Source organism: Mercenaria mercenaria, chromosome 11, assembly GCF_021730395.1.
Source record: "Mercenaria mercenaria strain notata chromosome 11, MADL_Memer_1, whole genome shotgun sequence".
In the NCBI taxonomy this organism is placed as follows: Eukaryota; Metazoa; Mollusca; class Bivalvia; order Venerida; family Veneridae; genus Mercenaria; species Mercenaria mercenaria.
Genome location: NC_069371.1, coordinates 8,432,349 through 8,504,437, shown reverse-complemented (window position 1 = coordinate 8,504,437; position 72,089 = coordinate 8,432,349). Strand labels below are relative to the sequence as shown.

The following is a 72,089-nucleotide window of genomic DNA, read 5'->3' as shown; positions in this document are numbered from 1 at the left end:
TTTAAGTCTGCTTTTTTTCTTGCAAACCACAATTTATAAAATATTTAATATATAAAGAAAAATAGGGATCTTCCTCTAGTAGGGTAGAGTTTGAAAGCTATAGCAATTATATTTGTCATAGGTTCCTTTAAGCCTTTGGGCCAAAAACCAATAATGATCTTCTTCAAATGTTAGTTAATTAATGTGTTAAGTTTGGAAGTCCTTGCTATTGTACTTTTTGACTTAATCTACGAAAATAAAGGTTAATTTATAGATATAGCTGTAACATCATACCAGACCTGGGGTCAATTACTTTAAAATGTAATTAATTAAATTATAATTACATTGAGAAATGTCCAATTAAATTACAATTACCATTACATGAAATTTAGCAATGTAATTAATTAAATTACAATTACATTGGGAATTGTAATTAATTACATTCAATTACAATACCAAATGTGGTGTGTCTTACACTTTGTACTACACAAACATGATAATCCACATGTAAACTGATTTCAGTTATTTCAAAATTGAATTTAAGCTCAAAGTAAAATCTGTGTTTGCGGGAGAACATTACTCTGTCTTTAATATTATTGCAAAAGGAGCTACAAGTCAGCCCTAATTAATAGTTAATACATCGTCTAGCAGAATTCGGTTAGAGAAGATGCATGTAAAGTCAGGTATTTCTCTGAGGTCTGAATTTCTCTGATGTTTATAGGATCATGGTTCTGCAATATGTTTCAAATTTAACTAGTCTAGTTCAGTATTTAATCATTTACATTTTAAACATATATTTTAAGTTTTTATCCTTGACACTACAAGTTCTCCAAAGGACCACATTGAAAATAAGTTGTAAAACATTCATGAGTCATCCTAGAATAACTATGTCACTAAAACTGTAGAATACTCATAATGTCTACAATAATAATTAAATTTTTTATCTTGTTAGAACTGTGAAATGCTATGTTGTTTATATCATTTAATACAACAAATTTTATCACAGATAAAAAATGACTAAACTAAATGCTAAGCATTTCAATTTTTGCTCCAATAAAAATCTAAATAATAATTATGCAAATAACAATTTCAAATCCTAATTTGATCATTTTCTCCAAAAACATAATGACAAACATCATCAAAGATTACCAGCTGGTTCTAATGAAACAAATATCAGAACAAAGGAGCTATGTCCAAGGGGTTAACACCTACCATAATATTCTATTGTTATTTTTCACAGCTATGAAATGCATATTAGCAGGTTAAAGTGAAGCGTCACTGGTAATAAACACAAAATAATAATCCAGTTTGTTGAACAAATTATATATACTATTTGTTCAACAAACTGGCTTAGCATGTGCCATGTAATTGGAAAGTAATTGAAATGTAATTGTCAATTACACCCTAGAACTGTTCTGTAATTAATTAAATTACAATTACATGTAATTGATAAATGTCACAATTACAAATTACATTCAATTACTTGGGAAATGTAATTTAATTGCAATTAATTACAATTACATTTTTAATTACCCCAGGTCTGCATCATACCATTTTATTAAAAATATTAGGCGTACAAAAGTCAGATAACTATATAAAATGCCCTGCCATTCACATGTCTCTAGGAAAAAAAACACATGAGGACTTGACTTGTGAAAAGTATTACCAATTGGATCAATCCATACTCCTATTTCCTCTACTGCTAGGTCAAAGTCAAGGTCAGTTATGTGACACCTGTCTGACATCTGGACATCATGGTGTATCACCTCTGATAAAATATGAGCTGCTTTCTCATTACCATCTAAAACCTGCCCTGTAATTAAAATATTTGAACTTACTAATGCTTGCAGAAAATTAATCTTTTCTTTGATTTAAAACTGACAATGGTTCATAAATTAAGCTTTTTAACTATAAAGTAATGAACCAGTCATACTGCAAAACGAAAATGACTGGTTTGAAACATGCATTCACTAATTATTGCCAGCTTGGTCAGTAACTGATTAAAAAAATACTGGGATATACATTTTATGTTTATTTAATCAGAAGTTTTCGTACCCATCACAAGCACTAGACTAGAAAATGCTTTTGTAAAAAAGCACATGTCTCCCCCAATGCAAAGTCCTATAGGCAAGAAGTCAAAAGGGGTCAGGAGCGAAAGTCAAAGAGACACTGATGGTTGGCTGCAATAGGGATTATCTACTTGGCATGTCCAGTCATCCCGCTAAAATTTAACACTCTTGGCCTAGTGGTTCTCAAGTCACTGTTCAGGCTTCTGTGACCTTGACCTTTGATCAAGTGACCTCAAAATAAATAGGGGTCATCTACTCTGCATGTCCAATCATCCTATTAAGTTTCAACATTGTAGGTCAAGTGGTTCTCAAGTTATTTCCCAGAAATGAATTTACATGAACAGGCCACTGTGACCTTGACCTTTAATAGACTGACCCCAAAATCAACAGGGGTCATCTACTCTGCATGTTCAATCATCCTATGAAGTTTCAACATTCTGGGTCAAGTGGTTCTCAAGTTATTGATCGGAACTCGTTATCAATGTTCAGGCCCCTGTGACCTTGACCTTTAACGGAGTGACCCCAAAAACAACAGGGGTCATCTACTCTGCATGACCAATCATCCTATGAAGTTTCATCATTCTGGGTCAAGTGGTTCTCAAGTTACTGACCAGAAATGGTTTTCAATGTTCAGGCCCCTGTGACCTTGACCTTTCACAGAGTGACCCCAAAATCGTTAGGGGTCATCTACTCTGCATGACCAATCATCCTATGAAGTTTCAACATTCTGGGTCAAGTGGTTCTCTAGTTATTGATCGGAAATGGTTTTCCATGGTCAGGCCCCTGTGACCTTGACCTTTGATGAGTGACCCCAAAATCAATAGGGGTCATCTACTCTTTATGACCAATCATCCTATGAAGTTTCAACATTCTGGGTCAAGTGGTTCTCTAGCTATTGATCGGAAATGGTTTTCCATGTTCAGGCCCCTGTGACCTTGACCTTTGATGGAGTGACCCCAAAATCAATAGGGGTCATCTACTCTTTATGACCAATCATCCTGTGAAGTTTCAACATTCTGGGTCAAGTGGTTCTCTAGTTATTGATCGGAAATGGTTTTCAATGTTCAGGCCCCTGTGACCTTGACCTTTGACGGCGTGACCCCAAAAACAATAGGGGTTGTCTACTCCAGCAGCCCTACAACCCTATGAAGTTTGAAGGTTCTAGGTCAAATGGTTCTCCAGTTATTGCTCGGAAATGAAGTGTGACGTACGTACGGACGGAAGGACGGACGGACGGACAGGGCAAAAACAATATGTCTCCTGGGGGAGACATAATGATTTAAAACCAAGTTCTTATATATCTGTAAAAATTTTGAACATTGCTTTTCTGCTTACATTACATTTCATCAACAGTATATCATTTCTTACAGACATCTCCAAGCAGCATAGTCCCTTGTACTAAAGACAGTCTTGGTATATTAATGTCTTCAGAGCAAAAAACTCTGCAACCAACACGATTTTTTCCCAGTGTTTGCACCAGAAAGATTGCACTGTATTTACAAAAGGAAAAAAGCCAAAATGGTAAACCTCACTGAGTAATGTCCGCGTTTTCTCAGGTGTATCTTGTATCTCTACAGTGACCTTGTCTCCCAGTGTATTGGTGAACCTGTTGCTCTCCTCACCATAAATACTCTCTCCTATACCTGGAAACTGTAATAAAATATTATCATTCTATAATGTTATAAGTATTTATAATCACGAACCAAAAGATAATGAATTTTAAATTATCAAACCATATACATCAACCATGTAAAAGAAACTTTGACAGTGATAAACAAGTAAAAAGATTTCCTGCGGCCAGAAGTTATACAGACCAGAAATTGTTATGGATGTATTTGTGAACACTCAGCCTAAAAAGTAACTTATGGATGAATAGCGTGCTTGCTTTTTATTATCCCATTACGCTTCAATGTAGTATTAAAATATTCGGGATGGTTTTCCAGATTGTTTTCCAGAAAATAACAGACACTGACAAAAATGAAATTAATTTTAAAATAAAAACAACATGAAAATTATCTATGCCAGCTATATTGCAAAAACGTCATTCCATAAATGCAAATAGCCAATCGCATACCGGTAAAACATCATGCGAAAACATAAAACCACAGAAAAACAAATCCTTAACAAAGTGGTTCAGTGAATTCTGTACAGTATTGGTTTATCATAGGTACAGTCTGAAAGAAAGCCTAAGTTATATATGAAGGATTATCGCTGTTTTCATATAGTCTTAAATAATATTGATCTATGAATTGACTAAGTCAAAATAGGGGCATAGTTTTGAAGAAATGCAAAAACAGAGTTATGGAACATGTGCAGTGCATGCCAGATCATCATATTGTACAGATAGACCCTGAAACTTTCAACAATAGAAAATAAATTAAATAAAGTCTAAAAATTGATTTCTATGTCCTTTAAATATAAACAAACAAGGAGCTGCGTTCAATAAACGCTTGATGCCCCCGGTGGCATCCTCGTCGATAGATTTTGCATCTAAGTCCAAAATGAGGTCAAGGTCAAACTGAGGTCAGGTGATATCTGAAGATGAGGTATGGTCACAGGTTACATCTGCATTAGTATAAAGTCATTCTAGTAAGGGGTATTGATGCTAGATGAAACGGTCCCATTTGGTAAACCTCGTACTAACCTCCTACATATGGATACTTATGTGGCTACTCTTTTGTTCTCTCTATTGTTCTTTTAGCCATGTAAGAGAAAAAATAGCCACATAAAAGCCTTACGGAATGAATGACATCAAAGAAAAAGTACAGTTACCTATTGTTCCTATAGCCACGGTCCCCCCTAAGTATGCAAATGTGAGCTCGGATGGACGAACGGACAGGACAATCACTATATGCCTTCCGCATCAGTAAATGCCGGGGGCATAAAAATAGTTTTACAAAATGTAAAATTTATGATAGTTACATTATTATCAATAACAGAAGTTTTACTATTTGATTTAAAGCTGTGATCCACAAAGAATGACAACTTTTGCCTTAGGCAAGTACTTATAACCAGAGATATCTAGTTTACTTCCCTTGCAGTTACACAATTAGGAGGAAAATAAAAACAATTTAAGGCACAATTTCATACTTTTTTGCAGAACAAAAACATTTAGGACTTATTCATTATGCATTTGATTAACCCTATAAAATCTGCTTCATATGATTTTGTCAGCTTACTTATCATAAAAAATCAACTTTAAACAAGCCGATAATAAACTGAAATACCAGTAAGTATTTTATAGTGCAGATAATACAGTTTTGCTTGTATCAAAATGTCACAATAGAACCACTTTTGTAATACAGAACAAGTAGGATTAGTAAAGGTGCAATTACAATGTATATTGATCTGTATTTCCTATGCCTAAATACTCAAAGAAGTGTGTGAAGTTTCAATTCATTCTCACAAGTACAGGTCTCTGATTTAGTTAAAAACCGAAAGCCTGAATACCAACATTTTAAATCCTGAAATCTCAATTCAATTTAACTTCACTTCAATGCAATTTGTTTTTACTTACTTTGCTTTTAAGGTCATACCGAACCACTTCTTGAACCAATACATCTGCCAGAGTCTTAAAATCTTTCACAAATCTATTGTTCTTTTGGTCACCCTTCTTCTCTTGAACGAGAAGTTCAAGTAATGATGATTCTGAACGTATGATTCTCGCTATATTTGCTCCTTTTTCAGAAACGTTGATTAAAGTCTCCAGCAAAATGTTAACTTTCATACTGAAACAAGAGAGGCAAACTGTCACAATACACAAGTGTCAAAGCAAATTACTTCAGCTTAACGACAGTAGAACCAGGGGCTCAAACCGTTTCAGACAGACAGCAGGTGCAACCACCATCTACAGGGACTCCTTCTTCCCCCGCACTATAAGCGACTGGAACTGCCTCCTGACAATGACCACCAGTGATTTTTTTGGAAAAAATAAAGGTGCCTGTACCCGCTGAAGTGGGAAAATAAGCGCGATAATTCCCCAAATTGGGAAAAATAGAAATATGTTTAATTTCCATACTAAGTGATATAAATCTGTACATTTCCTTACTGAATGTTGTTTGAAGAGTTTATATTTTTTTAAAACCACTTTTGGATTTAAAATCGTGAAATTTTTGGGTGATAAAATAAATTAAGACATCAATACAACTTGTAATAATTGTATTTATCAATTTTCACCTCATGCCCTTGAAATTTGATAACGTCCGAAATTTTGACTATCCGAAAATCGGTACAATCGCGGCGATTTTGATCTCCAATTTTTCAAAAACTAGGAGAGATATTGTCATTTTTCATTACCATAAATGATTAAGGTTTCGATGGAGGCCTTGTGAAACAAAAATCAAACAACACCATATCATAAAAAGAAAGAGTTGTTTGACATGAAAATTGAACAGCATGTAAAACATGTATATTACTTTACGACACAAGTGTCAGTATACTGATATAAACATTGAATTCCGGAAAAGGGCTGCCTAAAGGGGCTCCACTTCCGGACAGTAAAACGCCTTTAAAAACTCACCATTTTCAAAGAACTGTTACACATGTTCGTTTTGATGCATTTGCAATAGCGTGCAAGTGGTGAAATTTCACGTAACAAGGTGGAACATAGTTTTCAGCAATTGTTTATCTTTTTTTCTTTACAAATGGCATTCATTTTCAAAGGGAGACAACTTTTTCTCAAAGATTAGTTAAAATAATCATAAAAAGTTGTTTCCCTTTGAAAATGAATGCTATTTGTACTTAAAATAATCGGGAACAGTTGTCTCCCTTTGAAAATGAATGCCATTTGTAAAGAAATAAAGATAAACAATTGCTGAAAACTGTGTTCCACCTTGTTATGCGAAAATTCACCACTCGCACGCTATTGCAAATGCATCAAAACGAACATGTGTAACTGTTCTTTAAAAATGGTGAGTTTTTAAAGGCGTTTAACTGTCCGGAAGTGGAGCCCCTTTAGGCAGCCCTTTTCCGGAATTCAATGTTTATATCAGTATACTGACACTTGTTTCGTAAAGTAATATACATGTTTTACATGCTGTTCAATTTTCATGTCAAACAACTCTTTCTTTCTATGATTTGGTGTTGTTTGATTTTTGTTTCTCAAGGCCTCCATCGAAACCTTAAATGACATAATGGAACATATTTAAACCGACTAAAGTGCATATTTCTCTTGAAAATCGGCAATATTTTGTTTGTCACGTGTTTTCGCGACGGTAACCTTGATGCGATTTTGATCTTAAAAAGGACGTTTTTGATGCCATTTCTGCCAATTTCATGTTAGATATCGCTGATCTCACGCCCGAATATAAACTGTTACATTTTGGAAATAAAATCTTATAGTTTGAGGGGGGAAAACATCTCTTTTTTAGGGGAAAAATTGACGATTTTTTGGGAAAAAATGGCCTATTTTGGCGAGGGGAAAGTGCCGATATTCGGCAGTAAAAATACGCAAAAAAAATCACTGACCACTGACTGCACCTTGCAGCCTGGGAACCCTTGCACCCCACAACTAGATGACCAGATATTTTGTAAATAGTTTTAACCTATAGATAAGACACTTTTTACAACTCTTTTATTGGGCTGCGCAGAATTTTACACAGGGTTTTCCACATTCCGACACGGATTCCAACACTTACACCGGATGATGATGATGAATTCTTTATTCTGTTGGGTTTAAGATTGCACCGACATAATTATAGGTCATATGGTGACTTTTCAGCTTTGATGGTGGAGGAAGAACCCAGGTGCCCCTCTGTGCATTATTTCATCATGAGCGGGCACCTGGGTAGAACCACCGGCCTTCCGTAAGCCAGCTGGATAGCTTCCTCATATGAAGAATTCAACACCCCGAGTGAGGCTCGAACCCACATCGATGAGGGGCAAGTGATTTGAAGTCAGCTAGTGAACTTAACCACTCGGCCACGGAGGCCCCTCACTGTTAACAATAAAAACATGGACGTTGGGCTTCTGCCCACCAGATCACTGTCTTATCAGTTCTAAAAATAGAAAATACAACGGACTTGTATGCCAACACGATCTCTTCTATACTCTTATTTGTCCTGACCCAAGTAATTTAGTTGTAATTGTCGCGAAATCTGATAATAAATCGGAACTCCCAAGTATTCCCTATAATTTTTTAAAAATAAATTGAACAAATAAGAAACAGAAACTAATTTTACAATACACTGAAGTTCAAATTATTTGTAAAATGTTGCGCATTATATCTTTTTCAGCTTTTAACCTTTCTGCTTCCTTATTTCCCAGGTACGCCAATCGTACTACGTCATCATTTTTTGTGTAGATGTTGTAGTCGGTCGAAATTCTGGTTGATTCTTATTACTAATGGTCACAAAAATATCTTCTAAAATCTGACCGATCAATGAAAAAATATTCAAATTTAATAAAGATTTTGAAAAACAAATGTCTATTCTTCGTTCTTAACTCAGTATTTCAACCGCCGAACAAATAATAAACGATAAATCGTCTTTAACCTTTGCTGAAATCGCCGAAACCAACAACCGGCTACTTCCTTTTTCAAAACAAACGAATTGAGACATTTTGTGACCATAACAGCGGAATTTCACTAGATATTAAACTAGGATTTGTAATCAACGCCATTATGTTGCTTGGGACTTGGATATTACTTCCAAACTGGAGCTGTATTTAGTGATTTTTCTTGAAATATGTGCAATTAACTTGGCGACATCTTATGGAGGAAAATTCTGCCAGGGAAGGTAACTCGGTGTAACTTGTACTGTCATGTGGCATTTCAGTGAGTTTATTTTGTGTTTTTGATTTGTGATAAGATGCCAAGACAGAGAGAACATGCAGTATTTGATGAGTTTGATGCTCGTGCATATTCTCATCTTGTGCCAGGACAGAATTCACAACAGCAAAGCCAGCAGTACAGTAGAAAACATGAAAAGAGAAAGAAATCTAAACACAAATCTCATAAAAGATCAAGAGACAAAGGTGAAAAGGAAAGGAGCAGGAATAGAGCTTCATCACAAAATCCTCCGGTAGAGGTACTAGGACGTACAAGTATTGTAGATTATGAGGATGTTAGTTCGGAATCTGCAGGGTCTTTGTCAGATGTATCAGGGACCCCAAGTATACCAGCTGGGCCTAGTCGCGTGGACTCTGTACGGGGTAAAAGAGACCAGTCTCCAGCTTCTGCTATAAGATCATACATGAATGAAAGAAGCCATAGTAATTCTCCTGTGATACGTGAATCTAGTCCACAACGAACTGAAAAAAGTGCTAGAAAATCAAAGAAACGGCAGAGGTCCCCTGAAATTCAAAAAGAACCGGAACCTAAAGTAAAAATGTATGCAGAACCTCCAAAAGCATATGCGACACCACGAGCATATGCTGAACCGATTTCAAAAAGTGCTTACAGAAATAATAGTCCAACTGGTGTGAAAAAGAGACATCGGTCAAGATCTCCAACTAGTCCCTATGCCAGACGGAGAAGTCGAAGCAGGTAATACAATTTATCTTTAATTTCAGATTCTTTAAATTATCAAAGTCTTATGCTATGTGTTGTTGGGTTAGTCCTTAATCACATGCATGTATCTGTATGAATTGTACCTGTGCTTGCGAAAAGAAAGATTCTCTATCAGATCAGCCCAGTTGGTTCATGATGCTCCAATTGGTACTTTATGCGATGCATTAATTGGTATATTCGGTGATGCACTGATTGGTGTATCTATCTTTTATGTGAAATTTGATTAATTTGTTTACCATGCATGTGAATATTGAGGTGTGATGTGTATTTAAGAAGTTTATTACATGTTTTTACTGGCCGGTTTTTACTGAACGTTCATCCCAATTATGTAAATTCTACTTGCAATGCTGTTTTGGAAGTTCTAGCTTAAGAGGTTTGTTTTAAAACCGTTCATACACTGGAATATAAACTGCGTAATTTATTACCTTGCTGAAGACTGGCCAAGAAAAAGTTCTTTTGAAGGCTACAGGGTTTGTTTTACTAAGATAGTCGGCGTCTTCCCCTTGGAAAATTTTCCCCCCAAAAAATCAATTTTCCGTAGTCGATTGGCAAAAAAAAATCTCCAATTTTTATGTTTTAGTAATATTACAATTTAGATCCACTTATCTTAAAAATCATTGCATCCTTATTAGTTTGACGTACAGCAACAATGTAATACCACAGGTGGCAGTAACATACCTAGGATACAGTATGGGTCCATGAGCCATATACACTTAAATTTATTACAATTATAAAGTTTTCAGAGAAGAAAATGACAAAAAGTCATATTGAAAAAAAAATTGCAACTGTGACAATGAGCCATGAGAAAGGTAGATATGAACATTTTGACATGCGCATTGCTTCCAGGTCCGTATTTTTTTTTATGCCCCTTGTCATGCCCAGTACGTCGGCTTGACCCAGGAAAATTTTCTTTGAACCATCTTAAATTCGAAAGTATGCCCCTTGTCAATCAAAATCCCGGTGTATTTCAATATTGCTCGTCGCCAAAAGCTGAAGTATGGCAGTAGGCGGAGCGTCATATATTAATCAGCTACTGACAGTAGCAATAACCACAGGATAGATAACTCTTGCAAAGCCTTGTTTCAGGACTTCCAAAAAATGTGTCCACAAAAAAATTGAAATGCTCTTGTTCACTTTTCAAACCTATCGTGTTACATAGAGTAAAAATGTGCAGATTAAAAATCATACACTATTTTCCAAAGTGAAAGTACATACATGTATTTAAATGGGGCTAAATTTTCAGTCAAATTTTTTTATTGAATGGCTTCGTAATCTCTCTAAAGAAACTAGGGAAAATGTTCCTTTGTAGTGGATGAATAAGTCATATTAGAATAAATCAAATACATGTAGCAGAAAAAATGCAATTAACTGCAGACACTTGCACAAAAAAAACTGAAAAAGTTGTTACATGTCAAAATCTAGGACATGACTTTAACACTGCATTTAAAACTTTATCAGTAATATTTACATTCCAAAACACATGTGATTTGTCATTTGTACACATATTAGAGTCCAAAAACATAATTTTATGCCTGTAAATCGAAACTAACAAAAAGTGGTGGTTGTTGCTACTGACAGAACTATGTCAATCACGCCATGTGCCGACTGAAACGTGGTCATTGACAAGGGGCAGAACTTTCAACTCGAGACGCAGCAAAGAAAATTTTCGCGAGTCAAGCCAACGCACAGGGCATATTCTGTGCCAGTCAAAACCTGGAACCTCATGTCAACTGAACGCCCTGCGCGTATTTCAGCAAAACGACGCGAAAGGTTTAAAATGAGATGGAAATATTTTTAAAATCATTTTTAGCTGGACTATTCTTCAAAATAGTCTAGCTATTCTACTCACCTTGGCGTCGGTGTCACACCTTGGTTAAATTTTTGCATGCAAGTACCATTCTCGCATACCAGAGGTCTACCGTGGTTCCCCGGATGAACCTCTGGCACATTTCGCCGATATTTATGGTTTGGTTACATTACAGGTAAATCGTTTCAGCCAATCAGCGTCGTTTCGCGACAAATCGTAGCGAACCAATCAAAATCGTCCGTGAAAGCGTGTCCGCGTCCTTTCCATATTATCGAGGGAATACGATGTCCATTTACGACGAATATTATTATTTCTTGATGTAAATCTCTTAAAGTCGAATTACAGGAATAAATCTTTATTTATCGCAATCATGGAATACAGCCTTTATCCATCGCACTGGCGCCAGATCAGAAAGAAATGCCTCTGTACATGTTATACCCTACCCCTAGGTATTCTATAAGAACCATGGTCATGAACGGGAAAATATATACTAACCCATTTCAATCGCGTATTTCATACCTAAAACACGCAGGTCAGTAAATGTGTACTACTGATATTAAACAAGCGATAATTTATCTTCAATCGTGCACCAGTCACCTTGTCTCAATATTCCATATTGCAGAGATGCTCCGTATATTTTATGCTTTAGTCAACGTTACAGAAAAAACTTGCGTGAACTTCCCTAATGAACATCCGGTCTAGAGGTCACGACAGTGTGCACATGTTAAGCGAAATGTAAACAAACAAAAACAGAATGCAATATATTCACAGTTTTACGATAAGACTCGAAATGATGAATGAAATTCATCTTGTATATGGTTTTGAATTTGAAATCATGCATAGTTATACATCTATTCTGTTTATTTAATTCATTTTGCACATTTATGCTGCATATAAACATTTTAGCGTACACGTGTAGTAAAATGACGACTGACATACATTTTCACATCAGCCAATCAGAGTGTGTCTATAAACTAGAACGGAACTTCACCAGGGAAGTTCAAGCAAGTTTTTTGAGTACCTGTGAAAAAACTGTAAACTACACGTTGTTTTTCTAAGATAAGAACTACTGATGAAATGTGACCGGTACACAACGGAAGATAAATTACCACTTGTTTAATATCAATAGTACACATTTACTGAACTGCGTGTTTTAGATATGAAATACGCGATTGAAATGGGTTAGTATATTTTCCCGTTCACGACCATGGTTCTTATAGAATACCTAGGGGTAGGGTGTAACACGTACGGAGGCATTTTCTTTCTGATCAGGTGCCAGTGATCCATCGTAAGCAAGTATCTTGTTTACATATTTTTTTGAAGTTTCAATTCGGAGTTCCAAATAATGGCGAACAATGATTGGCTGAAACCACTCCCAATAGTAATTACGAGTGCGCATGCTCACCAAGTAAACGATGGAAATAAATCAGAGGTTCGTCTCGGGATTTTGACGAACCTCTGATGGATGAGAATGGCAAGTACATACAGCTATCATTTAAAGGCATATAGCTTTGAAACTTATTTTTTCTTTTTCTAGGTCAGTTACTAACCTCACTGGGTCAAGTTCCATAACATGTATTTTCAGCAAATTATGCCCCCTTTTGGACTTAAAAAATTCTGGTTGAAGTTTTACATGCAAGTTACTATCTCCAAAACTAATGCAGATATTGAATTGAAACTTCACATGTGTCTTCGGGGTTATAAAACTAGTTGAATAGCATCAAGTCGCGTAACTCTGACCTGCATTTTGGCCAAAATATGCCACCTTTTGGACTTCCTGGTTAAAGTTTTGCATGCAAGTACATACAGCTATTACTAAAAGGCATATAGATTTGAAACTTATTTTTTTGTTTTCTAGATCAATTACCGACCTCACTGGATCAAGTCCCATAACTCTGACATGTATTTTGGGCAAATTATGCCCCCTTTTGGACTTAGAAGATTCTGGTTAAAGTTTTGCCTGCAAGTTACTTTCTGCACAACAAATGCAGATATTAAGTTGAAGCTTCACATGTGCCTTCGGGGGTTATAAAACTAGTTGATAGCATCAAGTCCCATAACTCTGACATGCATTTTGGTCAAATTATGTCCCTTTTGAACTTAAAACTCGTTTGATATTTTAACATTTTGGGTAATATTTTCCTGCTTCTGGGACAGTATTTCGAATAGTTGAGTATTGGCTGTCTTACGGACAGCTCTAGTTAAAAAATAAAAGTCAAAGTTTTATGGAAACTATTTGACATGTGGCTTTGAAACTTTGAAGTTTTTTTTGGCAATCTTCACTTTCTGGATATAACTTCAATACAATATAAGATAAAGAATTAAAACTTAAAATGTATCTTTATCATCATCATCTGCATTTGTGGTAACAATCCCCATAACTGTGATAAATTTGTATTTTTGACCAAATTATGCCCCTTTCATACTTAAATTTTTTGACAAACTTCGTTTTCTGGACATAACTTTGGTACTATATAAGAGAATGACTTGAAACTCAAAATGTTTCTTTACCATCATCATCTGCATGTGTGGTAACAATCCCAATACCTCTAATTTGGGTTCTTGACAGAATTGTGCCCCTTGGTGTATCTTCCTGTTAAAGTAGAGGTCTCTTGTTGAGACATATATTCATTTTACTGTCAAATCACTGAATATAGGAGCACGCTGTCTTACAGACAGTTTTTGTTGGACTTAAAAATCAGTTGATTTTTGCCAAACCTGTTTGTCATATATGGCTTTGAAACTTTGACCACCAGTCCATATTTTGCCAAACCTGTTTGTCATATATTAAAATGAAGATATATGGCTTTGAAACTTTGACCACCTGTTTACCATCATAGTCTAGATATGAAGGCAAGACTACATAACTAGGACAAGGACTTTAGCTCAGTTATGGCCCTTTTTTGACAAAGAAATTAGTTAAGTTTCGCATACCATTCCATATTTTGTCTGAACTGTTTGATACATGGCTTTGAAACTTTGAGGGGCCTCCGTGGCCGAGTGGTTAGAGTCGTTGACTTCAAACCATTTGCCCCTCATCGATGTGGGTTCGAAACCTCATTTGGGGCGTAGAATTCTTCACGTGAGGAAGCCATCCAGCTGGCTTACGGAAGGTCGGTGGTTCTACCCAGGTGCCCGCTCGTGATGAAATAGTGCACGGAGGGGCACCTGGGGTCTTCCTCCACCATTAAAGCTGGAAAGTCGCCATATGACCTAAAAAAATTGTGTCGGTGCGACGTTAAACCCAACAAAATAAATAAATAAATTGAAACTTTGAACACTTGCTTACCATCATGGTTACACATTGCAATATAGTGCAAGACTTATCCAAATCCACAAATACAGGTACCATCATCCTACGAATATAAGACGCACATTTTTTAACGAGATTCTGGTCTCAAAGGACCGATGCGTCCTATATATGGGGATAGAAAAAGACCAAACATTTCCCCAGACTCAAAAATTAAGAAAATCGATCTTTGTTTACATCGCATACCTTTATATTGAAGAGAATTCAAGGGGAGTAAATACCAATGACTCGGGCATAGCTAATAGCCGGTATCGGGACCCGGCATCTTAAATTATTTTTGTAAAAAATGTAAAATTTAGAGCTCACGTAAAATCTTAAGATATATAAATGCTGTTTTTCATTAAAATATATTTTACAACGCATTTCTGTAACTGATCATTAAGTTTTTAACAAGACCTGTGTAAAACTTTCCCGGCATGTTTCACACATTTTGCATAATAATACTTAAAACTCCAAATCAGGTAACCCGGAAATATATTATCTAGTCTTCAAACATAATTTTGATGGTTGTCTATAATCCTCTTGTTCATCGAGAAATTCACGCCCGAGGCATTACTTATCTTACACCTGCTGTCACAATCTGCAAACGATTAACCATTAATCATACCGGGAGGCAGTTGTAAATGTGCATGCGAGATTTTAGACTGATTCAATATGATCATAGTCGCTGATCCTTAATGTTCAAAACAATTTGCAAACCAGTCTTAAAAATATGTCATTTTACCGCCACATGCCAAAGTCTACTTTCGTTTTCACTGGCGTCAATATTCATTGAGTGATCAGAGGATGCGGCAGTTTAGTGCTTACACAGAGTTTATGCTTTTCAGTTTAAATACTTGCACAACATGCAAAAATATCGACAATGATTTAGCAAAAACCGGCGAGTTCGTAGAAACTATAGCGAATTTTGGACAAACATAAATTGGGATAAGTGATAAGTGGGTATAAGCATTTTTCCCGAATTCTGCTGATATTTTTTCACTGTGTCCTATACACGAGTGTGACCTATATTCGGTAGATTACGGTACATTGTTTGTCTTATCTTTTTTTTTTGTCTGAAAATCTCTGGTAATATTTTTACCCCATACTTCCATCAATTCTTCGAATAGTTGAGCGCGCTGTCAACAGACAGTTCTTGTTCCCAATTCAACCGATATATGGCAAAAAAAAAATCGCTGGCTCTGTAACTCTTGAACTGCTTGAACATGTTGAAGGATTTGAAAGAAACTTGGCACAGATTTTCACCTAACGATGTGCAGAGTGCATCATGCCATGTTTCAGATGGCTCGCCTCAAGGTCAAGGTCACACTTAGGAGTCAAAGGTCATACCTTTGGGCGTATATTGCTCTGCATTGTGATGCTCTTGTTTAATATGTGATACATTCTAAAGACTTATATTAGTTTATTGCTTAAAACTGAATATGTTTGAATATTAGGCCAAAATTAGAATTAGGTTTGTTTGCTGTCTCCTGACCGACTCGCGAAAAACACTGCGCTCCGAATTTTCTTATTGGCCCACTGAGCAGATTTTTTTTTTAGAAGTTCAGATCAGCTGCAGAACATTAACCCAAACTGCATTCACGTGACAGAGCAGCGCTTTCAATTAACCCCTGAACGTCTATCACTTTCATTTAACCCCCGAATTTCTATCACTGGCCAATATTTACATGTACATCAGCCAGTGTGTTTGTATCACAAGGTGTGAAAAATATATTAGATGACTGATGATAACTGCATTGACAAGCTTACAAAAGTAGTTTCATGTTGCAGTCAAGTGCAAAAAGCGAATTTTCAAAGCGCGAAATACCATACTTACGTCAGACCATTATAATATTTTTCTAGATGTAAAATGTTATTTTTGCTCATACATTTCAATAATTTCGTTGCAAATCAGAACCTATCTTTTATAGAAAGTGTCCTAAAAAAGAAACAACTATCCACGTGCACAAAGTCATCTGCTGCAATATTGCTGTCTGTTCTAAAGAAGAAAAAAACGTATTAAACCCCCAAAAATATCTATATACAAAACTGTAAGAACCTCTTGTTTAACATCTTGGGATACTTGTGGTAAATTTGAAATGAGATCGATTGTGCACGCTTGCGAAAATAATTACGTTGCAGGGGTCCTGAAATATTTTCAGAGTCTACTTGTCCAGGGACAAGTTGGGCCCACAAATCCACTTGTCCGTACCAAAGAAGAACTTGTCCGTACTTTTTAGTTTAAAAGGAAAGTGTCAGCATTATCATTACTAAATAAACAAATAATACAAACATACACTTCTGTTGACTTCTATTTTGACTTGTATAAAGTTTTTATGTTATGACTAGAACCATCCATTTGAAAATATGTTATAACTAGCAAGCTAAGTGACTAGAACATCCACTTGAAAATGTGTTATGACTAGCAAGCTAAGTGACTAGAACATCCACTTGAAAATATGTTATGGCTAGCAAGTTTAGTGAGTAGAGAATAATTATGAACACTTGAACACATGCCATTGACAAAAATAATCTCAGTATGCCTAGAATTTCTACCCTGGTTCCATAACATTCACTGAATACTGCACTGGTCTTTCAGGGGTCCTGAAATAAGCTGTCCGAGTTGTTAAATGTCAAAACAATCGACTCGGAAAATTAAGTCACAAATTTTGGCTACTAAACTTTTTTACATAGCGCCAACCTAGCTAATCGATTTTCTGAAAATCAAAAATGAAAGCAGATAACGGGAATCCCCAGACTGGCACTCATTTTCAACTTCACGGTATAATTTTCCAATAATTATCATTAAATGTAGTAAACCAGTCCACGTGTCTATAAATGGCTGCATACATTTCTGTTTTGATAATTTAAGGGTCATAAATGATCACAAACAGATTAGATATTGCCTTTAGTCATGCGGAAATCACAGATGACGCCGATTAGTTTCGTTTTCATAAAATGTTTACCACGGAAATTTTACTTGTCCCCGGACAAGCCAGCTTCTAAAAACTTGATTGTCCGGACCGAGGAATCCACAAATCGGACAACTCGGACAGCTTATTTCAGGACCCCTGCGTTGTGTGTAGGTTATTATAATTTTGGCGGGAAAGAAGCACGTGCGTTTCAGGACTCATATTGCGTTTGCGGAAGGGCTACTCCAGTCTCTTTTCAGGTCAATATAAATCAAAAGAGTATACAGTGGGAACTTTTATTTCCTGTCCATTTCTGCTCCTGAGAAAGGTAACCTGTTTTATTCATTCAATACGCCTCTCCCGATTAAACTCGTAAGCGCTGCCACCAAAAACGTTATGGATGCAGCCGTTTTTAGCTTACCTGTCACATAGTGACAGGGTGAGCGTTTGTGATCGCCCTTCCTCCGTCCGTCAGTCCACAATTTCCTTGTGAACACGATAAGAGACCACATTTTGTATTTGATTTTTATCAAACTTGCACACAACTTGTATGGGGATAATATCTCGGTTCCTTTCGAAAACTGGCCAGATCCCGTCATGGGTTCCAGAGTTATGGCCCCTTAAAGGGTCAAAATTTGCTATTTTTGGCTTGTGAACACGATAGAGACCACATTTTTGCAATCAACTTTAATCAAACTTGCACACAACTTGTATTGGCATAATATCTCGGTTCCTTTCGAAAACTGGCCAGATCCTGTCATGGGTTCCAGAGTTATGGCCCGTTAAAGGGCCAAAATTTGCTATTTTTGGCTTGTGAACACGATAGAGACCACATTTTGCAATCAACTTTAATCAAACTTGCACACAACTTGTAATGGCATAATATCTCAGTTCCTTTTGATAACTGGCCAGATCCCATCATGGGTTGCAGAGTTATGGCCCCTTAATTTGCAATTTTTGGCTTGTGAACACGATAGAGACAACATTTTGCAATCGACTATAATCAAACTTGCACACAACTTGTATTGGCATAATATCTCGGTTCTTTTCGAAAACTGGCCAGATCCTGTCATAGGTTCCAGAGTTATGGCCCCTTAAAGGGCCAAAATTTGCTATTTTGGCTTTTGCAGCCATATAGAGACCTTATTTACGGTTTGATTTGATACTAACTTGCAAAATATTTTCACCAACAATCAGTCTTGGATTCCATGATGAATCTATTCAGGGCCCTCGTTTGCCGATTTTTGGGGCCGAAATTCGGCCCCGTTCCCCCCTCGAAATAGTATGTTTTTTCCCCCCAAGTGTAGAAAAATTCCCCCTCGAAAGAAAAAAAAAATCAAGAAAAAAAATCGATACCCGATAGTCTTAGGAGCGTCTCGTAACTTAATGGGCCTGATAAAGTTTTACTCAGGGGTTCCATTTGACTCGGGAACCCGGGTCCGGGAGATTTTCAAAAGACGCTCAAAGGACCCGGCATGATAATTGCCTGTGCGTCACTCGGGACTCGGAGACATTTTCCTATGATAATCCTCCCTCTTATCAGTCATTTCCTACAGTAAAACTATATCCACGATAAACACGTGTATTCAGAATAAACACTCACGGTCATGCCCTCCTGCCTTTGATCTTCTGCTAAATTCCCGCCCTTCATCCTGTGGACATGCCACGCTGATTTTTCTTTATCAGCAAGTTACGTCACGGCGAGTGAACATAGGTAATTAGAATCAATGAAGTGTTAACATTAATATTGATAAAGCGTTACCCGTATTGAGCCTGCATACTGTCAAAAAAGGAGCCAATTATTATCGTAATTAAGCGACCAGCTGATTACCGAGCATGTGAAAAGTGTCCTGCATGATTTCTTCATGCAAACTTTAAATTAGATCATTGTTTAATGATTGAACCTTAATATCAACGAGAAAATCCACAAATTTAAATGAATTTGGAAAGTAAAAAAAGTTTAGAATGTCCGTTCACGATTCTAATTACACCCGATGACATATGCAATTTTTCCAAAATTCTCTACAAAAACTTGACTTTCAATCATCAATGCAATTTTTAATGAAAAGTAGCATCATTATTTGAGGAACTATCTCTGGTTTACCTTAGTGGACCAAGTTAACTGCCAAAAGTGTACCAGTATCCGGAAAGTACGTTTTTGGATACATTTTTACAGTGTTTTAGCACTTTTTTCCTAACAAACAAAAATATTGAAGAAAAACCTCATCAAATTAAAATGAATTTTTACAAAAATTTATTTACAATATGAGATTATATGACCTGAAACAGAAATTGTTATTATGCTGTAACATGTTCTTGGTTGTAGTAGCTATTAATTACCTAGTATTACTTTATAAGAAAATATAGTCAATTGTATCGATGTGTTGGGGCAGGACTCTTGTATTTTGAAAAAGGACCCTTCAAAATTTGGACCCAAGGGTCCCGGGACTCTTGGGTTTTCAGGTCTAGTGGAACCCCTGGTTTTACTGATCCATATAATACGCGCGTTTTTCAGTTCCCGGGATGCGTGTATTCAAAGTTACTTCCCTTTGAAAAAAAAATGTCGCATAATGCATATCATACCGTAAAAAGATCACGAAAATGCACAAAAATAGATTTGCTTTTAAAGCAGCATGCTCTGAAAAAAAAAAAAAAAAAAAAAAAAACTACTGTCACGGACACCGCTGTTTCATCAGGGCCAGACATGCACAGTCGGGTAGATACGATAAAGGGAAGCTCTGCTTCGGCTGCTGCTGAGACAATGTCCGTGGATACTGCTAGTGCTACCCAGGCCTCGACCTTAGCGGTGGACCGTTGGACCGACGCAACCAAAATATCGGCAGGTCCACTAACTATCAAAAGTTGGGTAGACCGACGGTCAACCAATTTTCAGTCACGGTCTGCAAATAAAATAAAACACTTAAAAGTGAAAAATAGGGGGAAAAATCGTACCCATATCGACGAATTCACAAAACGAAGGTTGATTTTGCCTTAAGTACGGCATTCTACAGTTCAAAGCATTGGCGAGTTAAAGTCAGGACAGCACGAATGGACTACTCAACCGATCGGGCGAGTGGTTTTTACGTGGTAACTTTACCAAATTGAGAAATTACATCCGGCAAATTTACCTGGATTGACTGGAATTTACCCGCGAATCGTAAAAATATCAAAACGTCATGCTGGTAATTTTCCATTCCACAAGCACGTGCGCCCTATCGTAATATCTAATTTACATCGCAGTTACTTTTGACACAAAAAACGCGCGTAGTGCATTCATTTTTTAATATAATCACTTCAGATTTTCAACACCGCTTGAGAACTAATACAGTTTGAATTCTATAACAATTTTAATAAGATATCGACAGGAATGTAGGCAAAATTCTTTAAAAACGATCAAATTTTCATATAATGTTTTGTAAAATTTCAAACAGCGCGATCTTGATTATTTATTTCCTTCTTAAAGTAAATAAATGGTACATACTATGGTAATAAAATTCAGACTTTTGACCAGAAAGTACAAAAATCACAATTAAAAAATCTTAAATAATGAAAAAGCGGCAGCAATTTAAATACAACCAGGGGTTCCACTAGACCTGAAAACCCAAGAGTCCCAGGACCCTTGGGCCCAAATTTTGAAGGGTCCTTTTCCAAAATACAGGAGTCCTGTCCCAACACGTCCATATAATTGACTATATTTTTTTATTTAGTAATACGTAGATCTTTACCTAAGAAAACAATAAACCCAAGATCATGTTACAGCATAACAAAAATGTTAGTTTCAGGTCATATATTGTAAACTAATATTTATCAAAATTCATGTTATTTTGATTAGGTTTTTCTTCTATGTTTCATTTAATCTTTAATAACAGAACAATGCTATAACACTCCAAATGTATCCAAAATATACTGTCCGGATACTGGTACACTTTCGGAATGTCATTGGAAAGTAGTTTTTGCTCAGTTTACTTGGCCAACTAAGCTAAATCAGAGATAGTTCCTCAAATAATGATGCTACTTATCATTAAAAACTGCATTTAAAGTAAATTATTTTAAGGAATTTTGGAAATATGCATATGACATCGGGTGTAATTAGACTCGTGAACGGACATTCTAAACTTATTTTTGCTTTCAAAATTCTTCAAAATTTGTGAAGCTTCTTGTTGAAATTACGGTATGATCACTAAGCAATGGTCTAATTTAAAGTTTGCATGAAAAAATCTTGCAGGGCACTTTTCACATGCTCGGTAATCAGCTGCTTACGATAATTTAATAATTGGCGCCTTTTTTGACAGTACATAGCATCAATACGCTTTATCAATTAATTTCAACACTTCATTGATCCTTGTTACCTATGTGCACTCGCCGTGACGTAACTGCTGATAAAAAAATCAGCGAGGCATGTCTACAGGAGAAAGGGCGGGATTTAGCAGAAGATCAAAGGCAGGAGGGCATAACCGCGAGTGTTTATTTTGGAATACACGTGTCTATCGTGGAAATAGTTTTACTGAAGGAAATGAATGATAAGAGAAAGGATTATCAAAGGAAAATGCCTCCGGGTCCCGAAGGACGCACAGGCAAGTATCATGCCGGGTCCTTTGAGCGTCTTTTGAAAATCTCCCGGGTCCGGACCCGGGGTCCCGGGTCAAATGGAACCCCTGACAACATGGAGTAAAACGATTTTTGGCAAACAGATTTCTGTTAGCGCGGCAGAATAGGTTACGTGACCTCATGAACGCAAATAGAAATGTGGTTTTAAAATGAAGCAGTATGATGTCGTTGCGGTTTTTAATAAGTTTTAAATGATTCTTTGTACATATATTTTTTGACACAACACTTTGTTGTTGTTAGATATTCTTCTCAAACAATAATGTAAATTTCTTGAGGGCAAATAGGTCACAGAGGTAGGACATCCACTATCATCGTTCACGGTTTGACACATTTACATGTCAGTTTATTCGGGATATTGCACATTCGCTTTTAAAAAATTAAAGAAAAAACTTTTTTACTGATTTCTTCTCAACAATTAAAGGAATCGAGAAAATACGATCAGACAGTGATGTGTCACATGGCGCGAAAACATGACGTAATGCCATGACAATTTTGGGGGAAACTATACCGCTTTGATCTCCACTGCAGATGCCACAATAACCGACACACTTCTTTTAGCTCTTTGAGGGGGTGTTAACTGATGATGAAAACGAGGCCAATTACTTAGCTTATCATCAGAATAATTACCGATAATTGTTGATGTTTTTTTTTTCACTTTCAACACGGGTCGGGAGGATGATGATTATTGTGTCCATATTCTGGGACACTTTTCAAAATAATTATTTTTCGAGATAACAGATTGCTACTGTCTTCCATTTTTAATTATTTTAGAAATAAGTCTGTTTCTTTGAGTCATATGAAGTCATAATTGAGTCATATGAAGTTATGACGTCTACAACATCACAATTTATGTGATGGAATTGGAGGTCCACTAAAGTCTGAGCAGGTCTACTAGATTTTAGTAGTTGGTGGACCTGCTGGCAACTGCTGAAAAAAATTAAGGTCGAGGCCTGGCTACCGATAATGACGACATGTGAACCTCAATTGGATGTCACATAACTGATTTAATAAAAGAAAATAAAAGTTGCCTGTTTTCAATAGATTATGTTCTGTACAATACTTCAGATATATTCACATTAGTTTGATATCTGTAATACTCAATTGACCTTAATTTAAGGGGTTATGATCAGATGTCACATCTCCAGAATGAATTCCCCCCGCCCTTGAAAACGACGCGAAATTCCCCCCTCCAAGGGCCCCGGCCCCAATCCCCCAAAATGTAGAGAGGGCCCTGCTATTAGATCCAATCATAGGTTCCGGAGTTACGGCCCCTGTTTGACCCCTGAAAGAGCAGAAAATTGGTAATTTTTACCTTGAGAACACGATAGAAGTGATATTTTATATTTGATTTTACTCACACAAGTATACACACAACTTAAGTCACAATAAGGTCTCGGTTCCTTTCGAAAACTGGCTAGATTCCATTATGGGTTCTAGAGTTACTGCCCCTGAAAGTGGCAAAATTTTCTATTTGGCCCTTTTAGCCATATAGAGGTTTCATTTATGTTTTGATTTGATACATACTTGCACAGAATGATTATCTTTATGATCTCTAGGCCTGGATCAAAACTGGGTCATGTTTGGTCAAAAACTAGGTCATCAGGTCAAATCGAAGGAAAAGTTTTTTAACAACCTAGAGGCCACATTTATGACCCTATCTTCATGAAACTTGGTTAGAATGTTTATGATTTCTAGGCCAAGTTCGAAACTGGGTCATATTGGGTCAGAAACTAGGTCATAAGGTAAAATCAAAGGAAAAGCTTGTTAACACTTTTGAGGTCACATTTATGACCCTATCTTCATAAAACTTCAGGGGTCACGCTGTCGATCGCCACTTGAGCCATTTGCGACAAAAAATTAAATGTGGCTCCGAAAATTTCTAATTGGCGAAAATGGCCCAAAGCTATGTCTGTCTGCAAAACTACTAATATTGCCCGTTTTACGAACCAAAAGGTGTGAAAAATCGATAATCTGTGTAGACACAACATCCGTTATTGAAAGGGAGGGAGCCAATTTGCAAATTTTTTATTGATCAGGCAGTTATTGGTGATAATTGTTATTGAATAACAGACTGGAAATTATAATCTCATTGTTGTGCACTTGATACGATTTTTTGGGCAAAAACAAATAAAAATGCTGTATGACAAGTAAAATTGTAGTATTGAATAGCATGATGATAGAAAAGCAATAAAACATAGTATTTTGATGAATATTTAATTCTGAACTTAAGTTTCCGGAATTTGTCACCCGTTTGTGCAAAATAAGACACTGTTTGTTTTTTTCTAGTACTGATGATAAACTGAACAATGATAAAGGACACTTAAATTACTCAGTTGAATGGTTTTTTAGTATCGAACATGCCGTCTAATTGCAACCATATACACACCAATGGTGAAATCTAAAACCAAATTGGTAAATTATTCTGTAAAAATAAATGACGTACATGTCTGTTTAAAAAATATTTACAAAAATATGGGGAAGAGGATGTATTTTTGCACTGTCACTGTCATACATTGAGGCGGACATGGTCACTTTTCATTACTATGATTGGGAATGAGTTGTTGCATCATTTTTGGGTAAGTTCAATATATAATTGAAAAATTGTTTATGTGACAAAGGGTCGAATTTTCATAGTCAACGTTCGTACGTCCCCATTTAATACCCTTTCAGGGTCTCACTTCTCCGAGTTTGCTTGCTAAATATAAATTAAATATGTAAATTCTTCAGTACAGAGTTAAGCTTATTTGATCCAACACTAGTCACTAATGCGAAATAAAAAAGTTAACCGTATTTTCCGTATAACGCCCCGGGGCGTTACATTTTCAAAGAGGGGGGTTTATTTGGTAAAAAATAAAAAATGAAAATTTTGACAAACTTAAAAACCATCGTTCAAATACTGAAAGTGTTCTGTGTTGTTAATCCCAAAACGAAATATTTGGCATCCAATTAAAGCAGTTGTGTTTTTATGCATTAAATACGGTACTGTTTTCCATTGTCTCGCTTTTTGACAGTGGCGACAAAATTACCTTATGACCCAAACAGCTGTGTACTCGATAACATTTTCCTTAGTACATGCGGGTAGCTATAGCGTCAAATCACAATGCAATGTTGACACGCTGCTATGCTGACTTATTAAATTAAGAATTCTTAAAACTGCCGAGAAAAGGGTACTATCGTAAACACATTGCTGCCGTTTGTTTAAAGTCGGCGGAGCAGTCTAGTGCGGAGTGGTGTAAAACAAATCAAAAAATGTATTATCCGTTAATTTTCGTTACGTACCGTACTTAGTCAAATGTTTTGGACTTACGGTACATGGACTGTTTTAAAAGTGTGTTTAATTTTGTAATACATTGGACTTTAGTACTGTAAATCACTTATATGTGACTTTTAAAAATGAGTAGGTGATTTTTTTCCCGTTCTTGTTGACTTTTTTTCCCTCCAAAATGGTGGGGGGGGGGGGGGGGGCGTTAATAGAGGGGGCCTAATTCGGGAAATACGGTAGGTAAAAACCTCATTTCTGTCCGTTTACATCAGTACATAACAATTTTTTTTCTTTTTTAGAAATCCTTTATTTTAATGTGATTTCAGAGTTTTTTTTATTTAAATAGCAATGTTTATAAAATGATAATTTAGAATTAACCAAATTGATTTTCTAAAGCTTTTGATAGAGAGTACTTGGTCATATAAATGTAGTCTACAAGAACGTCAATGTTATGCGCTTCGCCGTTGTTGGACTCATAAGTTTTTCTTCGGAAGCAAGTGGCTGGAAAAAAAATTCCATGTGACCCTGAATACTTGGTCAGAATGATTAATTTGATGATCCTAGGCCAGTTCGAAAACTGGGTCACATGGGGTCAAAAACTAGGTCACCAGTCAAATCAAAGGAAAAACGCTTGTGTAACATAGTGTTTCATTTTGATGTTCATGAAACTTGGTCAGAATGTATATCTGCATGAAATCGGATTGAATTTATTGGGTCATGTCGGGTCAAAAGCTAGGTCACAGGTCAAATCAAAGAATAAAGCTTGTTTACACTAAGCTGTCACATTTTCAATTCGATCTTCATTAAACTTTGGTCAGAATGTTGTTATCATGAAGTCTTGGACGATTTCAATTGGGTTCACGTGGGTAAAAACCTAGGTCACTAGGTCAAAGCATAGCAAAAGCTGGTATACATTAGAGGGCACTTTTTTCTCCGATCTTCCTGAAACTTTGTCAGAATGTTTTTTTATGAAATTTGGACAAGTTGAATCTGGGTCATGTGGGATAAAAAACTAGGTAACTAGGTCAATCAAAGAAAACTTTGTTACATCAGAGTGCCACGTTTTTGTCCAATTCTTACTGAAAGTTTGGTCAGAATATTGTCTCCATGATCATAGGTAAAACGTTTTATGACCCCTTCGAAAAGGAGGGGTTTGCAGATGTACAAAAAGTGTGGTCGGTCTGTAGTAGACATCTGTTCGGATGATAATCAAGAACGCTTGGGCTATGTCATGAAAGTGCTAGGAGGTTGTTCATGACGCAGTGACCCTATTGATTTTGGGTCAGTATCAAAGTTCAGTCACAGGACCGACATTAAACGTTCTGGATGATAACTCAGATGCTTGGGCCTAGATTTCGAAAGTGATAGGGGGGTTGTCATGACAGCAGATACCTATGTTTTGAGGTCAGTAGGTCAAAGGTCAGGTCACAGTGACCAGAACAGTAAAACGGTTTCGGAGCGAAATCGAGAGGCTTGGCATAGGTATCAGGAAATTGATAGGAGATTGATCATGCCAGCGATGACCCTATTGAATTATAGGTCATTTGCCAAAGTCAGGTCAGTTAGCAGGAACAGTAAAACGGTTTCGACATGACTTGAGAATCTTGGGCAAAGTCATGAAAGATGATGTGGGTATCTGACCAGCAGATGACCTGTTGTTTTAAGTCAGTAGGTTCAAATGGTCAGGTTACGTGCCCGGTAACATTTAAACCATGTCCAGACATAACTTGGAATGTGGGCCTAGGATCAAGAACTTGATAGGCAGGTTGGTCATGACCTATAGGACCCTATAATTTGCAGATCTGTAGTAAAGGCAGGTCACATTGACCCGGACAGTTAAACCCTTTCAGACGATACCTTGAGAACGTTGGCCTAGGATCAAAACTGATAGGGAGGTTGATCAACAGGAGATGCTTGTTATTTGAGGTCAAAGGAACTGTCACATTGACCAGAACAGAGAAACTTGTTGTTCCAGTGAGCAAATAATTTCTGTTCCTTATGCAATTACTGAATGCATCAAGGGTGGCATTTCGTGTTCGACGAGCTCTTGTTACACTGTTATGGTGTGTTACACAGGTGAGCGACCTAGGGCCATCTTGGCCCTCTTGTTATTAGATGTCGCCGCGCAAAAATTCACAATTTTCGTGTTAATATGAATGTCTTAGAAATCTCACGTTTCCGACTTAATTTATCTGAGGTCAAAAATAGGTCACAGTCAAAAATCCTGAAAGAGCGTTAAAACTGAATGTAATTCGATGACGCACTTGTATTATTTCGGAGGAAAACATTACGTGCATCAATGTCATAGTTTCTGTTTATAAATTGTGCATATTTTCCTCGTAACATTAATGCAAAATAGATTGTCAATATTAGAGGCTTATGTAAAATTACTTTTTAAAAGTATAGTAGAAATGTAGATTGTTTAGCACACGTATGTACGGAAGGAAATTTTGTAGATCAAGTCCTGAAAAATTAGGTGACGTTTTGCAGGGACATCTTTGTAAAAATACATGGATCCGTAGCCTCATAGATAATTCTTCCCTTACATTAAGTTTGTCTGGCAAAAAAGACAAATTAATATTATAACAAAAACTAAACCCTAGGAAATTGGAATATCGTTTCACAAATACACAAACATCTTACCAGTACTGAGGTCCGTTCTCCAGTAAATCATACAACAAATTAGCATTTGTCTTGTTTATAAGAGCAGACAAAAGTTTAATTTTATCATTAAATTTAGATTCGCAAAGTATCAACAAATCAGATGTAAAATGACATAAGATAACTTTTCATATTTATTTATTACATTTTTCTGGGAAATATAAAATAATTAGTTATAATAGCATTAGGAATAAAAAAAAATTGCCTACCTACCTATTCACCAACTTCACAGAGTAGCTCGGGAAACAGCAAACAAAGACATGTTTAATGTGCTTATGAAAATATTAATTCTAAACTAACTTTTGTCGAATTATTGTCACCCAGTTGCGTGACTATAATAAGAACATGTTTAGTTTCTTATTCATACTGTGGGAAACTCGACGTATTGATAAAGCGACCACCTTAAAATTATTCAAAGGTTGGCAACTCCTGGATTTTTAGGTTGTAACACTGCGACCGTCTGAGATGCAACAGTAACAACATCCGACTGTCGTAAACTATTAAATCAATAATTGGTACATACTTGTAATAAGCAACATGACTGACACTGTGTTCAATTCTAAAGATCAAATGCATGTTATCTTGTAGGGAATGTATGCTTTTATTTGTCTGTGTTAACGTGTCGAATAGATTTAAAGTTGTGCGTCGGTTCGGAAGTCGAGTCCTCCCAGCTGTCTAAAGGAGTATGATCCAGATCGCAAGCCTTTCCAGCAGTTAAAACGTAGCTCACACCACCTGCTGTACTACTGCAAGAACTTCATCTCATAGGTTAGCAGTAGTAAAGTCAAATATGCTTCCTGACTAGTTTAGCATCAGATACAGTAACTAGAAAAGCACGTTCGATATGCGTGATTTGCGTGACGCTCAAATCCGCTAAGTTGCGAAAGTACTGTTAGTGACCTTCCTTTAGAGGCAAAAAAGAACATGAATAATTAAAAAAGATACGACACCAGAACGTAAAGTTAGAACCTTCGTAAAGGCCAGAATATTCCGAAGGAGGGCTGAGATGCGAGAGAACAACATATTGTGTTAAGTGGAAAATGTTACACAATCATAGGAATGATATGCTGAAGTACAGTTAGAACGTATATCTCCTAAGAGGACCTGTGGTAAGATGCATGAATGATTCATTTCTGGAAAAGAAAGAATTGAAGAGAACCGAATGTGCACTATCAAGGATTTCAGTATGAAAATGTCAGTGATGTGGAGCCTAGTCCAGCTCAAAGGTATTTAATTAATAAAGTAACATACTTATAAATTTTTTCACACCTTGGTTTATCTTGCTTAGTGATGGAAAACAGATTGAAATTTATTATTATATAAGTCATTTTATTCATGATTGAGATATAAATGCACGAGCTATAACCTAAGTAGCTTGCCTTTGAAGAATGAAATTGATATTTTGAAACATACGCTTAATCCTTAAATTTCTGAAAACAACACAGTACACTTCACAGTACACCTGTGTTCATACATAGGTCATGAATCCTGGGTGGTCCATCGTGATCAGTGGACAGTTTATGGAACTGTTTGAATTGGAAAATGGCCTTGATCTAGATTATTGGCAGATCGACAGTGTCTTCACAGTGTTCATGCAAGTTCAGTCATAAGCACACCATTTTCCCCAACCAAGCACAGAATCACAGATTTACCAATGCCACCAACTGTAGATTATCCAAAATCCAAACCTAGGTAAGACTACTGGAATTGACCTAAATCGAAACCTAGTTAAAGCTATCTACTGTAGAATCTAAGATTGTCAAAAAATCCAATCCTAGGTAAAGCCGTCTGCTGTAGAATGTCCACTTAGGTAAAGCTATCTGCTGTAGATTGTCAACCTAGGTAAAGCTATCTGCTGTAGATTGTCAAACTAAGTAGCTACTGCTGAATTGTAACCAGTAAAGCTATTGCTGTAGATGTAACCTAGGTAAGCTCTGTTGTAGATTGTACCTAGGTAAGCTTTTGCGTAGTTTGTCACCTAGGTAAATCTATCTGTGTAGAATGTCCCTAGGTAAAGTTCTGCTGTGATTGTCCAACTAGGTATAGCTAATTGCTGTAATTGTCAAAAAATCCAATCTAAGTAACTGTAGATTGTAAAAATCTCAACCTAGGTAAAGCTTCTGCTGTAGATTTCAACTAATGAAGATGAATAATGCTGAAGAATGTCCACCTAGTAAAGGATATGCTGAGATGTAACCTAGGTAAAGCTACTGTTAGAAGTCCACCTAGGTAAAGCTATCTGCTGTAGATTGTCAACTAATTAAAGCTATCTGCTGTAGAATGTCCACCTAGGTAAAGCTATCTGCTGCAGATTGTCAACCTAAGTAAAGCTATCTGCTGTAGAATGTCCACCTAGGTAAAGCTATCTGCTGTAGATTGTCAACCTAGGTAAAGCTATCTGCTGTAGATTGTCAACCTAAGTGAAGCTATCTGCTGTAGAAGTCCAACTAGTAAACTCTGCGTGCATTGCAACCCCTACGGTAAAGCTATCAGCTGTAGGAATGTCCAAATTAGTAAGTATCTGTGTAGATTGTCATTACGTAGTGCAACCTGTAATGTCCACTTAGGTAATGCTATCTGTGTAGATTGTCAACCTGGTCAAAGCTTTGCTGTAGAATGTCCATTATGTAGCTATCGCGTAGATTGGTCACCTAATAAAGCATCTGTGTGATGCACTAAGTAAAAGCATCTGCTGTAGAATGTCCCACTATAAAGTATTGCTGTAGATGTCAACTAGTAAAGCTACAGATTCTGCTGTAGATTGTAACTAAGTAAAGCTATTGCTGTAGAATTCACTTAGGTAAAGCTTTCTGTGTAGATTGTCAACCTAGTAAAGATTGCTGAGATTGAAAAAATCCCAATTAAGTAAGACTGTAGATGTCAAAAATTTCAACCTAGTTAAAGCTTCTGCTGTAGATTGTACCTAGGTAAGCTATCTGTGTATAATGTAACTAGGTAAAGCTATCTGCGCGATTGTCACTAAGTAAAAGCTATCGACTGCAGATTCTCAAAAATACAAACCTTGATAAGACTATCTACTGTAGTTTGACCTACATCTAGGTGTCAGCTGTAGATTATCCAAAATCCAGACCTGTCTCAACTGATATATGCTTCATGTTTGGTATTCATCTGTGTCATTTATTTAAGATATCAATAGTAATGTAAAGTTATACTTGTAAAATCAACAGTTACGAGTTTATATATTGGATTAACTATTATATCTGATTATTGGAGATTTGGTTGTTTGAGTAGACACTTATTTTTGTATTGAATGCCTTTGCACACCAGGCAAAGTAGGTCTGACTGTTATGCATGCCATTCAATAAGTCTGTTAATCAGTGAGAAATAAATTTTCCATTTTGCCTAATTCAAAGAGGTGTATGTGTGATTGTCGTGGTCATTTGTTGTAGACCATTTGCTTAGAGAATGCTGTTTACATGGTCAAACTCTTATTGTTTTGGGGTATGGACAGTCCACTTGTAACAAAGAAAGATTGGCCTACAGTTTAATCTTTGTAGGATATTGCCTGTGGTCAGTAAATAAGCCCCATTATTCAGGTTAAAGGTCAAGGTGACAGTGATATTGCGACTGAAAACTGTTTACCCTTAGTAACGAAAGAATGCTTTTGCATAATTACAGTAGTTATACTTCATAGGATGATTATCTGTGGTCAGTAGATGACTATTATTCTTTTTTGGGGTTCAAAGTCAAGGTCACAGTCACAAAATTGAAAGTGAAAACTGTTTCCAATCAGTAACTGAAAATGCTTTCATATAGAGTCGTTATACTACATTGGAGTCTGCCTTTGGTCATTAGATGACACCTTTTGTTTTCAGGGTCAGTAGGTCAAAGGTCAAGATCACAATGGCTTTCAGATTGAAATCTGTTTCGCTGAAGAACTAGAATGCTTTGACCTACAGTTGTCATACTTCATGAGATGATTGCCTGTTGTTTTTGAGGTCATTTGGTCAAAGGTTAAGGTTGCCACCTACAAAATTACATACTCACTAGCCTCTGACAGACCATCATGGGTAGCATAAGTGTGCTACTAAAAGCTTCTGTTTTCTTCCAGATTTTACACTTGCCCAGCAAAGTTTAGTGTTTAAATTTAGACCAGTCAGTAGCAAAAAGTATGGAATGGAGATTTATATACCGATAAGGATTCATATAATAATGCTCAATATGTAGCTGTATTTACCTTAGGAACACAGAGGCCAGTTTATAGTATACTGTTTGTTTGTATCCCCGTCATAATTGTAATGTCTTTAAGATTGCATTGTTAGTAAGCGGATGGTCCAGAAGCACACTGATATATCAGATGGAATGGAAATTGATACTGTTAAGATAGCTACTGACCTATGTATCATCCTAATCAGTCAGTGGCCAGTGCAATGTCAGTTTAGACCTCTTAATTGTATGTATCATTTTCAGAGAGCACAGACCACCTAGTCCCCACAGACAGCGGAGGATAACAGACCTTCCTATGCCCCCTGTAATTGATGAACCAGACCCTGAACAGGAGGATGAAAATTCTCCTCTTGACTACAGGGATTCAGAGGCAGACAAAAAGGAAGGCAAACCAAAACGTCCAAAGTATGTGTACTGTTTGATAAGCAGTTACTTTGGATTAAGGGCTCCTGTACGGGATCTTTTCGGCCGTTTTTTAGCGTTATGGGCTTATTCCAATGCCAAATAGTAGTTTTTTCCCAAATAGAGTGCAAAAATTCCATATCTACATCTGAAAAAGAAACTTCAAAATTGCACAACATTGACCATTATGGACAATTTTGTGATGACAGATGTTCAGAGTTGATACATTGTGAAATAAGTTGAGAAAGTGCTTAAACATCTTACTTTATTCATGGGACTAAATATTTCCATTGGAACATTTACACGTCAAATCCAATTTGGGGGTATAGGTATGTTCCCCCACAGCGAAGGAATTGGGTTGATCCTGACAAAATTCGGCAGTTACTATTTAAACCCCGACCTAAGGGTCAGACATCTGTGCGTGCTTCCCCGGATTAGCAAAATTATTATCGTCGCTTTGTGAAAGGGTTCGCGGAATTTCTAAAGGGCCTTTTAACAACCTTTAAAGAAGGGAAAACCATTTTGTTGGGTAGAGGTTCAGGCAGCTTTTGACAAATTAAAACAGTTGCGACTACGCACCTATCTTTGCTTTTCCAGACTTTAAAAGGGAATTTTTGTCACAATCGTCCACGGGAATAGGGTTTGACTAGGACAAAGACATCAGGGCAGAGAAAGGTAATACGTAGCGGAAGAAGCTTCGACCTGCTGAAAGAACTGGGGTATTAGTGATCTAGAAGGATTGGCTTTAGTGGAAAGGGAAAAAAATTTCCAAAATTTTTAGCAAACAGACATTTTACGTGTATACTGATCATAATGCCTTTCAGACATTTAAAGAAAAAAAGTCGACAGGAAACCGGGAGATGGGGGGTCCTTTTTTAAAAGGGTTTCCATAGACATAGTTACAAGGCAGAAACAACACTCAACAGACCTTATCTCGAGGCCTATCCAATGGCACTGAGACAGTGAGTCTGATCTGATGACCTACCCATTGATCCTCAGGTATGCACTATAAATAATGTTAATCTAAAGTTAATTAATTCAGAGTCCAGGGAATACACATTAATATTTTCAAAACCTGAAGTCCTGTGGAAAAATCATATCTACACGTCAAGAAAAAGCCGAACAAATACATTTTCTGCGATGAGTGTGCCATAGATGCCTACGAAAAAAAATCCTGTTCAACAGATGGTCAAGATCATACTACCCCGAAAATTACGCGAACGCAAAGAAGGGATGCAGACTACATGGGAATGTTTTAATTAAAGGAAAAGGGGGGGACCAGATATAGGAACCTAGCTAATAGACTAGTGCTGAAGGGCAGTACAGGCTAGATAATGGTGTTCCTACACTTGTACCAGCCCCAAACAAAAGGAAAGATGGGCCCGATGTAAGAAACAACTGTCCGTACCTCATTATTGCGGGTAGTTATTTAAGTCGTATCAGATGCCTGACAGTGGACACTACGGGGGAAAGAAAAGACGTATAGGCATTCACGAAATTTTTTTGGCCATCCATGTCCCAAGGGGAAAAAAAACTACTGCCAAACATTTTAGCCTTCAACAATCTAAGAGATACACCACTTCGAAAGGCACCATTACATCCTTTACCATAGCGAGAAGTTCAAAGGGTTCTATGGCATTTAGGACCCTTTCCCAAAAAAAGGGAAGGATACAAATACTTCTCTCATTATGGTTTCCTTTTCAAGTGGCCAAAGCATTACCTTTTACACCAGGAAGCAAGAAGGGGGGGCATGGAAATTTTTTATGAGTTTTTTGAGATAGGGTTTTAAATCCAAAAAAATGAAAGGAAAAATTTTATGTAAATTTTAAAAAAGGAACTTGTGCTTTTTGAAAAAAGTAAAAAAATACACGTTTACACCCCCCAAAAAAAACAGCTAAAGAAGAAAAAGTGTAATTTTACAAAATGGGATTTTTTTTTTCAAAAAGCAAACAAACTGGGCCCAACGTTGCCAAAGTATTTTGAGAGTTATCGTGTGTCTCCTTCAATTGATCAACCGGTTACTCCCCATTCCACATGTTTGGCCGGAAAGTCGACTTCCCCCTAGACACTGCATTAAACCAACGTCAACACGACCAGTCATGAACAGCACGCGCCGCATAATTTAAAAAAAGAAGTTGCAGAGAAAGTTAGGGAAAAACCATAAGCACAGGGGAAATACAAGCGCCGTATGATAAATCCCAAAAGCCCAAGTTTCAATAATTGACAAAGGTGGTTGTACAACCCAAAACAGAAACAGGAAAATTTCCCCAAGTTAATGAAACGTTGGGAGGACCCTTTTTCATTTCAAGAAAATGGGGCCTGTCAACTTCAACTAGAGACCTAAAACTCACAAAACTTTAAAAAATTTTGTCCATTCAAAACGGTTTAAAACCTAAAATTTTATCCTGAAATGCTCCCACAAATGTACCCAAACAGCGTTTGACCGACCATTGGGAAATCCGTTTTGAAGACGAGCAGGAAAAAGAACAAAATGAGCAAAATGGACAGGAGTTAGCTGAACAAAGAAACGGTACGGCACAGAAAGGAAAGGAGAAATTGGAACTGTAAAAATTTTAAGGCTGCATATATAAAGGGGCCCTTTTTACAAAAACTAAGTACGAACAGTGCGGAGGGGAAATGTAAAATGTCTGGGTTTTCAGTGGTGACCTGCCCGAGGATGTGAGGAAAAACTTTCCAAACAAATACCATTTCTCTGGTAAGGCCCCCAAATTCCGCGGCCTTAGTTTTGAAGCTGGTAAGGGAATTTTTTACAGCAAATTAGCTTCCTAAATTGTATTTAAAAGTTTGTCGAATGATTTAAATGATAAGACAACCCTTTCCACAGCATTAACTTTACATATGGTGTTTGAATGGCAAATTTGGTTTGATGGAATTTTTATGTTTGTGAATGCAAATTTCCCAAATTAAAACTTGCAAGTACTTTGGGTTTTTCTTTTTGGGGGGGTTGGGGTTTCACAAGCATTTATTATTCTTACTTGAACCTGATTTGTTTTTTTTATGACTGATATCAAGTTTCATGCTAGGGGTCCCCCCTTTATAATAAAAATTCTGTAGTTCAAAATTTATAAATAAAAACATAAGACAAAAAGTCTGTCCGGAAAGACTTAAAAAAAAAAATGAGGGAAATTAACATAAATTGTGTCCTAGTAAAACCAACATTACAAATTCTGAAGAATATTTGCTCCAAAGGAAGGGAATTAGAGGAAACTCGTTAAAGACTTTTTTGATAGGTTTTTTTAAAAATAAGCTAAGATATACCTTGGGGGAAATATAGATTTTTCATGGGCAATTTAAATTATGCCTTTCGTGAAGTATTTAAAGTAAAATCCAGATGTTACTCTGGAAGTTAATATGTAAGTTTACAAGGCATTCTTATGTGAAGTCAAAAAACTGGTTTACTGAATTTAAATAAAAAAAAAAGAAAAAGAAACAGGTAAAAGTCATTTGGTGTAAAATTTATGAGTAATGTGATTAAGACAGTACTTTTTAAAAATACTCATAAAGGCCAATGGAACTTTTGTACAGTTAGTATCGTGAAAAACAACAAACAACACTGAATCCCTGAATTCAGACAATCATTTATAAAGAATTTAAACAACATTTTTGGGGTCCTGAAATATTTTCTGAAAATTTGATCACTTTTAAATTTTTTTTGTAAATTGATACTGGGGAGAAAAAAAATGTATTAAGAATAAATTTTTTTCTATGAAAGATTATATGAATAGATACAAGGTAGACTGCTGGCAAGTTAGTCTTTGATAAATTTTAGCCCCCAAAAAAAAGGGATATTGAGTTTCTTCTAAAATGTTTTTTAAAAGAAAGGAATTTTTTAAAGCAACATTTTTTAAGTAAAATAAGAGTGCATTTTACAAATTTTTTTCTTAAAATATTTTCGAATGGGAAAAGTTTTGTGACATTGCACATATAATTATTAGTCATAAAAATAAGATAAAAAATGAAGTGATCAATTTTTTTCGAATCAATATCATGAAATTTCATGGGGTTTTTTTATTGTTGACGATGCTGCCCCAATTTTATGAAATGTTGTTTTAAAAACCATTTTCCCTCATACTTTAAAATTCAAAAGTAAGGAAAAATTTGATGTCTTTTTGTTTTTTAATGAGGGTTTTTATGTAAATTTTTTTTTGAGGGAATTCTTTTTTAAAGAATTTGCAAGTCTTTTCAATATTTCAATTTACCGGTTTTTAAAATGAAATTAAAATTTGGGGGAAATTTTTAGAGAGTATGAGGGTGTGTGACAGGGTGATTTTATGATGTAATTTTTTATATTATAATAAGTTTAAAAAAAATATTTAAGATACATTTAACATTTTTAACAAGAATTTATGTAAAGGAATTAGATTAAACATTTGCTCAGGCTGATATAATTGATAATCTTGAATGTGGGGTTCCATACGGTTTACAAATTGATGCAATAATCATGTCTACAATACTGACCCAAATATTGAGGATGTTATGCCCGATTTGGTTCAAAGAAAGTATCACCACTTACAAGTTTTTTTGAGTCTGGGAGTTCTAGTAGCAAAACCCTATGGGGATAGATAATTTAATTTGGATTGATATGGGAACTACATTTTTATTTGGTAATATTTGTAAAAGGGTGTGTTAAAAAATGAAATCAAGGCTGAAGAAGAATCGAAGAAAAGTCGTAGGGGTTAGAGGGAAAAGTATGATAGAAGGAAGAAATGTTAAAGTTGAAAAGGAAGAAAAATTAGTAAATAAATGCAAAATTAAAGTGATGGACATGGAATTGGAATAAATATTGAAAAAAATATAGTAGAACCAGAAACATTGTATTGTTAATTCCCCAAAATGATAAGAACAACATAATATAAAAGACCCAATATGAGCCGGTTATAGCACTACTGAAGGCCGGACATTGGTCACTTTCATTCTTTATTGGGGAAAGAGTGTTGCATCATTTTTGGGGAAAATTTCAATATAATAAAGGAAAAATTTTTTATGTACAAAGGTCGAATTTTTCACAGTCAACGTTCACATCCCCATTTTACATACCCCTTTCAGGGCTCACTTCTTCCCCATTTTTCTTGCAAAATTATAAATTTAAAATGTAAATTCTTCAGTAAAAGTTTAAACTTTTTTTTTGATACCAATTGATAACAATTTGCAAAATAAAAAAAATTAACCGTTTTCCCGTATTAAAAGCCCCCGGGGGCGTTACATTTTTTCCAAAAAGGGGCTTTTTGAGGTAAAAAATAAAAAATGAAATTTTTTTCAAAAAATTTAAAAAACGTTCAACTAGCTGTAAAGTGTTTCTGTGTTGTTTAATCCCCCTAAAAACGAAATTTTTTGGCATCCAAATTTTAAAGCGGGGTCTTTTATGCTTTAAATACGGTACCTCGGATTCCTTTCCTTTTTTACACCTGGGGACACTACACATTACGCAGACCCAAACAGCTTTACTCCGATAACTTTTTTCCCTTTGACATGCGGAGCTAATACCGCAATACACAAAATCAAGGTTTTACACCTGCTAACCCGCTTTTTAAAATTAAAAAATTCTTAAAAACGCCGAAGAAAAGGGGATACGAAACCCCACGCGCAAAAGTTTTTTAAAGTCGGGAGGAAAACGTGTGCGCGATGGGGTAAAAAAAAATCAAAATGTATTACCCCTTTTTAATTTCCTTTTCTACCGTCCTTTGTACAAATGTTTTGGACTTAACGGTACATGGACTGTTTAAAAGTTTTTTTAATTTTTTAAACATTGGACTTTAGAACTGAAATCACTTATTAAGTGATATAAAAATGGTGGGGATTTTTCCCTTCTTGTTGACTTTTTTTTTCCCCCTCCCAAAAAGGTGGGGGGGGGGGGGGGGGGTTTAATTTGAGGGGGGGCCAAAAGGGAAAATACGGAGGTAAAAAACCTCATTTTTTTGTCCGATTTTTAAAAAAGACCATAAACAATTTTTTTTTTTTTTGAAATCTTTTTTTTAAATGTGATTTTTAAATTTTTTTTTTTAAATACAATGTTTATAAAATGATAATTTTTAAAAATTTAACCCAAATTGATTTTTTTAATGCTTTTTTGAGAGTATGAGTCTTTGTAAAATAAAATTTTGTTCTCAAGAAAGTCAATGTTATGCGCTTTTGCCGTGTTGGCCTCATATTTTTAATTTTGGAAAAGCAGTGGCCGGAGAAAAAAATTCCCATGTGACCCCCGAAACTTTTGGGCAGAAGTTTATTTTGATGATCCTAGGCTCAGTTTTGAAACGGTCACATGGGGTCAAAAACTAGGGCACCCACAACAAGGAAAAGCTTTTAAAACCAGTTTTATTTGGTTCATGAAACTTGGTCAGAATTTTTTCCAGAAAAAAAGGATAAAAAAATTTTTTCTGGGTCATGGGGGTCAAAAAACTAGGTCCACCAGGTCAAATCAAAGAATAAGCTTGTTTTTTCACCTAAGGGGGGCACATTTTTTTATTCTATTCAAAACTTTGGTCAAATGTTTGTTTTCAGAAATCTTGGGCGTTTTTAAAAATTGGGGCCGGGGGTAAAAACCTAGGTCACTAGGTCAAAGCATAGCAAAAAACGGGAACACTCTAGAGGCCACTTTTTTTTTCTCCAAAATTTCCTAAACTTTGTCAGAATTTTGTTTTCAGAAAATTTTTTGGGCAAGTTCGAATCTTGTCAGTGGGTAAAAAACTAGGGAAAAGGGCAAACAAAGAAAAAGTTTGTTTTCACTCAAGATGCCACGTTTTTCTTCCAACTTACGAAAGTTGGGGCAGAAATTTTTCTCCATGAAACACAGGTAAAAAAGTATTTAAAGGCCCCCTTCGAAAAAAAGGAGGGGTTCAATGTACAAAAAAATGTGTCGGGGCGGGCTGTATGTAACCAACTGTTTCCGGTAAAACCAAAAACGCTTGGGGCCAGGGCAAAAGTTGATAGGAGGGTTTTTATGACCACAGATGACCCCCTATTTATTTTGAGGTCATATATCAAAGTTCAAGGGGACAGTGACCCGGGAAAATTTAAACGTTTTTTGATGTAACCAAGATTGCTTGGGCCTAGGGCGTGAAAGTTGATAGGGGTTGGCAGACCACAATGACCCGTATTTATTTTTTGGGCAGTAGGTCAAAGGTCAAGGTCACAGTGACCAGGAACGTAAAACGGTTTCCGGGGGGGTAATCGAGAAGGGTTTGGGGATAGGATCAGGAAAATTTGAAGGGAAATTGATCATGACCAGCGATGACCCCCCTTTTTTTGAGGGCAATTGGGGCCCAAATTTTAAGGGCGATTTTGCCCCGGGAAAATTAAAACGGTTCTGGCATGACTTAAAAATGCTTGGGGGCCCAAAGGGGCTGAAAGAAAGAAGGAGGTTCACATGACCGCAATGACCCCCCCATTGATTTTAGCGAGGTCAAAGGTCAAGGTTACAGTGACCCCGGAACATTTAAACTTTTTCCCGACAATAACTTTAGAAAAGCTTGGGCCAGGGTCATGAAAAATTGAAATGGAGGGGTTGGTCATACCTATGGTTTTCCCCTAAGATTTTGAGATCTGTAGCTAAAGGGCCCAAAGGGCACATTTACCCGGGAAAATAAACCCTTTCCCCAAAATCCTTGAAACGCTTGGCCTAGGGTCACTAAACTTGATAGGGGGGTTGATCATGACCAGAGATGACCTCTGTTTATTTGAGGTCAAAGGCAAATGTCACATTGAACCCGAACAGTAGAACTTTGTTCACAGTGGCAAAAAATTTCTGTTCCTTATCAATTACTGAATGCATCAAGGGGGCATTTCGTGTTTGCGACTCTTGTTACACTGTTAGGTGGTTTACACAGTGAGCCCTAGGGCCACTTTGGGCCCCCTTGTTATTAGAGTCGCCGCGCAAAAAACAAAAATTTAATCGATGTTATAGAAAAGCCAGAATCCACGTTTCACACTTGAAATACAGATGGGAAACAAAAATCCTAACTCTGACGTTAAAAAAAATTTTAAATTTCGACGCACTCTGATATTTCGGAGGGAAAACAAAAAACCCTGCATTTAATGCAAAGTTTCCTTTTTTAAATGGTGCAATTTTCCTCGAACATAATGCAAATAATTTTTAATATTTAGAGGGTTATGTAAATTACTTTTTAAAAGTAAAGTTTCAGAAATGAGATTTTTAGCACCAGATGTACGGAAAGGAAATTTTTTAGACAAAGTCTGGGGATTGGGGGTGTGACTTTTTCGGGAATCCTTTTTAAAATACATTACCAGGGTCCAGCCCCATCAATACACTCCTCTCCCCTTACATTTTAAATTTTTCTGGAAAAAAAAAACAGAACAAAATTAAATTATAAAAAAAAAATAAACCCAGGAAAAAATAGTTTTCCACCCACACATCCTAAACCCCGACGAGGTCCACTCTCCCACAAAAATCATAACACAAATTAGAATTTTTGTCATTGTTTGAAAAGAAAAAAGTTTAATTTTTTTCATTTAAAATTTTTGATTCGCAAAAATCAAAAAATCAGATGTAAAAGACAAAAAAACTTTTCATATTTTATTTATTACTTCATGAAAATAAAAAAATTTGTATAATAGCCCCTGGGAATAAAAAAAAAATGCCCACCTCCTACTCACCCAACTTTACAAGAGGGTCGGGAAAAAAGAAACAAAGACTTTTTAATGTGGGCCTTTTGAATAAAATTAATTTTAAACAACTTTTGGTTAAAAATTTTTGTTTACCAGCTGCGTATGACTAATAAGAAAATTTAGTCAAAATAACAACAAATTGGACAGGGGCTCGTTATTTTTGGGAAAAAAACCCTTTAAAATTTTACTCAAAGGCCTGGGGCTCTGGATTTTTTAGGGCGGGGGAACCCCCGCGACTTGACGGACAGCAACAGTCAAAAGTTTCTCCTTCCTGAAACTCCTATTTTTGATTTGATAATTGCCGTACAGGACCTTGGTAAAAAGCAAGTCTGATGACCACTGGGTTCAATCAAGAGATCAAATGTGCATGTTATCTTTTAGGAATGTATGCTTTTTTTTTGTCTGTTTTAAGGTCCCCAAATAGATTTTAAAGTTGTGCCGGCTCGAGTCAAGCCTCCGTGTCTAAAAGTAGACCAATCTCGCAGCCATTTCCCGGGATTAAAACTAGACTCACACCACCGCAGTCCTACTGCAAGAACTTCGCACATAGGGTTTTAGCAGATAAAAGTCAAATATGCCCACAGTTTTCACAGAACCATAAACACAGAAAAGCACGTGAAATGCGTGATTTGCGTGACGCTCAAATCGCAGCTAAGTTGCGAAAGTCTGTTAGTGACCTTCCTTTAGAAGGCAAAAAAGAAATGAAAATTAAAAAAGAACGGACACCAGAACGTAAAAGTTTAGAACCTATGCGTAAAGAGCCAGAATATTCCCGAAAGGAGAGGCTGCAAGATGCGAGAGAAGCAATTTGTTGTTAAAGGGAAAAAAGTTTAAAACAATCATGGGAAATATGCCCGAAGGTAAAGTTAGAACCGGGATAAATTTTCCTAAGAGCAACCCTTTGGAAAAAGTGCATGAAATGTTCATTTTCCCGGGAAAAGTAGAAAGAATTGAAGAGAAACCAATGTTCCACCAAAAGGGTTCTCCAGGGTATGAAAAATTTAGTAATTGGGCCAGTCCACCAAAGGTATTTAATTAATAAATAACAACTTATAAATTTTTTCACACCTTGGGTTTTTCTTGCTTTGTTGGAAAACGATTGAAATTTATTATTAATAATCATTTTATTCAGATTTAGAAATTTAAACACGACTATAACCTAAGTAGCTTGCCTTTTAAGAATTAAATTGAATTTTGAACATACGCTTAATCCCTTTTAAATTTCTGAAAACAACACAGTACACTTCACAGTACACCTGTGTACACTACATAGTACATTATTACCTTGTTGTCCATCTGATACCAGTACAGTTTTATAGAAACTTGTTTATTACATGATCCAATGTCTAGAATTGTTTCAGATTCTTACATTTTTTTCTTCACAGTGTTCAGCAAGTTCGCAAAAAACTACTCCCCCCACCACCAACCAACACAGAATCAAGATTTACCAATGCCACCCAAATGTAGATTTTCCAAAAAACCAACCGGGGAAGACTACTGGAATTGACCTAAATCGAAACCTAGTTAAAGCTATCTACTGTAGAATCTAAGATTGTCAAAAAATCCAATCCTAGGTAAAGCCGTCTGCTTAGAAAGTCCACTTTGGGAAAGCTACTGCTGTAAAATGCAACCTAGGTAAAGCTACTGCGTAATTGTCAACCTAAGTAAAACACGCTTAGATTGTCAACCAGGGAAAGCATCGCTGTAGATTGTCAACCTAGGTTTAAAACTTTTTGTTGTAGATGTCAACCAAAGGGAAAGCTTTCTGCTGTAGATTTTCAACCTAGTAAAGCTACGCTGTAGAATGCCCCTTAGGTAAAGCTTTTTTCCCTTTTGATTTTCAAACCCAGGTAAAGCACTGCTGTAGATTGTCAAAAAATCCCCCTAAGTAAACTGTAGATTGTCAAAAATCCCAACCTAGGAAACTATCTGCTGTGATGTCAACCTAGTAAAGCTACCGTAAATGTCCACCTAGTTTAAAACTATCGCTGCAGTTGCAACCTAGGAAAGCTATCTGCTGTAGAATGTCCACCTAGGAAAAACTACGCTGTAGATTGTCAACCCAATAAAGCTATCGCGTAGAATTCCACCAAAGGGAAAGCTATCTGGCTGCAGATTTCAAACCCAAGAAAACACTCGTGAAGCCACCCAGGTAAAAAACAATTTCTGAGATTGTCAACCTAGGAAACTATCTGCTGTAATTGTCAACCTAAGTGAAGCTAACTCTGTAAAGCCACTTTGTAAAGCTATCGCTGTAGATGTCAAACCCAGGTAAGCATCTCTGAAAAATTCCACTTAAAGGGAAAGCTATCTGCTGTAGATTGTCAACCTAAGTAAAGCAAACTCTGTAAAGCCCCTTAGGGAAAGCTACTGCGTAATTTTCACCTAATAAAGCTATCAGATTCGCTGAGAAGTCAACCAAGAAAAACTACTCTGTGAATTCCACAGGTAAACTTTCTGCTGTAATTGTCAACCTAGGTAAAGCATCGCTGTAATTGTCAAAAATCCCAATCTAAGAAAAAAATGAGATTGTCAAAAATCTCAACCTAAAAGCATCTGCTTAATTGTCAACCTAGTAAAACATCTGCTGTAGATTGTCAACCAGGTAAAGCTATCTGCTGCAATTTTCAACCTAAAAAGCTATCGCTGCAATTTTCAAAAATACAAAACCTTTATAAAACTATCTACTGTATTTGACCCACACTAGTGTCAGCTGTAATTATCCAAAATCCAGACCTGTTCAAATGATATATGCTCATGTTTGGGATTCACTGTTCATTTTTAAATTTTAAAAATCAAAGTAATTAAAAAATTTTACTTTTTAAAATCACTGCAGTTTATATATTGTATTTAAAATTTAAACCTTATTTTTTTGAATTTTGGGTTTTTTTGAAGAACCTTATTTTTTTTATTGAATGCCTTTGCACCCCAGGGAGTAGTCTGACTGTTGACTGGGTGCCCTTCAATAATTTCGTTTCACAGGCAAAATAAATTTTTACATTTTTATCCTAAATTCAAAGAAGGAGTTTTTGTTATTGTCGGTTGTCATTTTGTTGGGGAAAAACCCTTTTCTTTGAGAATGCTTGTTTTACAAAGGTCAAACTTCTTATTTGTTTAGGGGTTGGACATGGTCACACTTGTAACAAAAAGAAAGGATTGGGCCCACAGTTGTAATTCTTGGGGAAATGATTGCCCGTGGCAGTAAAAACCCCAAATTATTTCAGGTTAAAGTCAAGGGACAGTGATATTGCGACGAAAACGTTTTTCCCTATAAAAAGAAAGCTTTTGCATAATTTCAGTATTTTTTCTTCATAAGATTATCTGTGGTCATAGTGAAATTATTCTTTTTTTGGGTTTAAATCAAGTCCAGCACAAAATTTGGGAATGAAAAAGTTTTTCCCAAACAGTAACGAAAATGCTTCATATAAGTCTTAACTACATTGGGGTCTGCCTTGGTCATTAGATGACACCTTTTTTTTTTCAGGGGCAGAGGTCAAAGGCAAGATCACAAAAGGCTTTCAATTAAATCGTTACGCTGAAGAACTAAAGCTTTTACCTACAGTTTTCAACTTTTGAGATGATTGCCTGTTGTTTTTGGTCATTTGTCAAAAGGGTTTAAAGGGTTCCCCCCTACAAAATTCAACTCACAACCTCGACAGAAACCCTCATGGGTAGCAAAGTGTGCTACAAAACTTCTGTTTTTTTCCAATTTACACTGCCCAGCAAAGTTTAGTGTTTAAAATTTTAAACCCTCATAGCAAAAATAGGGAAAGGAATTTATAACCGATAAGGGTTTAAAAAAATTCAAAAGTAGCTGTATTTAACCTTAGGAAAACAGAGGCCAGTTTTTTAGTAATTTTGTTTGTACCCCGTCAAATTTTAAGTCTTTAAAAATTGCATTGTTGAAGCGGGGCCAAAGCCACTGAAATCAATGGAAGGAATTGATACGTTAAGAAAAACACCTATTACATCCAATCAGTCATGGCCATGCAATGGGCGTTTAGACCCCCTTTAAAAATATGTACTTTTCAGAGAGCACAGACCACCTAGTCCCCCCCAGACAAACGAGGGTAACAACCTTCCAAAAGCCCCGAATTTTATAACCAACCCGAACAGGAGGATGAAAAATTCCCTTTACTACAGGGATTCAGAGGCAGACAAAAAGGAAGGCAAACCAAAACGTCCAAAGTATGTGTACTGTTTGATAAGCAGTTATATGGAATTAAGGGCTCCTGTACAGGGATTTTTTTCGGCCGTTTTTATAGCCGTTATTGGGCTATATTCCCAATGCCAAATAGTATGTTTTTTTCCCAAAATGAGTGCAAAAATTCCCAATCTACATTCTGAAAAAAAAATCATCAAAATTGCACAAACATTGACCAAATTATGGACAATTTTGTGATGACAGTATGTTCAAGAGGTTGTACATTGTGAAATAAGTGTATGAGAAAGTGCTTAAACACATCCTTACTTTATTCTATGGGACTAAATATTTCCCAATCTGGAACATTTACACGTCAAAATTCCCAATTTTGGGGGTATAGGCTATGTTCCCAAAACAGCAAGAAAAAACCCTGCTGTAGGAAAAAAGTAGAAAAAATGAAATACCTGCATGATTTTAAACTGTTGTGATGTTATGATTTTCTCTGTCTCAACAAAAAACTGGTTATTGAAAAAACTTTTAATTTCTTCTATGTTTTACATTGTGATATTTTTACAGACTTTGTACACATATATAGGAATCTTCAATCATTACAACTGTGAATACTAACTAGAATTAGAGTTTGATAAAAGGACAGTTGTAAAGACTGTATACCAATGTACTATTACAGGTTATGCCAGCAGAGAAGGCATAATGAGAGAATTAAAGGAGCATGGGGTGAACGATGTGTCGACTTATTTGATATCATGGAGATTATTGGTGAAGGAACATATGGTCAGGTCTATAAAGCTAAAGACAGTCTTACAGGTCTTACAGGTATCAGTATTTTTATACAAAGAATACACTTACAGGTAATGGAGAGTAGTACAAAAGAAAGGTTAGCATTGCAGATAGTATTATTGGAAAGTAACTGTCTCATAGATCGGCCAGAAGAAAACCTCAAGTTGGGACCATGTCTTATATGTGATCCACCGTACCATTGAGGAAATACTGTGAGAGCATCTATATAGTTGTAAGGTAAGAGTAAATTGATGGCCACGATGAACACGTCTCATGTTTTCATGCTTCACTTCAGGCAAGTAAGTTTTAACTTGTATAATCAGAGGTATAAAATAATATAACCGATGCATTATATACTTCAAGGCATAAGTACGGAATCTAGAATTTCAGTCGAAATATTTTAGAATGTTATACTGTAGCAGTACAATCAATATAATTTATTAATGGTAAACTGAAACAGCTGAATTTATTCATGAAAACTTGTTACAGGCAAACAAGCTCACTCTTAGTTACACAAAGTGCTGTGGAAGTGCATTGTAACACTTTGTGATGGGGAACTATACTGCAGTTAAAGTGCACTGTAGTGCAAAGTGCTGGAGAAAGTGCACTGTTGCACAAAGTGTTGCGGAAGTTAATTGTAACACAAAGAGCTTTGGAAGTATACTGCTACACTATAGACTGTAAAGTGCACTTTTCTCCAGCAGTTTTGTTTCAAAGACAATAGAGGCTTGAATTTTCAGGCTTTTTAGATCAACCTGAACTGCATTATTGGATTCTGTTGTAAAATCTTTCTGGTTGTCATTTCCGGATCATGTTGGAATGAAAACACTTGGACAAATACAGGAAAAAAATGTTGATGAAATCATGTTGATAAAAAATGAGTGTTGTTTAGGTTAGACCAACAATGGTATCCTGTTTTATGATTGCTGCTCCATTTAGTTTTAAAGAAAATTCCAAGGAAAATTGTTCAAGGAGTTACAGATACAGTTTGATAACAGGTTGATATTCTACCATATACAAAGTCCAGTAACGAGAGGAACTACTTTTAGTACTATTGTATCATTTAGCTCTTGGAAAGCTTTCTGAAATGTCTTTTATGTTGATTTTCATTAAATGCAGTCTGTGCTACAGATCACAAGTTTCGTCTCAGTTTTCGCTGTGTACGATATTCAAACGTCTGAATGAAATGAATATTACTTTTGAGCACTGCTAGATGTGGGTCTTACCCACAGGTTTGACTACATATGCTGGTAGCTTGCAAAATGAATCATTCTTATTTTTTTTTATGTACCATGTTTATCATAGCATAGTATATTTACTACAGGTGAGCTGGTGGCACTGAAGAAGGTGCGACTGGAGAACGAGAAGGAAGGATTTCCTATAACGGCTGTGAGAGAGATCAAAATCCTCAGACAACTGAACCACAGTAGTATAGTTAACTTGAAGGAGATTGTCACAGACAAACAAGATGCTGTTGACTTTAGAAAAGACAGAGGTGAGGCAATTTATAACCATTTGTAGTTTTGATAGATTTAAACTTAAAGATCAGTGGACAGAAGATAGAGCTATTAGATTCATAATTTGTTCATTCTATGCTCCCAAAAATGCAGGAAGGGGGTCATTTAACTTTGTATTTGTCCCACTGTCTCCAGATTTGTAGTGCCAGAAAATCAAGCATGCCCAACATACCAACAGGTGTAAGAAATGCTGCTGTAAAATCATAGGATTCTTCCAGAGTGCTGTTATACAATAGTTTAATTGCGTTTAACTGGATATAAAAATGTGTATTGCATCAGAAATGTATTATTCTTCACTTCCTTAGTTAATGAGAGTTACAAAAAGCATCAGGGAAAGAAATTTGTCTCTTAATGTTGGATGGCAATATCTGTATTAGATTGAAAACTGCACAGAATTATATAAATTTATGTTATCTTATTTTAGTTTTAATTGGAAGTACAGAACAGAAAGCTGGCTCAAGATGTGGCCAATCTTAAGTTTTGTCTTCCTAGAGAAATTGACAGGGCCATCTGGGAACTTTATCTTTCAATGATACTGTTCTTCGTTCCTCCCTGTACATTCTTAGTTTCTTTCTTTTAAACTTTTATGTCATTCTTTTTAGTGGAACATTTTGAAATGCTCTGGGATTGTAGAGCATATTGTTGTTAAAAATTACAGTAAAACATCAGAAATAAGTGTATCAGATCTTTGGAAACAGTCTTTGAGACATGTATGTTTTTGGCAGAGCTCTGTAGCATATCGCAAAACTTGGTAAAATATGTATTTTGTTAAAATAGCCTTTAAGTATGTGTGTAAGGTTACTATAAATTGTAACATAATGGTACAGTACAGAATACTGTTGGTGCAGGGATTTTTTCAGATTTTTGGAATGGTACCAATTCAAGTAAAAATGGGGAAAACGTGTTGGGGGGAAGAAATGAAGGAAACAGAAATTGATGCAGCATATCCTGCAGCTTTAGTGGGGATAACAGTTTAAACATGGTGTTGATAGGATTGAATTTTTAGCTCAACTATTCAAAGAATAGTAAAGCTATTGGACTCGTCCGTGCGTCGGCGTCCGCGTCCTGATTTGGTTAAGCTTTTGTATGTAAGCTGGTATCTCAGTAACTACTTGTGGGAATGGATTGAAACTTCACACACTTATTCACTGTGATAAACTGACTTACATTGCACAGGTTCCATGACTATTTTGCTTTTTATGCTCCCGAGGGGAGGCATATTAGCTTTCAACTGCCCGTCCATTCGTTCGTTACAATGTTAACTTTTTGTGTGAAGGCAACGTTAACTTTTTGCATGAAGGCACTTTACTGGCAAACCACTGCACCCAGGACCTTCAAACTTCACATGCTAATAGTCTTATTGAGTACACGACCCCTATTGACTTTGGGGTCACCAGGTCAAAGGTCAAGGCGCTGCAGGGGCATTTGTCGCCATTAGTGACAGCTCTTGTTTACAAAATTATGCACTTTTTCCACTTAGAAATTTTTGGTTAAGTTTTTGTATGTAAGCTGGTATCTCAGTATCAACTAATGGGAATGGATTGAAACTTCACACACTTGTTCACAGTCATGATCTGACATGTACTATGCAGGTCTCATAACTCTACTTTGCATTTTTAGCTCACCTGAGCACAAAGTGCTCAAGTTGAGCTTTTGTGATCGCCTTGTGTCCGTCGTCAGTCGTCCATCCGTCGTCAACAGTTTGACTGTTAACACTCTAGAGGTCACAATTTTGGCCTAATCTTAATGAAACTTGGTCAGAATGTTACCCTCAATAAAATATTGGAGGAGTTTGATATTGGGTCATCTGGGGTCAAAAACTAGGTGACCAGGTCAAATCAAAGGAAAAGCTTGTTGTTAACACTAGAGGTCACAATTTTGGCCCAGTCTTAATGAAACTTGGTCAGAATGTTACCCTAAATAAAATCTTGGACGAGTTTGATATTGGGTCATCTGGGGTCAAAAACTAGATCACCAGGTCAAATCAAAGGAAAAGCTTGTTAACACTCTAGAGGTCACAATTTTGGCCCAATCTTAATGAAACTTGGTCAGAATGTTACCCTCAATAAAATCTTGGACAAGTTTGATATTGGGTCATCTGGGGTCAAATACTAGATCACCAGGTCAAATCAAAGGAAAAGCTTATTAACACTCTAGAGGTCACAATTTTGGCCCAATCTTTATGAAACTTGGTCAGAATGTTACCCTCAATAAAATCTTGGACGAGTTCGATATTGGGTCACCTGGGGTCAAAAACTAGATCACCAGGTCTTAAGGTCCAGTTTGAATCTGGGTCATGTAGGGTCAGAAACTAGGTCGCCAGGTCAAATTGAAAGAAAAGCTAGTTAACACTCTAGAGTCCACATTTATGACTATATCTTAATGAAACTTGGTCAGAATGTTAATCTTGATGATCTTTAGGTCAGGTTCGAATCTAAGTCCGGTGGGGTCAGAAACTAAGGCAAATCAAAGGAAAAGCTTGTTAACACTCGCGAGGCCACATTTATGACTGTATCTTCATGAAACTTAGTCAGAATGTTAATCTTGATGATCTTTAGGTAAAAGTTCAACTCTGGGTCATATGGGGTCAAAAACTAGGTCACCGGGTCAAATCAAAGGAAAAGCTAGTTAACACTTTAGAGGCCACATTTATGACCATATCTCAATGAAACTTGGTCAGAATGTTAATCTTGATGATCTTTAGGTCAGTAGGTCAGTTGAGTGATACAGGGCCTTCATGGCCCTCTTAGGTCAAAATTATGCCCCTTTTTCGACATAGCAGTTTTTGGTTAAGTTTTTGTATGTAAGTTGGTATCTCAGTATCCACTAATGGGAAAGGATTGAAACTTCACAAACTTGTTCACTGTCATGATATGACATGCAGTGCAAAGGTTCAATAACTCTACTTTGCATTTTTTACAAAATTGTGCCCCTTTTTAGCTCATCTGATTTTTTGAAAAAAAATGATGAGTTATTGTCATCACTTGAGCGGTTGTCGGCGTCGGCGTCGGCGTCGGCGTTGCCTGGTTAAGTTTTATGTTTAGGTCAGCTTTTCTCCTAACCTATCAAAGCTATTGCTTTGAAACTTGGAATACTTGTTCACCATCATAAGCTGACCCTGTATAGCAAGAAACATAACTCCATCTTGCTTTTTGCAAGATTTATGGCCCCTTTTGTACTTAGAAAATATCAGATTTCTTGGTTAAGTTTTATGTTTAGGTCAACTTTTCTCCTAAACTATCAAAGCTATTGCTTTGAAACTTGGAATACTTGTTCACCATCATAAGCTGACCCTGTACATCAAGAAACATAACTCCATCTTGCTTTTTGCAAGATTTATTGCCCCTTTTGGACTTAGAAAATCAGTTTTCTTGGTTAAGTTTTATGTTTAGGTCAGCTTTAATCCTAAACTATCAAAGCTATTGCTTTAAAACTTGCAACACTTGTTCACCATCATAAGCTGACCTGTACAGCAAGAAACATAACTCCGTCCTGCTTTTTGCAAGATTTATGGCCCCTTTTGGACTTAGAAAATATCAGATTTCTTGGTTAAGTTTTATGTTTAGGTCAACTTTTTCTCTTAAAACTATCAAAGCTATTGCTTTGAAACTTGCAACACTTGTTCACCATCATAAGCTGACCTGTACAGCAAGCAACATAACTCCATCCTGCTTTTTGCAATAATTATTGCCCCTTTTGGACTTAGAAAATCATTTTCTTGGTTGAGTATTATGTTTAAGTCAACTTTTCTCATAAACTATCAAAGCTATTGCTTTAAAACTTGCAACAGTTTTTCACCATCATAAGTGGACACTGTACATCAAGAAACATAACTCTATCCTGCTTTTTGCAAGAATGATGGCCCTTTTTAGACTTAGAAAATCATGGGTAGGACAATATTTCTATTACACTAAAAAAAATCAGATGAGCGTCAGCACCCGCAAGGCGGTGCTCTTGTTCAACTTAGCAGTTTTTGGTTAAATTCTTATATGTAAGCTGGTATCTCAGTACCCACTAATGGGAATGGATTGAAACTTCACACACTTGTCCACTATCATGAGCTGATAAGCACTGTGCAGGTTCCATAACCCTGTTTTGCATTTTTAGCTCATCTGATTTTTTGAAAAAAAAATGATGAGTTATTGTCATCACTTGAGCGGTTGTCGGAGTCGGCGTCGGCGTCGGCGTTGCCTGGTTAAGTTTTATGTTTAGGTCAGCTTTTCTCCTAAACTATCAAAGCTATTGCTTTGAAACTTGGAATACTTGTTCACCATCATAAGCTGACCCTGTATAGCAAGAAACATAACTCCATCTTGCTTTTTGCAAGATTTATGGCCCCTTTTGTACTTAGAAAATATCAGATTTCTTGGTTAAGTTTTATGTTTAGGTCAACTTTTCTCCTAAACTATCAAAGCTTTTGCTTTGAAACTTGGAATACTTGTTCACCATCATAAGCAGACCCTGTACATCAAGAAACATAACTCCATCTTGCTTTTTGCAAGAATTATTGCCCCTTTTGGACTTAGAAAATCAGTTTTCTTGGTTAAGTTTTATGTTTAGGTCAGCTTTTATCCTAAACTATCAAAGCTATTCCTTTAAAACTTGCAACACTTGTTCACATCATAAGCTGACCTGTACAGCAAGAAACATAACTCCATCCTGCTTTTTGCAAGATTTATGGCCCTTTTGGACTTAGAAAATATCAGATTTCTTGGTTAAGTTTTATGTTTAGGTCAACTTTTTCTCTTAAACTATCAAAGCTATTGCTTTAAACTTGCAACTCTTGTTCACCATCATAAGCTGACCCTGTACAGCAAGCAACATTACTCCATCCTGCTTTTTTGCAATTATTATTGCCCCTTTTGGACTTAGAAAAATCATTTTCTTGGTTGAATATTATGTTTAAGTCAACTTTTCTCATAAACTATCAAAGCTATGCTTTAAAACTTGCAACAGTTTTTCACCATCATAAGTGGACACTGTACATCAAGAAACATAACTCTATCCTGCTTTTTGCAAGAGTGATGGCCCTTTTTAGACTTAGAAAATCATGGGTAGGACAATATTTCTATTATACAAAAAAAATCAGATGAGCGTCAGCACCCGCAAGGCGGTGCTCTTGTTACAAAATTATGCCCCTTTTTCGACTTACATTCATTCAATTGACAAGTCTGTTGAATAGTCAAGCGTTGCTGTCCTCCGACAGCTCTTGTTATATGTTATAATTTCAAAGTCAAGACCAAGAAAGGCGTAATTTAGATTCCCTTGTATTTTTTTTTTTTTTTTGCTCAAAATGTGTATAAACTGCTGTTCCGTTAACACGTCGGGGTTTAACATTGATTATTTCAATAAATGTCCATAGTCTAATTCTTGTAACTGCGAGTTTTGCCCTCTAGTTACTGGAAGTTTAGAAATTGTAGATTTCAGTTGTAATGTAAAGGACTAGATTTTATCATTGGCGGCTTCACAAGGTGTAGCAGTATTAGTCTGGTGCAGTGTCATCTACTATTTGAAAAGTTTTGTAGCATTAGAAAGATTTTCTTGAAAAGGCAATTTTTATATTACAGTTTTCGGATGCACTTTTCAGATGTGACATTGTCTTATCTCGTTTTGCAAGACTTGAAAAGCTTTGTTACACTTGAGATATGAACAAAATGACTGTACAAGTTTAGTTATGCCTCCTGATAGAAATGAGTGACTTTCTTAGTTATGGAGAGAGTTACAAAAAACATCAGGAAAGGAAACTTGGTCTCTTTATCTAATGTCGGATGGTAACATCTGTTATAGACTGAAGACTACACACAGAATTGTGTGACTATTATGATTTTTCATTTGTAGGAAGTATAAAACCAAAGTTGGCTCAAGCTGTGGCTATACTTTTATTTTTGTCTTCCTAGAGAAATTGACAGGGCCATCTGGGAACTTTATCTTTCAATGATATTGTTCTTCGTTCCTCCCTGTACATTTTCTTTTCATAAAAAGATTTGAATTACATAAGATTTTTTTATTGATGTTGATGTTGTATCCTGAACATGTTGAAATGGTAGTATAGTTAATGATCTTTAATGATATTGTTTCGCATAACCTTTCATAAAAATGTTTGAATTTTAAAGTATTTTTGTTATTGTAAGCCAAATGTATTTGAAATGCTTTGGTGTACATTTTGTAGTATGTAGTTTTGTAATATCTACCTAAAACTTATATAAAATGTTGAGGCATGTTTTTGGCTGTATGTTGTTGCATTAAATTGACTTGCTCACATTTTTTTGTGACACTAAATTGAATCAAAACTTAGTTCATGTCCAAGTTGACACAGAAAGAGTTGCAACTCTGATTTCAAACTTGGAACAAAAAAAAGTACAAATTATTTAGCCAATGCCACCTGACAGAAACGAGTGACTTCTTTAGTTATTGAGGGAGTTACAAAAAACATCAGGTAAAGAAACTTACCTTTTTATCTACTGTTGGATGGTAACATCCGTATTAGACTGAAGACTACACAAAGGATAGTATTAATACCTGTAGAAGATAAGATATTTCTGTTACTTGACCAAAAGTTGGCTCAGTATGTGACCATTGTTTAATTTTTGTTTTCCTAGAAAATTAACTGGGCCATCAGAACTTTATCTTTCAATACTGTTCTTTGTTCCTTCCGATACATTAAATTTTTCAAACCAGACTTGAGTGTTTGTTATTGGTCTAATGAGCTTTGACAGCCACAGGTTTTCCACTTTCTTGGCAATTCTTTGAGTTATATTGTAACTATTTAAGTTCAAATTGGTTTATATCATGGAACTGTTTGCGACACTTTGATCAGGATCAGTCTCCTTTGTTGGAAATTTCCACAATTAACTCTTAAATTGCCAACCAGTTGCTACATGTTTGTTAACTCTAATTTGTTTTATTATTTCAGGGGCATTTTACTTGGTGTTTGAATATATGGATCACGATTTGATGGGAATCCTTGAGTCTGGTCTTGTCAACTTCTCTGAGATACACATAGCGTCTTTCATGAAACAGCTTCTTCAAGGCCTTGAATATTGCCATACGAAAAACTTCCTCCATAGAGATATCAAGTGTTCAAATATACTTCTAAATAACAAGTAAGTGATGTATTGCAGTTGAAATTGAAAGGTGTTACTGTATATTTATGATATAATCAAGGCCTAAGAGTGGTTTGTCTTCTGATACACATCAATTCAGTATTCACGACGTGCAGGAATTTAACCACAAGGACCTTACCAGAGTGGTTAAACCTCGAAGCATCTGAAAATGATGACCTTTGATGTGTCAGATGGTTAACCACAAGGTCTGATTATTTTCTTTCTAACATAGTCACAGAAGTTTTATAATGAAAAATATGTTGATCTACATCAGGGCTTCCATTAGGATTTAATTTCATGGAGTCAGGACTGCCTAACATTCAGATTTTGGAGTCCCTCTTATATTTTCTTGGAGTTCTACGTAATATCACTTTGTACAATGACCTTCAGTATCATCATCATCATCATTACTATCATCATCATATCTAATTGGTTCAAAACAGTGTGTAAAGTAATAGAATAAAAGGACCTCTAGAATGATTAGAAAACATTTTATTTAACAAAAAATATTTTATTGTTTTATTATACCTATAGCAACAGTCAGCATTTTATTAAAATCAGCAGACTTACTGTTGTTCAGCTACAGAACGAAAATCCACTTTAAAAAATCTAAAGTACATTTTACTTGGAGTAGAGTTATGTCAAATTACGTCATTCACCTGGCAATACCCAACCAGTTAACTTTCATCCCACATCAAAGAAAATCAATAAAGGAAAATTTTGCCGACAACTCCCTTTGAAGCCACGTGCTGGTGTCATCAAAATGTGTCAAAGATATCAGTTCTTACAAGGAGAAAAATTGAATGTTTTTTGTTTTTGTTTTTTCTCTAAAAATACTGTAAAAATAGGATTTATCATTCACGAAAATCCAAAGTAAGTAGCAAATTTATTACCGATCGAAAAAAGTATTTTAATATAAACTGGATGTGAAATGTCATTTGCTAGAAGAAAATAGTTACTTTCTGAGGTTTTTTGTGCTGAAATTATCGATATATTTCCCACAATTAGTTACTTTGTCTTCCGACTTCGGAACTTGTTTCACAAACTGAATCCGAGCCAAATGCATGTAATGTTTTATTGTCGGCAATTAGCGCCTTCTAAACATGTCAACTGATCTGGATAACGGTTTACATTTACAGACGGTCTCTATCAAACACGATGTTTTAACACTAGTCTCACACTTCAAACACTGCCGGCAGTTTATACGAGGCTGTCCATCAAGAGTTATTTAAACCGCTTTGATAGTTTCGGGGCGGAGCTAATCACGTCATTCAAGTGAAGTTACGTCACGGTGTATTGATTTTGTCGTCCTTTGAAAATATCGGAAGTCCTTGGTACGCCTCTGACTTTGTGTTTTGGTGTACAGATCATATTTTTTGGCGTATTTTACGCCGGGACGCCGCTTAATGGAAGCCCTGTCTACATTTATTGTTTTTGAGAAATATGGAAAATTTTGAAATGATAATTGTCTCACCCCAGTCTGCATGACACAGAAAAAACCTGCTCAATTTGTATAGTAGAAGAAGCAAAGGGCTACATTTCAAATTGAATGATTAAAGCATAATCCTAGGGCAGGCTGTATGTTTCCTGGGATGATATAACTTGTTGGAATACTGAATACATTTGTTTAATTTCATGTTTCATATGTGTGAAAGTTGTCAATTATTTCTGTAGGAACAGTTAGTACAACAGGTTACACATTGAAGATGGTATATTGAATTAATTGATGCACTCTAGTTTGAATATTATGTAGAGAATCAATGTTGAACTTTGCTATTTTTGGTGACACATTGTACTAAAATACTACAATAATACTGTTAGTAATCTGGTATATTTATCAGTTAGTTGCTCTATTTTAACCTTGTTAAACATTGTATATATAGACCCGCCCCTTAGTGCAGTAGATAGAGCTTAAGGCTATGAATTGAGAGTTTGATCCCCTCAAGTGATTCATCCTCCACCACTATTTCATGTGGCACTGAGGAAGTTGTCAGTTACATGTGGAGAACAGTTTCTACTAGTACATAATCCAGGTACAGCGGTCAAGTAACTGATAGCAGTTGCTTGACTGAAATACTGTTAAAAAGAATTATCCTTTATTGCATCAACAATCTTGTTTATACAAGACATTTTGTTTTTGCAGAAAATTTAAACAGCTCTTGAATTCCAAAACAAACGAGGAAATTATGGCTTCAATATTTTTGTGAGTTGTATGTAAAAGTTAAAATTGGCTAACAATGGATCAATGTTTTGCAGGGGTCAGATAAAGCTTGGAGATTGGGGTTTGGCACGTTTGTATGATGCAGAAGACAAGGAACGGTTGTACACAAACAAGGTGATTACACTTTGGTACAGACCGCCAGAACTTCTCCTTGGTGAAGAACGATATGGTCCATCTATAGATATATGGAGTATAGGGTATGTGTCATTGTTTCTTGCTAGGCTTTTAATAACGGATCTCTGTTACTGGAGTATTTAAAAGGGAATGCAATCTTTTCTCAATGTTAATTGCTTGAAAGAGCTCTTTAAATTCTTTATGGCAGGAAAAGAATTTTCAAAATTGGCAAATTAATCAAGAAGTTATCAACATTTCAATATTTAATCAAAATGGCAGCCATTTTGCTTCCATGGCAACATGAAACAATGTTACAGATTTGATACATTTTAGACATTAATTTTGTTTATACTGTATTTTCTTTATTGTGTAAAATAACTTCTCTGCTTTTCAAGCTAGAATAAAAACTCAAACTGTAGAAATTAATCTATTTAAAGGTTATTTCCTTAATAAAATGAATAATATTATAGCAGTGTGTAAATGACATCATTAACACACTGATATGGCTGCCTTCATGATTAGCCATTTTCTTAAATTTCAAAATGCCATATCTTCTTCAATATGGTCAGATTTTAAAAATTTTTTCAGTGTTATGAAAGATTGTGGATGGCTGTCAGGCCATAATTAAAAAGTTGTTTGTTTGCAGTGCTCCGACCAACCCATCAAAATCGTCCCGACCCAAAAAATTTTTTAGGCAGTCCAGGGGGCAATTTTTTTTTATATATTATGTTTTCGTCCTTTCTGATGCAAAATGCATTTTCAGCAGACGTTTTCCTTTTCGTATTTTGATATACAGCAGATCATTCAACGTTTACTGTACGCGACCCTATTCATGATATTGCCGTCTTCGCACCTGTTTCGGAAGTCACAAGTTCCGATCCGAGTGAGAAAGTCGCTCAGACATCTTTACTTAAGTCTTTCTCACATGATTTTACGGTGACCTATGTATATTTCATAAACAAGTTTCCAATAACAAATGTTTCGGCGGTATATGACCTGTTTGTGTCGGTTCGGCGTAAATCCCAACTCATTCTTTTAATAAACAATGTCGTCTGACACAATGCCACGGACCTGACCAATGATCGAGTCAGTCAACATGACCACGGTCTAAAAAATTATTCTGATTTTCTGTTGATTAGTTTCAACATTTAAAAGTTTATAAATTAAACAGACATCTGAATTTTTGATCATGCACCAGAATAATCCGCAACTTGGATGATAACTATTCACATTTTTATGTATTAATTGAGACCTTGTTCGAACACGTAATAAAGCCACATACCTCGATTTTTTTTGTAAATCCTAATTTTCCTTTCCTTGCAAACATGATTTAACTTTTAAATCCCAGTTTTATCTGACATATTTGGTGACAAAATTGCATAAACATCTTGAAAAATACACTGGCACTTGTCGGCTAAGTTCAAAGGAAAGATGGGAATCGGCATTTGGCCTTTGATGTAAGAGGAAAGGAAGCAGTTTGACAGCTAAATGTTGTGATGGGTGTGATGTAATTTGACCTAATTCTACAAGTACAATTTGTGTATTACCTAATACACTTTGATTTAAAAGGACTGAGATGATTTATGGATTTGCAATTTAAGTGCTGTGAACTTCGTTTCTTGTAAGTTGTTCCTTACTTAAAGGAACTAAATCATAATTTACTAAATCATAATTTGACATACTTCAGCTTGTGTTTAAAAGCGAAGCCTTTCAATTCTAAAGCCTTAATTTTCACTAAAATGGAGACTAAAAATTAAGCATGAGAAGCTCCACAGCTGGTCACAATCACCCTCTTCTACACAGACCTGTATTCAAAGGGTTGGGGTGGAGGGGCTGGGAGACCTATATGCTGCTCCCCTGCCCAAGTTGCCCGAGAAGTTACCTTTATTTAACAAAGTTGAACATGTATCAGAACCCACCATTTCAAACTTGTATTTAAAAATATTCTGGAATTCGATCTTCTATACCTACCGCCAAATTTTGGACTGGAATGTGGATTTCATATGCAACAACACTTCCTGTGTCCAGATAAATAATATCAGTGCACGCAAAATTTAGACAAAAATGCAACAGTTGCCATCATTTGATTCCTAACAAAGATGAAACACAGGTCATCATTTCATTCCTATCAAAAGATGTAACAGATGCCACTATTATTTTCATTCCTACCAAAAGATGTAAACAGAGTGCATCATTTCATTTCTATCATCAAAAAAAGGTAAAAAAGGCCACTATTTCATTAATAGAGGTAGCATAGGCCGCCCTTTCATTACTGTCAAAAGAAGTAATAGAGGCCACTATTTCATTCCTGTCAAAAACTGTAACTGAGGCCACAATTTCATTAATATATTTTTAACATTTCCAGGGGGATGGCAGCAAACATTCTTCTTTGCCTACCTTCTGCACCCTCATCTCGCCAAAAACAGGTTGGACAGCTTAGGCCTGCAGTGAGGTCATTATAAACCTTCTGTCTCTTTCTGTATCCAGATTGATGACATTCGAGTACTCAAAACTTAGACCAAAATGCAACAAATGCCATTATTTCATACACTAAAGGTCTGACAGCATCTGCATGAAGTCAGAACAACTGTCCTGTAAAAGGTTTTAAGGAATGAGGGTTCGGAGTGTCCAGATCGTTCGTTGCATTCTTGGTCTATATCCAAAGTACTGTCATTCAGTTTCAATTTTGATTAATTATAAAATGAAAGATCTGGTTTAATAAATGTCTACATGCAAGTTTGTGCTCTGTGAAATTCCTTGTAGAATTTGTCTGCCATGTATGTTCTTACTTTCTGAAATTCATGAATATGTTTCAATGTTTCAATGTCTGCTGAGAAAATTTGTGTACACTGACTTTACAAAAAAAAAAAAAAAAAAAAAAAATCCCTACCTACCTACCCACTCCTAAAAATCAAAAATCTGGGTTGGAGCACTGCAAACAAACACTTTTTTAATTATGGCCTCACACAAAATGAACTTATGTTTAGGCGTTCCTTCTTCTTTAATATGAAATTATAGTGTATTTTCATTTACTAATGAAATTCAATACACATTATTGGTGTATCTAAACAAAATTATGATTCCCTTTTGAGTAAAAAACTTGTCCACAAGTTTTATCTTGAGACAAGCTATGGTTAAAGTTGAGGTACTAGAAACAAACAAAAATAGGACAGATAAAATATTTATATTTAAGTTTGCGGTTTGTCATGAGTTCACAGAGCAAATGTCTTGAGAAATATTGATATAGTAGATGCTTGAAGATTTTCTAGAATTACAGAAATTTGCTGTTTTCCTATGAAATGAAAAAGTGGCCAAACATCATGTACATCAGAAGTGATAATGGTATAAATGCTATTATGGTAACTTCTGTGAAGAAGTCCAAGTACAAACTGATAACAGCATCGGTATTCAGAGGCTGTCATTCTTATTCACAGGTGTATATTGGGAGAGCTTTTCACGAGGAAACCTATATTCCAAGCACAGCAAGAACTTGCCCAGCTAGAGTTGATCAGCAAGACCTGTGGCTCTCCATGCCCGGCTGTGTGGCCAGATGTCATCAAACTGCCGCTGTTCCATACTTTTAAACCTAAGAAACAGTACAGACGTAAACTCAGGGAAGAATTCTCATTGTATGTACAGTTCCTGTTGTTATTCACATTTTAAATTTTATCATTCAAAAAGCTGTGTTACAGATAAATGTAAAATTTTCTTTTTATTAACTGTTCTTGCAGAATTTTAAAAAACACGAAGAAACAGCTGCATGCTGGATCGCAGGTCAGCGGTTTCACTCGGGGTTCCTGGCTGTACCTGAAATTATATCTCCATTACAAGCTTGAAAGTCACCATACGACTTAAATTGTGTTGGCAGTGAAAATAGATAATTGTGAAAGTCAATGCTATTTTCAAAGAAGTTTATATTTAGCTCTGGCCATCTCTCTTATATAAAATTTACTATAAACCTAGCAATGTTTCTAGCGAAGCGTTAAAATGCCAGATCAATGCAGAATTGTAGGATTTTACAGTGTTGAAGAAGTCACTTGAAGAAGTTTGTGTTGTTGTTTCTGTGTATAGCTGTTTCGTTGTATATTTGCAGCCTACCAAAGCAGGCATTAGACTTGATGGATAACATGTTGGAGTTAGATCCTTCAAAACGGTGTAGTGCAGAACAAGCCCTCATCTCACCTTGGCTGAAATATGTCGACCAGCGGATAGTGTCTCCACCAGAGTGAGTATATACATCGGTTAAGTTCAAATTATCTTGAGTGTTGAAACAGTTTCAGCTCACTAATTAAAAATACTTTGGTCCACAAACATAGGATGATTGCCTGTTATCATTAGATGACCCCTTCTATGTTTGGGCTCAGTAGGTCAAAGGGCAAGGTTATAGTGATCTCAGGACTGAAAGTAGGACAGGCCATCATGGGGAAATATGTTTTACAAACGGCTCTTGGTTTGCTCGCCATGAGGAAGGTCACAAGAGTTGTTTCTGTTCAGATTGTAAGAGTTTCTATGTAACTACAGATCACAGCTGAATAAAATTTCCATGGTAATACCACGATTGACAAAGGGCTTTCATTTTGATGAAGTCATGCCCTTTTTACTTAGCCATTCTTTCAGTAAAATTGTGTTTCAGTTTTGTATCGAGGTAAAAAAAAAAAACACTACACATTAATACTAAATAAAACTGCACAACCTGTCCTCATAATACCAAATGAATGATATTAGTCATTTAATTAAAAAAAAAATTGTTTGGGATTGTCAGCAAATTAGTTTCTCGGTATTTTATGATCATAAGTCTATGATACTCAAACTTAGTCTTGCCATCATAAGTCTGTGTGTCCTCTGTTCTGTCTGCACTCGGTCAAACCCAAATAAGAAAATACTTATTTTTTGTACATTCAGTTTCTTGTGTTTCTTGTTATTGTCATTTAGTGTCCAATTATTCCCTCCCCTATCCCCTTCACACACACAGTAACTGTTTATGTAATTTTTAGGGTTAGTATAGAGGGCAAGGTCATAGTGATCTCGGGACTGAAAATAGACAAGTCCCCATGAAGGTCAAACAGCTCTTGTGTTGCTTGTAATATTCATTTTACCACTCTTCTAACACCTTCAACACAATTATACACATTACACCCCTCAATGTTTTTTAGTTCTAGCTATTTTTTCTTTACCTTTTACCACCCACCAAACAGCATACTCTCTTTCAGAATGAGCTCTTCTTAAACTTTTCATCTTTGGCAGCATACAGTTGAGAGTTAGGCAGTTGAGATTTTATAGGCCAAGTTGTTGTGTAAAACTCTTGAAACTCATCAGTATATTTTCTGTTATCAGTCTGCCAAAGGACCAGGACTGTCATGAGATGTGGTGTAAGAATCGGAAGAAAATCTTGAAGGAGATGAAGAATAGAGGCGAAGATCCCACTGGGAAATTGCCGGAACAGGGTAAGAGTTTTTGGTCAGATAGAGCGTATATTACTACATAGCTGTAATGGTTTTCAATTAATAACTGAAGAATGCTTGGGCCTAAGGCCCCATAACTTCACAGTGGTTGTCTGTTACCAAATGATGACCTCTGTTGATTTTGGCATCAGTATGTGAAAGGTCAAAGAGCTGGAAAAGTTTCTAATCAATAAATTGAGAAATTGTAAAAAAAGTTAAATCCGCTTTTTAGTAAGTCTGGTGTACTTAAAAGTTTCACATGGTAAAGCGTTACCTCTATACTGTCATATCGTAAAGATCGATCGCTATTAATTTGTTTAGATTTTTTAACATCTCTAATTACCTGTAAACCTTGATGACTGTATAGCAGTAACTATCACTGCTTTACATGTAATCTATATCCAGGGTAGAGATGTCCATGTTTGTTTAATTAAACACACTGCAAACACAAAAGTTATCATATCATTTTGAATTAAACAGTTATGTGGATTGTTCTGTTCATCGTAAAATTATACTGTCCAATAGTTATTATGGAAACACTAAACATAGGCAGTTTTTGTAAATAATGATAACATTTGATATGTTGGTGAAGTTTTAATGACAAGATTTGCTTGATATGCAATATACTAATGGTCAATATCTACCCCGAGGACATATGTTCGCGAGGTAGGGATCTCGAGAATATAGCGAAAATCGAACCCTTGCAAAAATTTCTGCTTTTAAAGTACATTCTTCACGGGTTAGAATAGGGTGCACAGATGTTTAAATAAATCAACTCTTGTTGAAATGTTTTAAATGCAGCAGTAAAGTGTCTTAAGTTAAGCCTTTCATTCTGTTATACATGTAAGAAAGATGTAACTGAAGTTTTATCAAAGAAAAATATGTGTGAGTGTGGATATGCACTTGGACAGCTTATCTTCTGTTAGGTGATTTATTACTGGTTCAGTAAAAATTCATTGTTATTGTGTCAAACATACTGTTTTTTGTGTCAGATTTGCCATTTTGTTTGACAATTTCCAAATACCGTAGATACCCATGTATAATGCGCAGTTTTTTTACCCCTGGGACCACCCCCGAATCGTGGGAGCGCATAATACACAGGTATAGACAATTTTCCAACTTCAAAACATGTTTGTTACCGATGTTCGCCATTTTTGTAAAGGGAAACTACTCCCCGCGCTTACTGTCACTGCTAAAATCTAAGATTGCCGTTACTTTCCGTAAAAGATTGAATGGTTTATTTTTCTTTCAAACAAAATTAATTTCATATAAATTTAAAAGTATTTTGATGAAAGAAGTGTTAATAAATCACAAAAATTATGATACTAATTAAAGATCGAGAATTATCTTTAACCGAGACCAAACTGTGAACAACATAACTGACACGAGGTGACACGTTAATTGCCGGTAATTACTGGCTATTTGATCGTGACATAAAGACTATCACACCTTTTGTTATCGGTCTGAATTGAGAAGCTCATGTCATTTTGAAAGATATCATTCCGAAATATTGAATCAGCTGCTGTTTTATTATTCAAAATAGTTAATTAAAAAGGTAAAACAACAAATATAACAATATTTTAATGGTTTTATTTTCGAGAAAACAAAAATCGATAGTACCGCGAGACCGACGCTGCTCTCCGCTGCGGAGATAAAATTTATTACCAATGTCGATGTAAACTCTACTTTTGTTTTCCATCCACCTCAAAATTGACCAAAAATGTTTTTTTTCCCAGAATTTTTGGCCAAAATCGGGGGTGCGCATTATACACAGGTGCGCATTATACATGGGTATCTACAGTAAAGATTTAATTTCTGAAGTCAAGTATTTGGGCATTAATGAGCATTTTTTGACACTTGGCAATTTCCGTGTGATTATGTTTTCTTATTAGGCAGTTATGCATTCTTCTGAGGTAAATAGCCCAATGCAGTCATGGCTTTCCAAAAAAACAGGAGAATGCCAAAATGGCATACAGCAAATATGTATCGTACAAAATAATTCATTTTAACGAATCCTAATACAGAAACGATTGAGAAAACTTGTTATAATGGCCTTACTGGGCCTAAATTGGTTTTTTACACATATTTATTAGCAGTCACAGCTCAGTGTTTAATGTCACAACTTATATACTTGTTTCTGTTAAAACAGGCTTATGCTAACATGACGTCACGCTAACGTGCGATGACACTCATGACAGTGTTTTTTTTGCGACCAAGAAAGAGCACTACTATATTTTATCAACTGTTTTAGATTAAGGGCACATTAGAATTGAAATAATATTTAGCAAAATCGTGTTTTACCTAAATTAATACACTCAAATCGATATTCTTGATGTATTTCAGTAAAACCCCCAAGTAGAGAGGGAAGTCGAGACAGGGGATCTTCTGTTCCACAGAAAACTTTACCTCTGAAGGAAGTAATAGATAAAAATAAACGAAACAGCAGTGCATCAAGCAATCATAGGGACAAAAACTCTGCACCAGAATTAAAAGATAAAAGTATGAAATTGGACAATGGCAGTGGTTCCTTACCATCTCATGGTTCTTCAGCATCTATTGCTGGTATGGCCAGCCAGAAACCAAGTATTCCAGCTCATATAGCTAAATCTATGTCTACAGGTGCATTGTCTGGTCAACATGACACACCTCCAATGAAGACTTTAAATGTTCCGAAACCACGTTCACCGACGCCCCCGGAAGATCCTACTTTGCCAACAAGATACCTCGATATTACGCAGTTTAAGGCACCAGAAGATATGGAAGGGGATGATGATCATCAAAACCCACCGGTCTCGAACCCAAATCCAGACATGAATCAGTTAACTCAAATGTTGCAACAAGGCATGAGTATAGCTGAAGTAGCAAAAAGTATGAATATTAAACTTGATGAGCAAACCCATGAACTACTGACAACATTAAAACAACAGCTTGATTTAGCTACAGCATTAGCAAAACAATCGGCAGTAAATCAGGGTTCTGCTCCACCTGACCAGGGAGAGGTTGGGAAAACATATGATTATAGCAACGCAAAATATGCTAAAACTGAAAATAGTTCTAGTTTAAATAATTTGAATCCCAATACAAGTGATAATAGTGGGGTACAAATAGCCCTCAATCAAATGTTGACAAAGCCACAGGGGCCAGTTGTGGACTATCGGGCGCAAGATCCTACCTATTCTCAGGCCAGGGATCCCAGTGGTGGATATTACAGTGATTCTAGGGACCCTTACTCTCAATTTGATAATCGGCCATTAGATACCTCGGGAGGCGATTTGTCTGACACTTCCCTTGCTGAAAAGGGTATAGGCAGTGAGGGTTATAGCTCGTATGGAACGGATTCACAAACTAGAGGAGATATACCCGCTTCTGTGACATATGGTGAATATAATCGTGATTCTAACATATCAAGTGGTCTTAATTCAGACATACATTCTACAGGATATAACAGATACAGTAGTACTGAAACTAGGTCCGGAAGTGTTCAAAAACAGTATTCATATGGTTCTGATTATGGTGAAAATGAAGTTCAAGGTGCTCAAATAACTTCTCACAGAAACTCAAATTCTTCTAATTACTCTGGAGGGGCCTCAGGTCCAGCAAGTTTAATTGGGTCTCCTCCCTTCAGGAATGTTGGAGACAGTAAAGTTGGAACTGGCCCACTATCCAATCCAGGATTTGGACGTCAATTGTCAGATGAAGGGAAATTCAATAGGGGCCATGGACCTTATGGAAACAAACCTCAAGGTTATAAAGGGGGTCAACAATTTGCTAGAGGTGGTCCTAGACCCCTTATGTCCTTTGATTCTGGAAGGGGCCGAGGGAGTCACAGCAGGGGAGGGTACAGAGAAAAGTGGTAATACATGCGTATTGAGAATTTTATCATTTTGAACCATTGATAAGGAAATAGAATGTGATCTTAAGTGTCTTAAAAGTGTTTGAAGAGCTGATCAGGTTGTCTTCAGTTGAAATTGTAAACTGGAACATGAAGGTTGAAGCTGCTGTATGGGGAGTTCAGGAGGTTCTAGATAGTTAGAAGATTGAGAATATGGATTACACGGCAGTGTGCAGGCATTGTAAACAGTAATCTATAGAAGTTACAATGGACACCTAGTATTTCAATGACAAATACAAGGATGAATTATTGTAAAGAACTTGATGATTTTTTTGGGTAGATGTATAATTGATGGTGCAGTATGAAATATTTATGAGCAGGTTGTTGATTAAGAATGTTCTGTGGCACCTATGGCATAATTTGCTTGCAAAAGTTTTATAGATGTATATATGTAAGACGTTTATTGATGTGTATAAATGTAAGGGGACATTGTTTATATAACATGTGCTGTCTTCCCAGACAGGTTTTTGTAAGCGAATGTTTTGTGTGAAAGTAATACTGTACAGAAGGGAAGAGTTGATAGTTTTTTATAATGGCATAACTTGTTTAAGGCTGTGAAATACATCAATATGCTAACAGAGAATACCCTCGTCTTCCAACACATTCTACTTAGCAGTTTACTCTCTATAAAAAATAAAAAGCAGGAAAATGCATTTTAGACATTAGTTCTGCTATAAAAAAATAACACTTCTTATTATAACCTATTTGTATAGCCAATTATGCAATGACTATTTCTTTTATAAATACAATGTAGAATCAAAGTCCATGACTGTCAAACTGTAGATTGGTTTATTTTCACTTAGGCTAAATCAAGCAATTTCATGGTTCAGATTGTGAAGAACTCACGTAACGAGAGCGTTTGTGTTTTAAGACATGTGGATTTTAATATTAGCCAATATTTTGAGCAAAAATGAACCGTTGCAAATATTAACCAATCCACAGCACTGTATATTATTTAATTCGTATACTATGCATCAAATGCTGTAAACTAGACGCAAAAGATTTGGTCAACAGTTAAGTAGGTTACCCTTATTTACATATACCGGTACATTCTTGTGTATAAATGTCACTCCAACAGTTTGTGTATCATTTTATTGTTATAAAAAAATGTCCGTATTACTTGATCGTAAAACAGTGTAAAAACCTGTAAATGTGAGAAGTTTTGTGTTTAAAATTTTAAAAGGTGGAAAGATCTTGACCAACTTCAAAAAATGCCCATATTCAAATTAAAACTACTGTACATAACTGTAGTATATTTCTGGAGCACTGTGAAATAATTTATATTTGTGGGGGACTAGAGTTCATGGATTTTGTTGTTGCATCAGTCTGTGAAATTAAATGAGCCGCACCATGAGAAAACCAACATAGAGCGTTTGCAACCAGCATGGATCCAGACCAGCCTGCACATCCATTCAGTCTGGTCAGGATGCTGTTCGCTTTCAAATACTATTGCAATTAGTGAAACCATTAGCGAACAGCATGGATCCATGCTGGTCGCAAACACACTATGTTGGTTTTCTCATGGCGCAGCTCAAATCATGTACAAATTTAATTCCAATCCTCTTTTTCTTCAAAAATTGAAATCCACAAATTGATAACACCATGAAATAACAGTTTTGATCATGAAATTTCATGCCCACGAAATTATTTACCAGTAACAGTTTACCAGTCTTTACTAAGTTTGGGTACCATACTCTGTTAAGACCTGGCTAGAGCTATATCACTTGTTAATAAATCTTTGTATTCCATGTTTGATAAGAAACTTATATACTTCAAAATGTCTTAAGTTATTGCTGTGTTTGAGCAAACACTTGCGACAGTTAAATATTAAAGATGTAACACAAACTAGGGGAATTTTAATCCTTATTCTATAAAACAAGGGTTCCTATAAGACATTCCATATTTTGACAGATTCCCCGAATGTCGACATGAACAGTGTTAAACATGGTTTAACAATTTTGTAATCTTTTGTATTTGTATTACAGCCAGTGTGTGTATGTGTGAAATATACTGAAAGGAAAAGAAATCCAGGATATGATATTTTGCTGTATATTTCATATGACAGGCTTCAGATTTTGTAGACGTAACACTAGAATTTTGCTCAAGTTCTTGGCAATGCCTTTGAAATTATATGTTTATTAACTTATAGAACAGTTACTTACAGATATTCTTGCAGAATAGTACCAAATATAATAGTTTTTAAGCTTAGAACTTGTTCTTTGTTACATGTAAAATGAACAATAAAATGCACACTATGTGTTTGATAAAGATCCAGTATGCTTCAAAAGGACGACTCGAGTCATTTTGAAGAATGTGCTAAAATACAAAATTTGGTTTTTATCTCCATGATGATTTACGGTAATGATACATTGAATATGAAATATTCAGCAAAATACTTTACCTTTTGTTTCCTTTTCCTTTTAAAATTCTTATGAGAATTTTGGAGTAAAAGAATGCTTGTATTACATACTTGAAAAGTATGATAGTACAGTGAGTATAACTGAACATAATACTTTTATGTAAATTACGCTTGTGAATTGTGAATAATTTTGACAAGATTTAGATGTGTGAGTGAGAAATTGTTAATCATGTGACTTGTTACTGTTTCTTTTATCATGTGATGAAAAAAAATGTGTAAGTATTTGAAGTCATGCAGAAGCAGATAATTTGATGAATGAAACATCCATTCTTTTTATTTTAATCCTTTCTTTTTTTTTGCTTAGTTTTTGTAAAATTTTGAATTTTTAAGAAAATTGTTGCCCAGCATTTCTTGGAAAATTAATTTTTGACTCAAACCAGTGTTCATTACAATGAAAGGTGGAAAGGTTAAATTCTCCCTCTAAGAGATGAAATCTGCCTTCATTTGAATGATTACCTGAATGTATTTTCAATGTTAGTTTGCATTCCATTGATTGCAAGTTTGTTTTAATAAACCAGACTTTAAGGTTATAAAACAAGAGTTTGTTTACCAGTGTTAGAATGCTTTTCTTTAATTGGTCAGTTTGAAAATTGTTCTCTTAAATAACCAAATTCTAGCGATTTACTATGTTTGCTCAACTGCCGGCCGTTACGTAATTGAAATTCTGTTAAAAAACAGCACTAACCCCAAAACAAAGAAAGAAATTTATGTTTCAAGACTGGGTTTTATAACCTTGATAAGAGGTGTTCTATATGTTGGAATATTGTTTTAGAATAATAAATTAATGTTATGTTCTCATAGTCACAGTATAATGTTACTGAAAATTACCTTGTTTAAAGCACTGAATCATGCAAGCAATCAAACAGTCTTCAGCTTGAAATTTTCCACACAATTATTTTAGTTGTTTTACTTTTCTAAAGTTATATCATAGAAGTGGATGTATTCTAGAATAAATTGTCTTGCTTTAACTTACATTGTGATAAAGTTTGTTGTTTATTTTCCATTCAGTATAAAAAGCTGAGGTTTAAACTCTATTGTGGTTAATGATGTTTGACCATGGGACACTTTGTTTCATCGATCTGAATGCCAGCTACATGAAATTCCTAACAATATATGCAAGTTTCATTTGAATTGAATAGAAACTGTAGGTGTTGAATAGGTAACATACAGATGCTGTACTGACAATCGGTGTTCTACCATACTGTCCCATATGAAGGATACTTTAAATATTCTCAAAAGTATTCCCTTTAAAAATGAATGCCATTTCTAAAGAAATATAAATAGCCTAAACAATTGCTGAAAACTACGTTCCACCTAGTTATGTGTAATTTCTGTACTGGGACATTATTACAAATGCATCAAAATGAAGTTTTTTAACAGTTCTTTGAAAATGGTGAGGTTTAAAGGCACTGAACTGCCCTTAATGCAGTACTTTTCCGCAACGGTAAACTGACAGTTGTTTTGTAGAGTAATATACATGTTTTATAAGCTATTCAATTTTCATGTGGAACAACCCTTTCTTTCTGATTTTTTTGTTCTCAAAATGTAAGGCCAAGTGTTAAGAAAATACTTCTGTTCAAATGTAACCAAGTACAAAGTTTATGGGGGGGGTGGCTATATTGGAGTCAAGCATGTCAGTCTATCCATATTCATGTCTGCTCCCTACCTTCTTAACCATTAAGATTTTCATAAAACCTGCATCGATTATCAACCTTGTTGAGACAATGTGCAGAATGTTCAACCCAGGTTGGGTGACATTTTGATGTCAAATAGCTTAACTCCTTGTCCACTCAGATTTTCATAAAATTATCTTCAAATATTTACCTTGTCAAGACAATTTGCACAGGTAAAGGTCATATTTTGAGGTCAAACAGCTCCGATATGTGTCTTCTCCATATCTTCTTAACGCCCAGAGGGATTTTCATAAAACTACCGTCACTTATCAACATTATACAGAGGACTTGCAGAGTTGTATAGTTAAAGGGAGACTATTTCACAGCAAAATGAGTTGCGCTCACTGCTAGATCGTGACAATTTACAGGTATGGAATATTGTGGAAAGCATGTACATAAAAGAAACTGCTGAAATGTTATTCCTGCAGTGTTATTACCTTTGGGTGAATGAATCTGCCAAGCAAGTCAAATGTTCTTTACTGCATATTGCTTAACAAAGAATCAAATATGATTTACTGCTGGAGTATATGTGGTATTCCTCACTTGTAAAATCCTGGGGATTCCACATGCATGCCCACTGATGAAATGCACTGTAACTTAAACATTGCTGCATCCATGAAAGATGATTTAGAGTGACTTTTATATACTTGTGAAACTACATGTTGTGTGATCACTTGTGGAGGCAGTTATTTGCTTTCTAACTTAAGCATTTCTTATCCAGTGTCCACCAAACTTAGTCACGTTTATGGGCATAATACCTTGGCGGCGTTCAATAACCAGTTAGACTGTCCCAGAAGCTGTGGAGTCGTGGCCCCTGAATGACTGAAAAGTGTGAAAATTGAGTGTCTTCTCTCTAACTTGAGCAGTTCTTTTCCAAATTCTCCAATATTGGTCACAGTGTTTATGGACACAACATCTTGCCAACCTTATACTACCAGTCACTTTTGAGTAACATAAAATTGCAAAAACTGCCAGTCACCAAACTAAAATATTTATTGGCAATTACCTTTGCCAAGATCAGTAACCAGGTGGGCAGTATTTGTTGCTCTGGAGATATGAAAATTGCTCTAAGTAGTGTATTTTAAGCTAAAAGTAATAAGGTGTGACAGGCATATATTGTGACTCTTTGCCATTCTTGTTGGCAAGTTATCACTTTTTTTGAGTCATAACTGCTCTTAATAAATGGAAACTTGATTCTGAGGAAATGAAGCCTTGATGACCGTAGTATTCACTTACATGTATAGCAGCGAAACAAATTATTCATGCCAGGGTCAAACCAATAGTGGGACAAAAACATTGGTTCCTGGCTTACTGTGTAAAAATTACACCCAGTAATTTTTGGTTGTCAAATTGTCAACGTTACTTGATGTTCCCATGCTTGAGCATGTAGACAGTAAATTAAAACTAAATTTGGAACAGACTGTTTTATTCACAAAATGC

General features: G+C 35.9%; 3 protein-coding genes across 3 annotated transcripts in view; 2 read left to right on the top strand and 1 right to left on the bottom strand.

The window, feature by feature from the left end:
• LOC123531621 (inositol polyphosphate 1-phosphatase-like) overlaps positions 1-8,425 on the bottom strand; it is a 12,159-nt gene extending 3,734 nt beyond the window's left edge. The window contains exons 1-4 of the mRNA XM_045312744.2: positions 8,290-8,425; positions 5,566-5,776; positions 3,581-3,698; positions 1,646-1,792 (exon numbers count right to left, since the gene is read on the bottom strand). Coding sequence (XP_045168679.2) covers positions 1,646-1,792; positions 3,581-3,698; positions 5,566-5,775 — 475 coding nt within the window. The 5' untranslated portion in view covers position 5,776; positions 8,290-8,425. The remainder of the gene's footprint in view (positions 1-1,645; positions 1,793-3,580; positions 3,699-5,565; positions 5,777-8,289) is intronic.
• On the top strand, positions 8,362-9,550 carry LOC128547008 (serine/arginine repetitive matrix protein 2-like). Its single transcript, XM_053518494.1, has one exon. The coding sequence runs from the start codon at positions 8,855-8,857 to the stop codon at positions 9,533-9,535; it is 681 nt and encodes a 226-aa protein (XP_053374469.1). The 5' UTR covers positions 8,362-8,854; the 3' UTR covers positions 9,536-9,550.
• A 35,895-nt stretch (positions 9,551-45,445) lies between these two features.
• LOC123531620 (cyclin-dependent kinase 13-like) lies at positions 45,446-69,950 on the top strand. The gene is made up of 9 exons (XM_053518493.1): positions 45,446-45,515; positions 46,160-46,296; positions 47,594-47,764; positions 54,700-54,889; positions 57,146-57,307; positions 60,659-60,853; positions 61,318-61,449; positions 62,559-62,668; positions 65,009-69,950. The coding sequence occupies exons 1-9, from the start codon at positions 45,448-45,450 to the stop codon at positions 66,520-66,522; spliced, it is 2,679 nt and encodes an 892-aa protein (XP_053374468.1). The 5' UTR covers positions 45,446-45,447; the 3' UTR covers positions 66,523-69,950.
• Positions 69,951-72,089: the final 2,139 nt, after the last annotated feature.

Coding starts and splice junctions, on each gene's coding strand:
- LOC123531620 (XM_053518493.1), top strand. CDS start 45,448: ATGAAAAATTCCCTTTACTACAGGGATTCAGAGGCAGACAAAAAGGAA. Junction 61,450..62,558: donor CGGATAGTGTCTCCACCAGA/GTGAGTATATAC, acceptor TTCTGTTATCAG/TCTGCCAAAGGACCAGGACT. Junction 62,669..65,008: donor TGGGAAATTGCCGGAACAGG/GTAAGAGTTTTT, acceptor GATGTATTTCAG/TAAAACCCCCAAGTAGAGAG.
- LOC128547008 (XM_053518494.1), top strand. CDS start 8,855: ATGCCAAGACAGAGAGAACATGCAGTATTTGATGAGTTTGATGCTCGT.